Raw genomic sequence first — 72,089 nt, forward strand, 5'->3', positions numbered from 1 at the left:
TATCTCGACCAACTGGGCTCGTTCATAAGCGTTGGCCCACAGTAGGCTCGGTATATAACTTACCATCTAATCAGAGGTTGCCCAATAGGGGTTTGCCCATTGATTATAGCTCGATGGTAATGAAAATACTTTTAATACTATATATATGTAAATTCTCTACTCTCTTAACTGGAAGAAGAAATGTTCAATTGAATATGAAGTCCCAATAAGGATAATATTATAACTTACAAAACTAGGAAAATATACGTAATTTGCTAGACTAGCAAAATATACGTAAATTTCGGGATATGAATTTTTCTTTATTCCTCATTATCAAACTTGTATAATGACGAGATCATGCCAAAATAAAGAAAGAGCTTAGCCTTAACATGCCTGTTCTAGGAATTATTTGAACGGATCTGCTTCTGCGAAATGTGGACGAAATTCACACTTGGACGAACTTGTTCAGCCTTGCTTGCAATGTTTTTGAACTAAACAGAAATGAGGTTAATCTAATTGTTGAATCTTTGAAATTTCACTTTGAACTCTTTGGCTAATAGTGCTTTTGGAAAAAATTGGGATGTTCTCTGGTTCTCACATTTTTTTGGTTCCAAATCAGATTGTAAAAACTGTTGTTTTATCACTACTAAAAAAATCGGGGTTTAGCGACGGACAAAATCTGTAGCTAAACAGAAAAATCCGTCGCTAATCTCATTTAGCGACGGATTAGCAAAAGATTCTTCTAGCAACGAGCATTTTAGCGACAGATAAGCGACGACGTTCGTAGCTAAATCCAGTTTTTTTGTAGTGTATCTTCTTTTCTTTCTATATAAGAATCTTTATAGATAAGGCTTGTATATTTTGCCTTGACACATGTAAAGGTGATTTATGACTCACCTTAAAACTAAGAAGGGGCTACCACATCCCTTGGTATGATCTTGTTAATTTTATCCACTTAGTTAGTTAACCGGGTAATGTCCCGTTACCCGGTAATTAACCAATTACCCGCATAATTTAAAAATTATCCCAAATTACTTAAAATTTTATTTATTACTAAAATACTTCATATATACTTTATATGTTATACTATTGTGGTCATATGGTACCTTGCATGGTACTAGTCCATAAATACTAGGTATTTTAGTTCGGGCCGTATTTTACCCCAAAATGCCAAACTTGGACAAAATTTATTTTCTTTGACTTGCTCCCCCTTTCACCTTCATGAATTTACTAATCACTTGTAAAATAGCATAATCCTTATGATCTCCAAATAATCTTTTACTTGGATTGATGTCAATTACCTTATAACGAATTCAACGTACAATACTTCAGGGTGCAACATCGTCGTAACTTAATACTGCGAAGCGTAACATCACCGTAATATATATATTACTGCAGAGCATAACATCGACGTAATATTGTGGGGTGTAACAGTGGCAGCGGGTTTCTAGTATTTGGAAGGTGAATAGTGATATGTGGGTGGTGGTATATAGTATGTGAAGTGGGACTTCGGACCTTGGGCTACCATCACTGGCCCTACTTCTTTTTTTTTAGAAATACCGCCCGACTGCAAGGCTTTGTTTGTAGCCTGTAGTGCCTCAAAATTTGTCACCATTCCGCTTTTAATTCCTTTCTATATTCTTTCTCCTAATTTGATGATATTGGAGAAGTTATGGTTTTCAATAACCATCAACCTTCCATAGTATTGTGGATCTTGAGCTCTAATGAAGAACTTATTCATTTGTTCTTCTTCTAGTAATGGCCTTACTTTCATAGCTTCTGATCTTCATCGAGTAGCATACTCGCGGAAAGTTCTGTTGGCTTCTTCTTAAGATTTTGAATATAGAAGACGTCTGGTGCATTTTCTGTATTGAACCTGAACCGATCTATAAAATCTGATGCCATGCTTACCTAGTTAACCCATTTCTTCGGGTTTTGACTGATGTACCAGGACAGGGCATCTCCACTGAGGCTCCTCATGAACAGCTTCATGCGAATGCTTTCAACTTTACCAACCCCTAAAAGCTTGTCACAATATGTTCTCAAGTGTACCTTCGGATCACCTGTCCCGTCGAACATTTCGAACTTATGAGGTTTGTAACCCTCTGGTAGTTCTACGTCCGGTTGAATACATAAATCCCTATAATTCAAACCTTCGATGCTTTTACCGCCTTCAATACCTTGGACTCTACTAGTAAGTTTCTTGAGCTCCTCTGCCATGTTCTTGATGAGCAAGTCCTTCTCAGCGAATTTCGTTGTGTACATGGTCTGTTGGGAAGTGTGGGGTAAGGTTTCCACGTATATAGGGATGCTTTGATGGACTCTAGGAATTTGGGTGTAGTGGTGATCGTTGGTTGAGATTTGGGGATCAGGGGTAGGTTGTGGTGCATTTTGAGGAGTGTGGTAGGTGGTAGGTGGTGGTTTGTGGATACTGGGTCGGATGGTGATGATGTTGTGGAGGGGTCAGTACTGGAGGAGGATTAGGATTTTGAGGAGGTGTGGCATACCGATAAGGTGAGGGAGGATTTTGTTGGTTTTGTGTGTTCTGGGAGGTGCTGGGTTTCGAGTGTTTTGTTGGTTGGCATCGGGGACGTTCAGGGTCAGGGAAGGATTTGCCAAGTTCTGAACCTGCTCAAGTTCCCCTTGTAGCTTCAGTATCTTCTGTTAAACCCATAAAACCAAGTCATTCTGTGCCGAAGTACTCCAAAAATCCTAAGTCTCGACATTCTCTACATGTGTAGCATTGTTTTTCCTGATACCACTCATATCATCCATTCTAGCTTTTCCCTTGCTTTTAGGATCAGTTGGAGGAGGAGGTGGTGGAGGACCTCTAGATCTGGTATGATATGCTGATGATGCCAGTATGCATGAACCAACCTTAGGGTATGAGAATAAACAAATAAGGAGAAGAAGAAAACAAAAGGTAAACAAGTCAGTAAGGAGTATTAAAAGGATGTTTGCGGTATTTAAACACATATTGCGAAATTATAAATTTGTGTCCTATTTTGGGGACCTCATTTTGCCTGAGGTAGGCCTAAGCGACATATAGTTTGGAAAAAAACGATGCCAATAACTGCGTCATTTCATTAATCTGATAAATGAACCAAATCTCTACTAAAATGACAATAATGATAAAAAGTCACTAATGGCATTTGTCTTATTACAACCAAAGTCTAAAATGAGTCTATAAAGCAAGTAAAACCTCATTCCTAATCTATTTGGTCCCAGAGGGACCTTCTCCATGCTTGTCCTTCTTTGCTCCATCGATCAGATTCCCCAGGCCGCGCATGTCCAACAGCAGATAGGCCCTTGCTAGGAACCCTCCTTCATTGGTATCTTTCTCTACAATGATCTTTTGATGCCACATGTGTTGTGCCTCGAACTTGAAGGGAATGGAGTTCCCCTAGAAGCCTGCTTTGTCATTTTGGAAACTCGTGGTATAACCTACTTCCTTCCAGCTTGCCTCATAACCCTGATAGGTGCATAAGGATAGATTCCCCTCAATCCGATTAGCACTAGATGAGGAGTATCTCTCGACCTGATGATGAATACACTGCTAGATAACCACTCGAACATCCAATGTACCTTGTCATCAGTTAGATTGCTGAAGAAATGTGCCCAGCTTACAGCATTTTCCGGTTGCGCAAACCTATTTGGGATAAAAGTCATTCTCTTCAGATGGTGATAGGCTATGTGGTCATTCCATGGTCGTCGTGGAAGTTCTTGACAGTATTCTCCTATCTGAAGGTGTTCTAACAACCATACTTGTAGCAACAGATTACATCCCTTGAAATGCCTATACCCATTTTGCAACGGTCTAAAGCCCGATACATATCAGCCAGAATCATAGGGACAATAGTGTAAGTTTGCCCCTCAATCCCCTCCATTAAAGTCTTAGTGACCATATCTAGGCAAGTGTGGATACTTTCTCCTTGTATTAGAAATACCAGCATCCCCAGAAAACAGACAATGAATACAAAAACTCGGCGATGAGTCCAACCCAAAAAAGTGATGGCAAACTCGTCATGGTAAAGGCGGTGTGACTTATTGTGCCCATAATGCTTATAAAGGAAATCGAATGGTATGTAAGACTTCTTCATATAAACTAACTCATCATTTTCAAGAAACCTCGAGAAGTGCGATTTTTCGGTACTAACAACCAGGGCTATCCCATGGGAACCTAGGAAGCCTATTTCTTCTAAAAGGAGAGTCATTTCTATATCACCAAAACAGAAAATGGCTCTCTTCTCATCCCAGGGCAGCCTCAATTAATGCATTGTTTTGCTGAATGTCTAACAAGGAGGGTAAATTTTTTAGGACTCTTTTCACATGATTTTTGTCACTTGGCGGGAGATTTTCCCACCAATCCAGTAGCAAAGGTGGGATATTTTGAACCATGCCGAACCTGGGGACTTCGTGCCTCATTTCTGCAAAACAAATAAAGTTAGCCCTTTCTATCTCCAAATTTGGCTATTTACACGTTAATGATCAACATATTGGCATGTTTAATCCAAATAATGCACAGATTGTGATTGTGCCCATTGGGATTATGGAAATCCCGACGGACTTTGGACAAGGCTTATCTTAGCGAGTTATTACACGGATAACGTTCTAACCCATACTATTTTTGGACATGATGCATGTACAGTTAATATTAGTGTGGGGGTTTCTAGAAGAGTCTAAACCGGTACCCTCAAGCGGACAACTTGAGAGGGAAATGCAAGGAGTTGTTGACTGCACCGTTGATCGACTAGTTTTATAACTGTGGGTCCCGACCGAACTCGAATTATATGAATTAGTCCAAAATAAGTGGGAAAAACAAAAAGTTGGGCAATTATTATCAAAAATCTACCAATAAACAAAATAATTGATTTTTAAGACGAGATGGGAGGGGGTCCTAAGTTTCTTTGCCTAAAGGATCACCCCGTGCAACATAAATAATAATTCGTAACTCCCTCGAGATGGGGTGTTACTCGTATTATTCAGCATGCACAGACTATCATCTCCTACTACCCGATTACTATCTTTAAGTTATTACCTAAGGCGTACTAATTGATTCTAAGTTATACCTTATGCATGCACTACCCGTCCCATGCCTATGGTCCAGGAGGCGTTTGGACCTCTGTTTTGGGTAGTTCTAGACTTAACTTAGGTTGCTCAAAATAAGAAAACTAGGAGACATACAAAATAAGTTGGACTTCACGTAAAGTAATTAAGGTCTCAAGTTAGCATCCACACTTAAACAACAAATGCACGCAAGCGAATTAGGCGTTTGACAGTTTCAGAGTTGAGACGAGTTAAAGTCATTAAGCCTTATAGACATGGTTTCTATGTGACCTCAAACATGTAGGCAGTTTCATATGCAAGGTACAACTTCTGAGCGACTACACAATGGCCTACTGATTGCAGGTTATAAGCGATTAGACCTATAGACATGTTATCTAGGTGATTTATGCAGTTGTTAGTAGTGATAGCCATGGAAGACATTAAGAATTACTCAGTTTGATCCTATAGGTAGGTAGGATTTCTAAAATTAGCGATTGAAACTGGTTTTAGCTCTTATAGGCATGTATCCTAAGTGAGTAATATAACAACAGCACATTAACCACTTAAAACCATATAGGCATGATTTTTAAAATGCAGATTCGTAGAACGTAAGCTAACATGACCCTATGGTCATAATGTCTAATGGATATGTTGTAATGCAAATTGAAACATTGGTCACTTTATTTCCTATAGGCATGATATCTAACAAACATGTAGAAGCAGAATATGCTAAACAAATTAAATATCTATAGGCAAGTTATCTAACACACAGTAGCAGAACATGTTCGAGCAAATTAAACACCTATAGGCGGGATTTCAACCCTTTTCATGCAAATATTAAAATAAATCCATTTTCCCGATTTTACTAACACCCCAATTGTTATTACAACACTATTATAGACCCAATGAGTGAAACAAATTATAGAATTATAAAATAGCTATAGTGGGCCTAAGGCAGTCCCAAAGTATACCCGACCGGGCCAGGCCTTCAATCTCAAGTCCACATAGTTTCACAACAGCCCAGAAAATAATCTTCATAGCCAAAATCCAGTAGCCAGAGCTAATCAACAGCCATTTACACAAACCAACTAGTTTATCCAATAAATGAAAAAGGGTGCAAAGTTGGGCAATTAGGAAAAGTGCCAAAGAATCTTGGACCCTAGTGCGTCATAGTTCCCAAGGACTTCAAGAACCCAGAATAGTGCTCACACTAGGGAGGTTGATATATGAGACTTAGGGGTGAGGGCTTTGGCTTTGGCTTTCAACCAGCACCAGAATTAAACTCATGACAGGAAATAACCAGTAAAGTAATAGGTTTGGAAAAGCATTTGCAAACTTATAAGATAATCACATAATGAACTACTCTCTTTGTTCCAGTTTATGTGATCTTATTTCCTTTTTGGTCCGTTCCAAAAAGAATGACCCCTTTCTAAATTTGGAAACAATTTAGTTTAAACTTACAATTCTACCATTATTGAGAAGCTTTTATAACTACACAAATACTCTGGGCCCTTTTTTAACTTGTTGAGAACCACAAATTCCAAAAGTCTTTATTTTTTCTTAAACTTCGTGCCCAGTCAAACAGATTCACATAAATTGGAACGGAGGGAGTAACATATTTGGAAGGGTAACATACGACAAGAGACAAAGAATCTAGGATTGCAAAGTTAACAGGCAAGGTCATTAGGCTAATAAGACCAAGTAATGCAACCAATTTAGAACATAAAGGATCAGATTATACCAAACTCGGGATTAAACAGTATAATTCAAACAGGATCAGGTATCATAGAGGGCATTAGTCAAAGAAGATTAGTTTCAAAGAGATCACAAGTTATTAGAGGTACAGATTGGTCATAGCAAGGACACATAGAGTGGCAACAATAGTCATAGGAGCATACAACATTTAGAGTAAAGGTCTTAAACAAGTTGGGGCAAGCTAATAACATCAATTAACCACTGGAAGTTCATAATTAGGCAGAGAAACATGGATTAGACCATGTAATCAAAACAACACTAAACAAAGCATGCGTTATTCTGTCTAAATTGACTAAGTTAAGTACAAAGACATTATTAAGCTAGCAACTATAGGCAGAATTAAACAGGAAAAAAGTCAGGAGAACATATTAGATCATGCAATTAAGAGAACATGCTAATTAGAACACAATAAACATTGCGAAAGTTAGAAACTAACCAGTGATTGTTCAATAAACAAGAAAAGAACAGCAGTAAGGACACAAAGTCTCGAATGTGTCAAGTTCCAAGGCTTTCAAGAACCCAGGGCAGTGTTCACACCCAAGAGAGGTCGAGAAAAATATAAATCTGGTGGCCTTGGCTTTCAGCCGGCCAAGAGCCAAACAGAACAAAGTAGTAAGCGATTATAGAGTAGAAATCTCAATTTTTAGTGGAAAATATTAATTCAATTTCTGTCTAGAAAGGGGAAGGAGAACGGGGTTATATAGTAGCAAAATTAAATATACAAACAAGGAAAACAATCAATCAATCTTAAAAAAGGAAGGGTTAGTATGTGAAATTGATTCAGAATCAATTTAGGAGAAGTTAAGCAAACCCTAGTTTTTAGGAAAAATAAATATTACCAGAATATACACGAAAATAGTAACATAAGACGAATATAGACATAATAACACTTAAAATCATAGAATCGAACCAAATTTGGTTCGATCTAAAGAGATCTAAAAACCCTAGTTTTAGGGCAATTAAGAATCAATAGAAAATACACAAAGGTTTATACCCATAATAGAACAAGGGATGAATATAGACAGAATAGCAGAAAGGTCATGTATTTGAACCGATTTTGGTTCGATCTTGATGAGATCTTCTTGGCATGTTTAGTCAAGCAGTATAGAAGAGTAACCAGTACTAGGGAGAGGCCGTATATGGCAAAGAATAACCATCGAATCTCATATTCAGTAGGATTAGGAGAAGGTTTTAGGGGGGCGGCGATTAGGGTTTAGTTGAAGAAGAGAGGAGTGACAGAGAGAATAGGGGCGGCGGTCTCTATGAAATGGGGTAGGGTTTCTGGGGTTAGGTTAACTAAAAAAGGGGGAAGGGACGGTGGTCGTTGATCTTTAGAGATCCACGGCTGAGATAAAAAATTAAACGGAGCGGGTCGTTTAAAAGCGAGTCGCGATCGGGTATTGATCATGGGTCATTTGACTTTGGGATGGGAAATTGGGCCAGTTATTAGTATTTTGGGCCTTTTTTTTTGGTCCAAAAATAGGTAGAATTTAGGCTAGTTTTTAAATATCCAATATTTTATCAATAAATAATTTATAAAAGAAATTAGTAAAAAACAAATATTATTTGCGCACTAAAATGATTGAAAATAATAACTCAACATTATAAAAATATAAAAAGTTATTTTTTGCATAAATAATGTAATTATACATGAATATGGGCTATTATTGCAAAATATGCAATTAGCCTTAAAATGCAAATATTATTATAAAAAATGCAGTAAAATAGTTAAAAACATTTATGTAGGTGTAAATGATAAGTTTAGATGATTAAATCATCCTAAAATAATTTGAAGGATAATTACTGAATATTTATATAATAAAATGCAGAAATAAATTAATTTAAAGCCTTTTAAAATTATGAAATATTATAAATAAATGCTTGTATAGGCTTATAAGCTAAATGATGATGCACATTACCATTTTGAATGTATATATATACAATTAAAAAATGTGAGGGAAAAATTGGGTATCAACAACTACTCTCATTTCCACCCTCTTCAGAGATGCCTATGTGTTATCCTCTACCACACAACTATATTGAGCTGCCATAGCATCACGAGGCCTATACCTTCATCCAGACACTAAGTCTTCCATCGCAGGGCCATAGGACTATACGTCCGACATACAGTCCAGCTGCCTCACAGCCACGTGGTTCATATGCATCACAGCCACGTAGATCACAACCATCTGCATCATAGCCACGTGGATCGCAACCATCTGCATCACAACCACGCGGATCGCATCCCTACATATCACAGCCACATGGATCGCATCCCTACATATCATAGCCACATGGATCGCAACCATCCATATCACAACCATATGTATCACAGCCACATGGATCGCATCCAGCTATGTCGCAGTCACAGGGATCGCAACCATCTTCATCACCGACTCCATCCATTTCAAGACTTTGCTTGTGAAACCGTAGTTCAGAGCCCCCATCTACACCGTCTACACATGTTGGGGATGATAATCCAAAGGTAGTGCATTATATCGCTATGGCAGGATCATAATAGTCCCTGAGGGTAACGGGTAAGAGTTATTTGTTATTTTTGCATTTATTGTTTTATAATATTTTTACTAATATTCTCATGTATATTTATTGTTAAATTGCAGGTTCAGGCCGGGTAAGCTGACTACGAAGATAATCACCAATGCGATAAAAAGGCTTTATAATGGCCCCTATGCGACTTGGAGTAATTTTTTATACTTGCTGAAGGAGCAAATTTTTAACCAGTTTAAGGTATAAATGTTCTTTTAAGCAGTTAAATAATTTATATTTATGATGCTTCCATCTAATATTTAACTTCTGAAATACAGAGTAAGTTTGTATGGGAAGATTGTTATAGCGAGAAAGTGGCTGCAAATTTTCATCTTAAAGTCCGCAAGAGATTGGCGGATCAATTCTTGGATGGTAGAAAGAAGAATAAGAGGCATGACTGGTGTCTGAAGCATTTATGGGATGATTTGTTAAGGCAATGGTAGACCGAACAATTTATACAGATGAGTGAACTAGAGAAGAAAACTTGCTCATCCGAGAAAGGAAGCTCCTTGCACATTGGGGGTGCAATCAACATCGGGATAATAAGAAGAAGATTGGTAATTGCTTAAATTATTAAGTCATTCCTTGTCTATATATATCAATTATATTTATTAACTAAATTAATTTGTTCAGAAAAATAAGTATGGACGTCCAATGCACCATGATGAGCTATTCAAGGAGATACATATTTTAAAGAAGAAGAATGAGGGGGATGGAGATAGGTGGCTCGAGGATCGGGCAGAGACTACATATGTAAGCTTTCAAATTTCCTTAAGTGTTATAATTTACTTTTATAAGATTTTTTATGTACTAATTTAATTTAAAATAACATATGGTCGCTACCAAAGTAACGTGGAGGACTTCATCCATAGTTAGCCAGCTGGTGAATCGAGAAAGCCAAACCAAACTTTGGACGCTGATGCTGAAAGAATATGGTTGGAGGTTGTTGGCAGTCCAAAAAAGGGGAAGGTATATAGGCTTCCTGAGAAAAAATTTCATCATTACAGGCGTGGAATACAAGGAATAAGGACTTCCTCACAGGCCGAGGCACTTAATAGAGAGAGCCTCTCAGCTATGCAGGAGATAGTGACAAAGCTTACATCCGAGTCAGAAGTGGCCAAGGAAAGAGAAAGGCTTAGAGATGCTCAATTCCTTGGTATGCAAGCTCATATTAGAATTCTCTTTTCAACTAGAGCTTTCTGTTGCATCGGTCTCGTGAGTCCTCGCCAGAGGCTCGACTTCCACATGATCGTTCCTCCCGTCCTCCCCGTGAGCATTCCTCCCGTTCTCCCCGTGATCATTCTTCTCGTCCTCCACGAGACCGTTCTCTATTTCGTCTTGTAGATGAAAGTTCTTCAGATGGTGATGATGCATGTTGTAGAAAACACCCCTTGACCAATACTTTGAACTAGACTAATAAAACTAGTTTTTAATTAGATTGAACAATTTTGAACTTGTTGTAATAACTTAGTTTTTGCTTGGTTTTGAATTGTGATGTTTAAGTGAACTTTGTTAGTTTTAAAGTATTGTTTGGATGTTAGGTTGGATTTTGTGGTGAATTAGGGGTTTTTATGGTGAATTGGGGGTTATTTGATGTGAATTGATGATTATTTGATGTGAATTGGGGGGGGGGGGGGTATTGGTATGCTATTTTTATTTGGCAGGTGGTATTGCTGCTAAACCTTGCATTTTTGCCAAAATTTATTCTAGAAAACCGACCGACCTTGGTCGGTAACTAATAAAAAACAAAATTATAAAATACCGACCAATGTTGATCGGTTAATGCACATTGAATTCCCAGAAATTCAATTTCCCACCGACTTTGGTCGGTATGCTCTACCGACCTTCAAAATACTAACAACACGTAAATGGTTGCGTTTTGGACGGTTATTGGCCATTACCGACCGATTTTGATCGGTTTTTTCGGATGGTTTTACGCAAATTTTTAGTAGTGATAATCCCAACTCTGAATGATGATTGTCGCGTAATAGTGTATACGAGAGTTAAATATTGGGGCCTCGACCACTGGGTATAATACATTCAATTACTGTTGAAGACATAATTAAGAAAAATTAAGTACAGTGTTTTCTATATAGCTAATAGCGTCTTAAGCTAGACACATACTCTAACATAATATTAGAGATATATAGGTTGTAGATTCGAGTCCACCCATTATTAAAAAGAATTTTCGTGTATTTGGTTTATAAAACGAAGAGGTGTGTTGAATGCGTAGTTAAGAAAATATGTGTCGTCTCTCTTTAATATCTTAACTGCTAGATTAGGCTCCTTTCGAGCGATTTCCTAGCTCTTTTTTCATTTTCTTTTATCTCAACATAGAATAGAAAGGCCCAACTCGCATAATAAGTGACTAAATACTTTATTCAAACTCATAACACATGGTTTGATCTTCATCAATGATTAGGCCACCATCTTTCCACATTTCGGTTTTCAGGTTGTTGACAACAAATTTTAAAGTCTTGATATCTTTTTTCTTGGAACTAACCAATTAGGTGTTCAAAAAGAAAGATGAAAAGGAAAAAGAAAAGAAAAAAACATCCGAAGGGCTCCAGCACATTTGTTTTTTTTCCTCATTCCTTTCTCTTTCTTGCTTGGTACCTCATTATTTTCTTTGTTTCTTCTTTCTTTCTTTTCCACTGCAGGTGGGGGCTGGGGGGTAGGTGGGAGGGGGACTACTGGCTCTTAATCTCATAACAATCGCAATGACACCTCAAGAAGCATATCAACCCCTTATATAATGTTGAGAATGAAAGTAAAATACTTTCCTGTTCATTGTCAACTCCCTGAATGAATAAGACTTGTTAAATCAACAGCATTTCCAGACCACTTCTCTAGAGTTACTTTACTTTTTATCACTGCTTGGTTCAACAGTTAAAAGAAATGTTATTCACTGAAATATAAATGAAAAATGATATACTTACCCAATAAACTCATAACAAGAATTAGTCTTAGGTAATCCTCACCACATGATCTAGCTTGTTAGGGTAGATTTCAGCCCAAGGTCCATTTTTCTTACATGGTATTAGAGCCAGATCTATTTAATTTTCGAATCCATTACTCAAATGATCACTCAACTATCCGAAATTATATACTAAAGTGATTTTTCTTTCGTTTGTAACAACAAAGTCATTCAACTATTCATATAGCACTCAAAAGGTCACTCAATTAGGTTTCTCAAACTTTTGATTGCCAAATATCTATTTTGCCCTCTAAATTATCAATTTTTTTCTTACTTTTTAATTATGTGAAGTTTTCTCTTTTTAATTTAAACTAGTATACGTACTCGCGCGTTGCGCAGATCGATTCAAAGAAAAAAGAGCGAAAAGAGACATGTATATTGCAGATTAAATTTAGTGATCGCAATCAAAACAATTAAAATAAAAAATAAATAGATGAATTTCATCGGGTTGTCTCTATATTATTGTTGGCAAGGACTACCAATCCCAAGTGACTTGTTAAAAATGGGCCTGAGCGTGAAATATTTAGTCTTGTTTTTTATCGGTAAAATATTTGATCCTCATTATGAGTTAAAAACTCGGCAGAAGGAGGAGGAGAAGAAGGAGAAGAAGTTTATCCGATATTGAGTCTCGCCTTTCCAATCCTTTCTCCATCAAGACTGCAATTTGCAATCCAGTCTAGAACATAATATTTACATCACCTTCATCTATTTGAAATATTAAAAACATGAAGCAAATGAACTGCTTTAATAGAATTCAACACTCACTGGTCACTGCTACAACCACAATATCTTAACTCAGAAATGTATAATATTACAACCTGCATGATCAAATTCAAATCTTAATAAGCAATTCTTCTTGCGGGAGAAAAAGAAAAAAGTAAACATAAACTATAAGGAGGAAGTTATATTCTTAAATCTTATTAATCTTATACTCTGTTTCAACTACTCTTCGCTATTAATTATTTATTTCCTCTCTTAGAAGATCAAGCCCACCTTCCTTCCTTTGTGCGGTGGGGGAAGTGTGGGAATGAAAGCATTATGGACAATGAAAAAACACACTCATGAAACTATCATTTTCTAAAATAATAGAACAATATGACATTTGCTTGATATTTTGTAAAATAATTAAAAGCTCACTTCTCTAAATAATTTGTGTATAACAGAACACATAGCTGAAGTTGTGTATTGTGCATGATAATCATAGTTCTATTTTTGATTATATTTTATATAATTGAGTAAAAAAAAAGAGACTACTAAAATGTAAAATGTGAGATAACTTGGAGGGAGAAGTCTGGGTAAAGAAAGTTATAACATAAACTTGAACAAAGATTCAAAGAGATCATGACTAAACTTGGAAAGTAAAAGAGTAGAAATCCTACTATGGCATACTTAATGATTAAAATAAAGAACACCACCCTGAGATAGGGTACAATACGGAGTGAAAGATAGAAGTTTAAGGGAAAAGAATGCAGACGGCAATATCTGCAACCAAGATTTACAGCAAATTGACCCGAAAAATCAAGCTAAAAATGAAAGTAAGTTGTTACTAAAGAAAATGAACTATTGTTTCTGTGAGAGTTTCAAGCAAATTGATTCATCAAATCCAACCTTTGGCAATTCTTTTATCAAGATGTTATATGAAAAAATCTAGTTATAAGTAAGTTTTCTACTTAAAAAAGTGCAAGCAGAATACCAAGAGTGGCCTAGGATTCACACAGTTGACTTCGTGGGTTTATAAAAGAACTTTTTCGTGAGACATTCTCTGATTGTGAATGAATAGAAGAGAAAGCAGAAAGTGTTATATTGAGGAAGAGGCAAACCCGAAAATAAAGAAGATAAAGAACACCAAATTTTAACGTGGAAAATCCTTCAAATCGAAGGTAAAAACCACGCGATCACAAAGATCCAAAAAAACTTTACTATAACAATAAGAGGGTTACAAAAGTTCTCCAAATTGGCTACACAACAAGTACCAAACACGGAGCAACAATAGCAACAAGAGCAACAACTAATCAATTGAAAAAAGAGTATAATCCACAAAAATGAAGCTGTTGTTCGAGGTTCGACATAAACGCTACAAGCCTTCAAATCCGATCTCCACCGTTCAAATCCAAGATCAAGATGTTACAAACACTCAGTCAAAATTTCAGCCCGATTCAACGGTTAACGAATTGGAAAATGTGATTTGAATGTTGGCTGGTCGGAATAAAAATCTACAACAAAACAAATATTTTTCTTCTCTCTTCTCTCTTGACGAAAGCTCTCTCAAAACCCACTCTTATGTGCTTAAGTCTTTCAAAGACTTGTATCAATGAGCATAGAATAATTGTCTATGGTTATCCTATTTATAGATCATGAGTGGTGCTTTCTCTTAAAGCCAAAACCCACTCAAAATAGGAATAAATCGAATCCAATTCCAAATAGGAATGGAAACCAAAAGAGAGTAGGATTATGCCATTGGGCCTTTGGCTGGACAACATGGGCACGTTCCCAAAAAAACTCCCCTTCCAGTCAAGGGGCCAAATGTGTCTTCAAGTAGAGGAACTATTGACAGGCTGCATGCCTACCAATTTTCTGCAATACGCATGCTTATCTGCAAGCTTAATTACGAAGTCCTCAGGTTGCTCCATATAAATCTCATCATTTAAATCACCATGAAGAAAAACAGTCTTGACATCCATCTTCTCAACCTCTAAATCTAGACTTGCAGCTAAGCCTAGAACTACACGAATAGAAGACATCTTCACAACTGGGGAGAAAATTTCATCAAAGTCAACTCCCTTCTTCTGGACAAAACCTTTAACAACTAACCTAGCCTTGTATCTAGGCGTAGAGGTATGGTTATCTTAATTTATTTTGAATATCCATTTGTTATATAAAGCTCTCTTACCTTTCGGCAATTTCACTAACTCATATGTGCCATTCTCATGGAGTGACTTCATCTCATCTTTCATCGCTTCGATCCACTGATCTTTGTGAGTATCTTGCATGGCTTCATCATAATTCTCAGGTTTTCCTATTTATAGATCACTTGTTAAGACCGAAAAAAAATCAGGTTCTCCCATGTCACTCAAAAGTACATACTCATCAGGAGGATAGCGCATGGATTTTTGCTTCTCCTTTGTAGATCTTCTAAGAGAGGTTTCAGGAGCATTCGAAGTAGTTACATGTGCAGGAATTGGTTGTTGATCAACCACAACTTCATCAACTGGAGCATCCATAACATCTACAGCATGATGATCATTTTGATCTTGATCACTATCTCCATCATTGTCTTGGGTTCCTTCATGTGCAATAGGTGCCTTAACAATTGAAATTGGATCAATATCAACTAAGCTCTCATTACTCTGAGTCTATTTTCTCAGCTTTGTCAATATTTTCAATAGTTTGGTCTTCAAAGAATATTGCATCACGACTTCTAATAATTTTATTGTCAACTGGATCATAAAAACGATACCCAAACTCACCTTGGCCATAACCTATAAAGATGCACTGCTTAGTTTTGACATCCAGTTTCGATCTCTCATCTTTAGGAACATGCACACAAGCTTTACACCCAAAAACTCTCAGGTGATCATAAGAAACATCTTTGGCAAACCAAATTCTGTCTGGGACATCATCATCCAAAGCAACTGCAGGAGACAAATTGATAACATAGGCAACAGTGTTAAGTGCCTCCACCTAAAATGTATTTGGAAGTTTATCCTCTGAAAGTGAGCATTTAACTTTCTCAACTAGAGTTCTATTCATCCTCTCTGCCAAATCGTTCAATTGAGGCATCTTGGGCAGAGTTTTCTGATGACGAATTCATTGTTCCTTACAATAGTTATCAAAGGGACCACAATATTCACCATCATTGTCAGTGCGAATATATTTTAATTTCTTCCCCCTTTGTCTCTCAGCTAAGGCCTGAAATTCCTTAAACACGCCAAGTGCTTGATTTTTAGATTTCAAAGGATACACCCAGAGCTTACGAGAATGATCATCAATGAAGGTCACAAAGTAAAGCGCACCACCTTTTGACTTTACTTTAAAAGGACCACACAAATCAAAGTGTACTAGCTCCAATAAATCGGGCTTTCTTAAGGAAGGATGACTATGAAAGAAAACCCTTTTCTGTTTGCCAGCTAAACAATGGATACACCTTTTCATCTTTGCTTGTTTCACTCCAGAAAGCAAACTTTTCTTAGCCAAACACGTAATCCCCCTCTCGCTCATATGACTTAGTCTTCGGTGCCACAATTCTGATAAAGTATCGCTTTCCACCAGATTTATGTAGTCATTAAGAATAGAGCCTTGTGTCACATATAATTGACCAGACTTGACTCCTCGAGCCACTACTAACGAGCCTTTGGTGAGCTTCCATTGGCCATTAAAGAGGGAATTATGGTAACCTTCATCGTCTAATCTTCCTACAGAGATCAAATTGAAAGAAAAGTCTGGAGCATGCTTGACATCTTGAAGAAGTAACGTGAACCATTATTAGTTTTCAAACAAACTGTGCCAACACCAAACACCTTAACTTCACTGGCATTGCCCATCTTTAACATGCCAGAATCAATATGAGTATAAGATGAGAAAAAATCTTTTCTGGTGTGACATGTGAGGTAGCTCCAGAATCTATTATCCAGCTCGTCTCATGGGATACCAAATTGATGACATTTTCATCATAAGCAAAAAATAAGGTCATCTCGAACAATAGCAGCAACATTGTTCTCGTTATTTTTAACTTTCTTTCCTTCTCTAATGTCTTGCATTAACTTGCGGCAAAACCTTTTGATATGTCCTTTCTTGCCACAGTAGTTGCATGTAATATTATGATATTTGGACCTTGACTTACTTTTACTTTTACCTCTATTCCACGAGCCTCTTGTTCTATCTCTCCCCCGGTCTTCTGTAACCAAGATATCTTCTTGTGAGGACGAACTCTGAGATTTTCTCCTTACTTCCTCGTTCAACATACCACTCTTGGCATATTCCATGGTCACCTTACCTCCAGGAGCTGAATTTGTCAAAGAAACACGAAGAGTTTCCCAAGAGTCTGGTAAAGTATTAAGAAGCCAAAGTCCTTGTATCTCATCATCAAAATTAACTCCCATTCCAGATAGCTGATCAAGGACGCCCTGAAAATCATTTATGTGATCAAGGATAGGGTTGTCTTCCTTGTATTTAAAGGTCATCAATTGCTTTAGTAGAAACAATTTGTTGTTCCCGGTTTTTGAAGCATAAAGAGTCTCTAGCTTTTCCCACAATGATCTTGCATGTATCTCGTTCACAATATGGTTGCGAACATTATCTTCAACCCATTGTCGTATATATCCACATACTTGTTGGTGTTTGAAATCCCAATCTTCATCGGATATACTCTTGGGTTTATGAGCTAAAAAAAACGGGTAGATGCATCTTCTTCACGAACAACAATTATTTCATCTTGCTTTACCAAATATTATAATTTCTCCCATTTAAACATATCATCTTACTTATATTCGCCTCCATTCTGTAACAACCCGGATAAATAACCAAGCCTTTGATACCACTATTATGTCGAGGAAGAGGCAAATCCGAAAATAAAGAAGATAAAGAACACCAAATTTTAATGTGGAGAACCCTTCAAATCGAAGAACATTATCTTCAACCCATTGTCGTAAATATCCACATACTTGTTGGTGCTCGAAATCTCAATCTTCATCGGATATACTCTCGGGTTTATGAGCTGAAAAAACGGGTAGATGCATCTTCTTCACGAACAACAAGTTTTTCATCTTGCTTCTCCAAATATTATAATTTCTCCCATTTAAAAATATCATCTTGCTTATATTCGCCTCCATTCCGTAACAATCCGGATAAATAACCAAGGCCCTGATACCACTACTATGTCGAGGAAGAGGCAAACCCGAAAATAAAGAAGATAAAGAACACCAAATTTTAATGTGGAAAACCCTTCAAATCAAAGGTAAAAACCACGGGATCACAAAGATCCAAAAAAGCTCCACTATAACAATAAGAGGGTTGCAAAATTTCTCCAAATTGGCTACACAACAAGTGCCAAATACGGAGCAACAAGAGCAACAACTAATCAATTGAAGAAAGAGTATAATCCACAAAAATGAAGATGTTGTTTGAGGCTAGAAATCAGATGCTACGAGCCTTTAAATCCGATCTCCACCGTTCCAATCTAAGACCAAGATGTTACGAACACTTAATCAAAATTTCAGCCCGATCCAACGATTAACGAATTGGAAACGTATGTTGAATGTTGGATGGTCGGAATAAAAATCTGCAGCAAAACAAATATTTTTCTTCTCTCTTCTCTCTTGACGAAAGCTGTCTCAAAACCCACTCTTATGTGCTTAAGTCTTTCAAAGACTTGTATCAATGAGCATAGAATAATTCTCCAAGGTTGTCCTATTTATAGATCATGAATGGTGCTTTCTCTTAAAGCCAAAACTCACTCAAAATATGAATAAACCGAATCTAATTCCAAAGAGGAATGGAAACCAAAAGAGAATAGGATTAGGCCATTGGGCCTTTGACTGGACAAGATGGGCATGTGCCCAACAGAAAGAGGGAAAATAGAAAATAATTTTTACGTTTGAAACTTGCCGAAGGCAAAAACTTGATATTTAAATTAAGGGTAGACAATAACTTTGCTACAAAAAGTTAGTTAGTAGAAGTATGTCTAATGGCTGCTATAAATATTATTGTACTGCTTCTACAGATCACAAAAGAAAAAAGAGAGGAAAAAGAGCAACCCTCTTTTGTACTATTTTACTTATTGATAGTAATGATGCAAGCCAAAATAACAAAGAGATTCACAAAGGACACCTAAAAATAACATAAGTTCAGGATAAAAAGGTATTATTTTTAGTATCTGTCCAAATCAAGGATTGGACTATACACAAGTGTTTCTGAAGTAGCTACAATAAAATGTCACGCTTGATTGTAGTAAAGTGATTCTGCAAATCAAAACATCCTTGTATATATTTCAAGAAGATAAAGAGAAGGAGAAAGAACGATGAAACTTTGCTAAAAAAAGTTAGTTAGGAGAATAATGTCTAGTGGCTGCTATAAACATTTTTGTACTGCTTATACATATCACAAGAAAAAAATAAAGAAAATAAAGAGGAATAGGAGCAAGCCTCTATTGTACTATTTTACTTACTAATAGTAATGATGCAAGTCAAAACACAAAAGAGATTCACAAGGACACATAAAAGTAAATCTCAGAATAAAAAGGTAATAAAGAGATTCGCAAAAAACACCTACAACATAACTGGAGAAACAACGGCAGGTATATCAATTAAGCATAATGAAGACAAGCTTTTCTATCGGACAAAGAATGAAACAATCTAAAAATATCAGTGCACTAAAGTTAAGCAACATTCAACATCTTACTCCATAAATCTAAAAGGGCACGAGGAATAGCCATAGTTTCATGAACAGGTAGCAGTCATATTACCATCATATTGATAAATATGATAACGAAGCTAAAAGAACATAGAGTTTCGGATGGAAAAGTAGTAGAGTTCTAGACATATGACTCATAGCAAAAAAGCATATAATAGATTTGAAACTTGATATTGGAATTGAAGAGCGCATACACGTCCATGAATATTTAGTCACTTTTTTTCTTACTGTGAGTCATACGTGTTGAAGTTTGGCAAAATGCCAAAGTCCCACATTGGTTGGGAGTTAAGTTTGGAGGGGATTTTTCCCCTATAAAAGAAGGCCTAATGTTTAGGATTGAAACACACCTCTCATTTGCCTTCTCATCTGTTTAAGGCATTTGTATCTTCTCTCTTTAGTATTATTTCACTTGTATTTTTGGAGTGGAATAAAATATTGGTTGTGTCCGAGGAGTAGGCAAAATTAGCCGAACCTCGTAAATTCTGGTGTTTCCTTTATTGTTGTTTTATTGTCTTATTTATTATTTGGTGGCTGTCATAATTTTTGGTATAGTAGTTGTGACTTATTCACACTATATACATTTGGCTTCCACAACAATTGGTATCAGAGCCAAGGTACTGTCTAAGTATGCTCTGTGGTTGCAGCATAGTCTGATCTTCCACATCAGAAAAGATTTATCTTGGTAACTGAGTCAAGGTTCTGTCTGAGTATGCTCTGTAGTTGCAGCTTAGTTTGATCTTCTACATCAGAAAGGAAATAATCTTGATTTGTGTCGTCAGCTATTAAATAATATTTGTGTCAAATATGGGAGACAATAAACAAGAAGAATCTACATCAAGTGTCAACAATACGTCATCATTGGCATCTTCGCTTATGACAAGAATTGTGTCAAATGCGAAATTTGCGGTAGAAATTTTTGACGGGTCCGGACATTTTGGGATGTGGCAAGGCGAGGTTCTAGATGTCCTTTTTCAACAAGGGCTAGATCTGGCCATTGAAGAAAAGAAACCAAATGTTATTGGAGAAGAAGATTGGAGAATTATCAACCGTGTTGCTTGCGGTACCATTCGATCCTACCTTGCTAGAGAGCAGAAATATCCATACACAAAGGAAACTTCTGCAAGTAAATTATGGAAAGCACTGGAGGATAAATTTTTGAAGAAAAACAGTCAAAATAAATTGTACATGAAGAAGAGACTGTTTCACTTCACCTATGTTCCTGGTACCACGATGAATGAACATATCACCAGTTTCAATAAGTTGGTCACAGATTTGCAAAATATGGATACAACTTATGATGATGGTGACTTGGCCTTTATATTGTTGGCGTCACTTCCTGATGAGTACGAGCACCTTGAAACTACTCTACTCCATGGAAATGACGAAATTTCTCTCAGAGAAGTTTGTTCAGCTTTGTACAGCTATGAACAAAGAAAGCGAGAAAAACAGAAGGGCGGAGAAGGAGAAGCACTGTTTGTGAGGGGTCGTCCTCAAAATCAAACGAGGACAAAGAAGGGAAGATCCAAGTCAAGATCCAGACCCAGCAAAGATGAATGTGCCTTTTGTCGAGAAAAAGGGCACTGGAAGAAAGACTGTCCGAAGTTGAAGAATAAGGCCAAACATAACAATGGAAAGGCTATTATGGATTCAAATGTAGCTGATTGTGATGATTCAGACTTCTCATTAGTTACAACAGAGTCATCAACATCATCAGACATATGGTTGATGGACTCGGCTTGTAGCTATCATATGTGTCCCAACAGGGACTGGTTCGTGGAATTTCAAGAAGGAGAATATGGAGTCATCCACACAGCGGATAACAGCCCTCTTACCTCATATGGCATTGGTTCAATACGATTAAGGAACCATGATGGAATGATCAGAACATTGATAGATGTTCGATATGTACCGGATTTGAAGAAGAATCTCATCTCTGTGGGAGCCCTAGAATCAAAAGGATTCAAAATCATTGCAGAAAATGGAGTGATGAGAGTATGCTCCGGTGCACTAGTGGTAATGAAGGCTAATCGGAAGAATAATAATATGTACCGCTATCGTGGCAGTACAGTTATTGGGACAGCGACAGTAACATCCAGTGACGACAAAGAGGCAGAAGCAACCAAGCTATGGCACATGCGCTTGGGACATGCTGGAGGAAAATCCTTGAAAACTCTATCAGATCAAGGATTGTTAAAAGGAGTAAAAGCTTGCAACTTGGAGTTTTGTGAGCATTGTGTTAAAGGGAAACAGACAAGGGTTAAATTTGGTACAGCGATCCATAATACTAAAGGCATTTTGGATTATGTACACTCTGATGTTTGGGGTCCTTCCAAAACACCTTCATTGGGTGGGAAGCACTATTTTGTAACCTTTGTTGATGATTTTTCCCGAAGAGTATGGGTGTATACAATGAAGAGCAAAGATGAAGTGTTGGGAATTTTTCTCAAATGGAAGATGATGGTGGAGAATCAGACAGGCAGGAGAATCAAGTGTATTCGCACAGACAATGGAGGTGAATACAAAAATGATCATTTCAATAAGGTCTGTGAAAATGATGGCATCATCCGACACTTCACTGTTAGACATACACCACAACAGAATGGAGTGGCAGAACGTATGAACCGGACCTTGCTGGAGAAGGTACGGTGTATGTTGTCCAATGCTGGCTTGGGCAAAGAATTTTGGGCTGAGGCAATTACATATGCATGCCACCTCATTAATCGTCTACCATCTGCTGCTATTGATGGCAAAACACCATTTGAAAAATGGTACGGAAAACCTGCTGTAGATTATAACTCTTTGCACGTGTTTGGCTCAACTACATATTATCATGTGACGGAGTCAAAATTGGATCCAAGGGCAAAGAAGGCTATTTTTATGGGAATTACTTCTGGAGTCAAAGGATATCGCTTATGGTGTCCTATGACAAAGAAAGTAATGTTCAGCAGAGATGTTACCTTTGATGAATTTGCTATGGTAAATAAGGTAACAGAAGATACCAAACAAAATGAAGGTGCTTCTAAGCAGGTGGAGTTTGAGGGAAAATTTATTTTTCCTACACAAGAAGCAGAGGAGGAAACAAATGAAAATTACCCTCTGGAAGGAGAGCCAGTAGAGGAGATTCCAACTCAGGAATCTCAACAACAACTTGAATCAATAGCAACCAGCAGGCCAAAAAGAACAATAACGAAACCTGTTCGTCTCATAGAGACGGTTGCTTGTGCAACCTCAATTGTAGCTGATGATGTTCCTACTACTTACAAAGACGCTGTCCAAAGTTCAGAAGAAGATAAGTGGAGGATTGCCATGAATGATGAAATACAGTCCCTTCATCAGAATCATACATGGAGATTGGCCAATCTCCCGAAGGGAAAGAAAGCAATTGGGTGCAAATGGGTATTTGCAAAGAAAGAAGGATTTCCTAACCAATTAGATGTTCGCTACAAAGCAAGATTGGTGGCCAAAGGATATGCTCAAAAGGAGGGAATTGATTACAATGAAGTGTTTTCTCCAGTTGTAAAACATTCCTCCATTAGAATTATGTTGGCTTTGGTAGCACAATTGGATTTGGAACTAGTTCAGATGGATGTAAAATTGCGTTTTTACATGGAAACTTGGAGGAGGAAATCTACATGACTCAGCCAGAAGGATTCAAAGTTGCTGGAAAAGAAAATATGGTGTGCAAACTTGAAAAATCGTTGTACGGATTGAAACAATCTTCTAGACAATGGTACAAGCGATTTGACGAGTTTATGTTGCGGCAAGGGTACAAGAGAAGCAAATACGATCATTGTGTGTATTTGCACAAGCTTAAAGATGGTTCCTTTGTATATCTTCTCCTATATGTTGATGATATGTTGATAGCTTCCAAGAATTTGGAAGAAATTGATAAGTTGAAGATTCAACTGAAGAAGGAGTTCGAGATGAAGGATTTGGGTGAGGCAAAGAAAATTCTTGGCATGGAGATAATTAGAGATAGACGTTCAAAGAAACTCTGTTTATCTCAAAAAGAATATTTGAAGAGAGTACTTCAACGTTTTGGCATAGATGACAAGACTAAGCCAGTTAGTACTCCACTTGCTTCCCATTTTAAGCTAAGTACTACTATGTCGCCAATGGATGAAGCTGAACGAGAGTATATGTCAAAGGTACCATACGCAAATGTTGTTGGTAGCTTGATGTATGCAATGGTTTGCACAAGGCCTGACATTTCACAAGCTGTTGGAGTTATTAGCAGATATATGCACAATCCAGGGAAGGAGCATTGGCAAGTTGTGAAGTGGATTCTACGGTATATTCATAATACTGTAGATGTCGGGTTAGTTTTTGAGCAGGAAGACAATCAGTCTGTAGTTGGATATTGTGACTCAGATTTTGCGGGTGATATGGACAAACGAAGATCAACTACTGGTTATGTGTTTACTTTTGCAAAGGCACCAGTTAGTTGGAAGTCTACTTTGCAGTCAACAGTTGCTTTGTCTACAACAGAGGCAGAGTACATGGCTATTACAGATGCTGTGAAAGAGGCAATTTGGCTTCAAGGATTGCTAAAGGAGCTTGGTGTTGAACAAAAAGGTATCACAATTTTTTGTGATAGTCAAAGTGCTATTCAATTAGCGAAGAACCAAGTTTATCATGCAAGGACGAAGCACATTGATGTTCGGTATCATTTCGTACGAGAAATCATAGAAGAAGGCGGAGTCACGGTGAAGAAAATTCATACTACAGAGAATCCTGCTGATATGCTGACAAAGGTGGTGACTGCGGTCAAGTTTCAACATTGTTTGGATTTGATCAACATTGTTGAACACTGAAGATTGAAGATGAAGACACAACCAAAATTTGTTATTGAGAGAGAATTGAAAATGTGGAATTTTGCCAAGGTGGAGATTTGTTGAAGTTTGGCAAAATGCCAAAGTCCCACATTGGTTGGGAGTTAAGTTTGGAGGGGATTTTTCCCCTATAAAAGAAGGCCTAATGTTTAGGATTGAAACACACCTCTCATTTGCCTTCTCATCTGTTTAAGGCATTTGTATCTTCTCTCTTTAGTATTATTTCACTTGTATTTTTGGAGTGGAATAAAATATTGGTTGTGTCCGAGGAGTAGGCAAAATTAGCCGAACCTCGTAAATTCTGGTGTTTCCTTTATTGTTGTTTTATTGTCTTATTTATTATTTGGTGGCTGTCATAATTTTTGGTATAGTAGTTGTGACTTATTCACACTATATACATTTGGCTTCCGCAACAATACGCACCTCCATGAAGTTGTGGTACTGAGTGAACATTCTAAACATCAGCATTCATAGGGAAATAGCAATATAAATATAAAGTAGCTAAACACTATATTGCTATTTGAAAGGATTTGATAATTATACAAATAGCTATATTGCCAAACACTTTATATTTATAATTTGTCTTTATTTAACTGACTAAGAGAGTACATGCACTTTATATAATTCCGAAGATATAGAATTTGCTAATATTTCTTTTCCTTTAGTTCTTCTCATGTGTCAGCTTTATTTCAAACAAATGTTTACATTCTGAATTATGCCATGAAGCTAATATGAAAATTTAATACCATAACAATTTGAGTTTTATATTTAAATAATTCTATTATATCTTTACTAATAAAACTTATTCTAACTACTATGTCATACCTAGAAGCAACCAATAAAAAGTAAAATGATGGTTGCTAGTCCATCTTCCTGCAACTGTACAATTTAAATAAGGTGATTGCCTATAAATATAGATCGTTAATTTAACAAATAAAAAATTAGTATTTGACTGGAAAATTTCAGGGAGATTTGTCAGATTAGACATTCACATACCAGTAAAATGGAACAATGTAATATTGTCAAGCTGTTTTTCTAGTCTACAAAGTTTATTTTCACGAATCATGACGCTGTTTATTCTCCCAAGAAAAAAAAAGTGAAAGGTAAAAGTGAAGATGAAGATTCAACAAATTATTTACACAATTGTAAGAGGACCATACAAGTCAAAACACCAAGTCATCTGCTAAATTACGATATATGAAAAAGCATAGTATAGCAAACACAGAATACTAAAGCTTAAAAATCATAGTAGAAGGAACTTTAAATGATAAACAATAGTAACCATGTAAAATGCCTATGTTAATGTACAATTTATTGTCATTCATCACAAGAATTCATAAGAAGCATCAAATTTTCCCATTTTACAGTACTCATCAATGAAGGCAGTATAGCTAAAGTTTCCCACTTCAGGTGTCTTTCCTATAGAAATCCTATATGTCTGTTCATTCTATAGCCTTCCAAACAGTGAGTTGTATACCACCATAGTAAATATGTGGTATCGTATAAATAAGACATTGATAAGAGTATATGTTATCAAGGATAAAGGCACACACAAGAGTTGTTGATTCATTAACGGTAGACCTTCATGAGTACTTTCAAAGGACATATACAATTTTTGTTGTAATATCATTTTTGTTTCACTCTTGTGCTAAGGTATTTCTCTTTGTTTCATGACTTTTTATATTAAACTGATGAACACCTGGTACTACAGGTCAGGTAACCCAAGCTCGGTTGTAGCACAACCATCCGATGTTAGTAATAGATTTGGAACTTTACTAAGGGGAATTGAGTTCCTAACAATTTACTAAGAGATGTGTAACTAACAAAATAAAAATTATCAATGTTCCTTTGTTAGAGTTTTCATTTGTCATGTGAGTCATTCTACTCATTAGCTAAAATAGATATACAAACCCATTTCCTTGGTAGAACCTTTGGATAAGAGATCTACCAACACTTGCGTGAATGTGGTCGTCCTACAAAAATACTCAATTAGTAAAATGACTAAGTTATTCCGTATATGACTTTTACTAATGCATATGTAAACACTGAATAACATAAGTAAAAAGTTTAAAAGCATAGCCTTTTCATCCATCAGAATAACCTCAATTGAAAATGGACAATCATGTTTGTCGCGATCTGAATTTTCTCAAAGCTTAACAATACGAACCAAATATAAAATATATTTGAAATAAAGTGTTGGTAATAAAAAAGAATCAGTAGTGTGTATATTCATATGCATTGTTCTATAGTTTCTGGAGATAATGATTGTAGAACTTTTATTAGATAATCATTCCACAATTGGAAAAAAATCAGAACTGATTACATTTTGTGTGCGTTGGTATATTTTCAAAAATTTACAAAGTTTTAACCAAGACCTTAAATTCAACAAAGTACAATAGACTTAGAAGTATATTTCTAATTTTATCGAACAATTTAGAACAGAAAAGAAAGAAGAAAAAAGAACGAAAAGTGAAAAATTGCTTGTGAAGCGGATAGGGGCAATGAGCCAAAGAATTGACTTGTTTCCCCACAACTGTGATATCCCACAATAGATAGACGTATACTTGCTACAAATTAAAAATTGTGTTTAAATTAAAAATTATAGAAGCTATTGAGTTTTGTGGCCATGTCGACGACAAAGCAAGCATACCTTCAATGAAAAAGAATAGCTTCTATCTAGAATTCCTGCTTGATGTGCACAAAGGAGAAAGAATTACTGATTGTTAAAGTAGAAACTGATTTCAAAAGACAGTGAAATTATGTTACTGAGAATCCCAGCAGAAGAATTGGTGGGTTAGGAGTAGGGGTGTTCATAAAAATCCGAAAACTCGAACCAAACCGAAAACCAAATCAAACCGACCAAAAAAAATTATTCTTTTTGGTTTGGTTTGGTTTGATTTTGGTTTTGAAATTTAAAACCGATCAAATTTGGTTTGGTTTTGGTTTTAATTAAAAAAAAAACGAACCAAACCGAATATAGGAGTAGCTATTTTAAATTTATTATTACACCTATATATATTTATACTTTTATACAAAGTTTTAAAAATTTTATAGTAAATATTAATCATTTGCACTTTTAGTACAATTCTTTACCTTTACATTCTAGTTTAATTTGTAGTTTTCTTTTGTTAAGTGTAAGAATCTATTTCATGTAAAAAAATAATATATTTTTAATTGAGTCCTTAAATTATTCATCACTATTTGATTCAATTATTATCAATATATCTTGGTAAATAATAGACTTCTCAAAGGGCAATTAATTTGATAGTGTTACGTTGAAAATGAGGTCGCCGAAATGTGTGTTTGGTAGTGTATGTCTTATATTTAAGAAAAACCGAAAAAATAACTGAAAAACTGAAAAACCGACATAAACCGAATCGAGAAAAAACTGACTTAATTGGTTTGGTTTGGTTCTACTATTTGAAAAACCGACTTACTTGATTTGGTTTCTTTTTAGAGAAAAATCGATTCAAACCGAACCATGAACACCCCTAGTTAGGAGTTAGAAATCGTGGTGTGAGATCGTGGGAATGAAGCGCCATCATGGAAATGAAAGCCGAATCTGTAGGAATTGATATGTTTTCGGTCAAAGATGTGGAGGGAGGAGTTATATTATGTGTGGGTTCCAGTATATAATTTTAGTTTGAAAATTATTATTCCCTTAAAAAAACATAGATATTTTATTATTTTGAAATTCAAATTTTAAAAATAAACTAATTTTACCTAACTTGACTAATATTGTCTTAAAATTACCACATGGCATTTTCTTCACGCGACACTTGCAAATTGTCATGGCTGACTTCCTTCCTACTATTAATAATAGATAGATTATGAACTTCCCTATAGAATAAATAAATTTTATTTATAAAATAAAAAGATAGTATTTAAGCATATATAATGTTAGGATAATAACATATTGAGCATAGTAAATAATTTAATTAGAACAATTTGTTCGCAATAAAATTTTTGATGTTAACAATAATTATTTAAGATAAAGGTATTTTTATAATATAATTATATATTCTTGAAAATTATGCTAAATTATTTCATTATTCTGATATTATATACGCTAGAATATTAATTTTAATTTTTAAAATAAAATTTATTTTCTCTATAGGTAAGTCCATAATGTAGATTAAAAAGAGAAAAAAATTATGATATTAAAAAATTTAAAAAAAAAAGATAAAAGTTTATAATTTAGAGGGCAAAATAGATATTTGACAATCAAAAGTTTAAAAAATTTAGTTGAGTGACCTTCTGGTGCTATAGGTAAAGTTAAGTGGCTTTTATGTTACAAACGAAAGAAATATGACTTTACTAGATAATTTCGGATAACTGAGTGACCATTTGAGTAATGGACTCTTCAATTCACAATTTATAGCCTGTTTGGTCAAGCTTATCAAGAGGTCAAAAGTAGTTTTTTTCCCCAAAAGCATTTTTTTCCCTAACTTAAGGTGTTTGGCCAAGCTTTTTTGAGGAAAAAAAGTGCTTTTGGGAAGAAGCAAAAGCAATTTCTGAGGAGCAGAAAAAAGTAGTTTCTTCCCAAAAGCAGAAGCAGAAGTAGTTTTGACTTTTCTTCTTACCAAAAATGCCCTTAACAAAATATAATATATACCAAAATAACCGTTAAACCTAATACTTAGGATATTAATGTATAAAGTATTTGTTGTTATCTTTTAGAATAACTTTCTAATATATAGTAACTTTAGGGGTGAATGCTTTTATATTTGTTGAATGATTTTTAATATATTTAACTTATATTAAAAGAATTAAGTACTTTTTAATTTTATTTTCATATTTTACTTAAATAAAATGAAAAGATTTAATTATTGCATGTAATAACAAATTTTTGAGATTATTTATTTACTTATAATATTAACTATTAAGTAAATTTATTCATGTCCTTATTTATAATTTGATACTTAAAAGCACTTTCTGAAAAACTTGGTCAAACACAAATTATTGCTCAAAAGTGCTTTTCAGAGTAATTAGCCAAACACAAACTGCTTCTCTCCAAAACTATTTTTTTCAAAAGCACTTTTAAAAAAAAAAACACTTCTCAAAATAAGCTGATTTCTCCAGCTTGGCCAAACAGGCTATTACTCGAAGTTTAGGCCCCATATTATGTTGTCCATGCTCTAGTTGGTAGGTCTGGGCAGGCGGGGTGTTAATTTGTCCCACATCGGTTGTGGCAGAATATCAGTAGATATTAACTCAGCAGCCAACAGTATCTTCATCGACAAATTACAAGGTTCGTTGTCCTTGCAAACAGAAGTAAAAACAGATATCTGCTCGAGTATGGACTAAGAAACAATGCTGGATACTGAAACAGAAGGCCAAAAATGAACTATTGACTCCTTTGGTAGTTTCATTTCACAAAACATTTTCCAATTGAGAGAAATATGGAAATAAAATTCAAGAATGAACTTACATCTATATACACTGGAAATGTGATACATTGAGAATAAAAGAAGTTCAGATTGTACAAAATGTAACTAGAATTGTATGACAACTTTATCTATCTTAGGTTGGAACTATTAATTCTGGTGTATGAAGGGAAAATGACTACAAGAAGATCAAGGCTTCACATCACTCCAAGTAGAATCACTTGCCGATGTTCTTAATAAGAGAGCCTGCGAGAATGTCTCTTTGATACAGGATGGTTATTAAAATTCGATCCCTGCATGTAACCACTTCTACTGCCAAATGAATTTGAGTCAAAAATGGCACCACCTCCTTCTAGTATTTTAAGTACCTGACAGTTTAGAAGAAAAAATTACTAGACTTCTCACCATTTTAAGTACACTTTCCCTGAATTGACATTAAAGGAGAGGAAATATCCAGTCTGAACTCTAAAGAGGTACAATAGGCCTACTGAACGAAAAAGAATACACAAAACACACATCTCTAATAAATAACAAAAGAAGAAACGAAAACCTTTGAAATTGGAGGTCGCAGCTGAGGATCTTCCTGTAGACACATAAAAGCAGCATGACTCATCGCCTGTAGTTCATAAGGAAAGTTTTCAAGCGGGGATGAGGTCAAGTTGGAGTCCAGCAACTGATTTTTGAATGCTGAAAGATGATATGGTCCATTTCCAGCAGTAGGGGAAAGGCTTCCTGCAAGAAGGTGCTGACTTCTGTAGCATTGCAAGTCATTGGTTCTTCTACCAGTAATCAACTCCAATACCACCAGGCCAAAAGCATATACATCAACCTTCTCCGTGACTTTTCCATCATTGGAGTACTCTGGGGCAAGATACCTGAAAAACAATTTGTCTTCCACCTTAACATAGAGAAGAATTTTTTAAAAAAGAAGGGAAAAAGAAAAAAACCATAAGCAGCCTTATAGCTTGGGATCTCTGCTTATTAGGCGTCAGCAAAACTAGGCTGAAAAGTTTTAGTCTATCAATAATAATAACCAACAATTAGGGAAAGATTGAGATGTACATAGACAACAAGAAAATACAAAATCACCTTGAAGTTCTAATCAGATGTTCATCTTCAGAAGCTTCACATTCATTGTACAATCGTGCAAGCCCAAAATCAGCAACCTTAAATAAAGCAAACCATCTGATTAGGTTTTGATCACTGCTTTTACAAAAGGATAACTGTGCTTGTCCATAACACATGCAACTATAGACAGCTGAAGATCTCTAAAATTTAATAGCTTTTCTCATCCAAACGGCACATGTATGGAGTTGGTTCATCTGATGTAAAAACATCTGCTGTACCTGACAATCAAAAGCTGGAAAGATAAACATGCTTCAGCAGAACTACCAGTAAAACTTACCAAAGGTTCAAAGTCGTGAGTTAAGAGAATGTTTTTAGGTCTGAGATCTCTGTGAACTATACATCCCACTCTGCAATCTTCATGAAGGTAACGTAAGCCTCTTGCTGTCCCAATAGCTATCTTAAGGCGTGAGCTCCAATCTAGAGCTGTTTCCTTCGTTCCTGCAAAATTTATTTGAACATTAAGGTGTTTCAAGTCCAGAACTGATTGAATTCCATATAAAAGCTGCACCATAGGTTGAATAGGAGATGAACTTTAAGAGAAAATTGAACAGAAAATACCATGCAAATGAAAGTCCAAGGACTTGTTGCAAATAAACTCATATACTAATAGTCTCCTATTTCCCTGAATGCAGTAACCAACCAGCAGCACAACATTCCTGTGCTGGGCACAGCTCAAAACTCGAACTTCTCTACGAAAATCAGCGTCTGCTTGAGATCCAATAAATTTTAGCTGTTTTACTGCAACAACCACTCCATCCCTTAAAACCCCTTTATGAACCAGACCAAATCCACCTTCTGCTAGAAAATTTGTGCCTGAGAATCCATTTGTTGCTTCCTCTAGCTCTTCATAGCGAAATTGTTTTGGAGGCTTTCCAAAAGAAGGTGCTTTACATTGACAGAATGAACATAGAGGAAGAGGTATCGAGGAAGTTCGACCTAAAGAGACTGCTTCTCTGATGCTAGAGTTAAGATAGTCCCTGTCAGTGTCTCGATTGAACTTGCTTCCTTGGGTATTCAGGTTTTGGTTGTATTCAATAGAATTCTCATGTTTATTTCCAGAAGTGACAGAACGTGAGGTAATTTTGCAGTTTTCTACAGCTGAATTGTTGTCAGCAATAATATGGTTTTGCTGAATCCAAAGGATTGTTTTATGAGTATGACTTTGAGATTTAGGAACTGTTGACAGAGTTATTATCCTTTCCCCAAATGAGTGCAGATCATTTACATGATCGCACACACTTTGCTTGTGGACCGGTGAAAATGTTTCTCTACTGAACCCTTCATACAGGGGATTCCGCTCATATAGGAGGAACGTGTCTGGATCAGTCAATGAATTCAGTAATGGAGTTCTCATATAGGATGTTCTTTGATCCTCGGGACTGCTCACTGGAGTAGAATGCTTCATTCTTTCATCCTGTATTTCTCTACTATCCTTAACAGGAGAGGAATTAGCAGAAAAGAAAGGGGTTTGAAGTTCCTCCGAACATCCTAGATTTAGCCTGAGAACTTTCGGTTTGGAACCCTTCATCACTACAATGTTGCAACGAAGTTCTTCCATGCAATGCTTAAGCTCTAACTTCAATTTTCTGTTGAACAAAATTGATAAAAGAAAAAGAACATGAGTCCATTTGATATCAAAACAGGGGAAAGAAAAAAGGAAAAGAAGCATATTGCCTTATGCACAGCAAAGAATGATGAGATAGTTCCATATAAAACAGTAGAGAGAAACTAGGAAGCAAGTAACAATCACAATTACAGTATACAATAAGGTACATGGAGAATCTATAGAAGTAAAATACACCACCTATGTACATGGTCTCAGTTAGAAATTAGAGGAGCAACAACATATGGCATATTGGATTACAGCTTTTTCCATAATCCAACAATATGCATGCAAATCAACTTGAAGGTATTGGAAAACATCTATTCCGCGTAGGTAATAGAAATGAGGCAAGGAGAGGAAAAAAATATTTTAGGCAAACGGTGCATAGAGAGAAAAAGGATATAACACATTTACATGCTATTACTTGTCCAAAATGACCCAGCTGACTGCATTGTTTTTTGCTTCAGCTGCCACCACACCAACAGACAAAGCTGAGACGACCTTAATTCGCACCCTGACCTACAAAAAAGAAGGTGATTTAAATGACAAACTCATTATTGTTATGTTTATTTGGTAGGTTAATATCGTTTTCAGACAACAGTCACTACAATTTCCTTCTTAACAAGCGTAAATCTTATTCTTTATCTTTAAAAAAAAATATAATTACTTTTCTGCACACTCTCTCTTTCTTTTCTTTCAATTTCCTCAGTCCAGGAAAAGTAAAGTGTCAACCGCACATTGTAGTGCTAATGATTGATCAGCAAAATTATCATTGAGTTATCATACCTAAGTCAGCAGAAGTATAAAAGATTCCTTTAATATTTTATTACCTACCAGCCATTTCTTATGGAGAGCACATGCAACCCATTATACATTATTAGCTTCAAGTACAACAGTTTACATTGGATCCTGACAAGCTTAGAATCTTCTTAAACCTTAAAAGAACTCAATCATATCAGACATTGAGATTGAAGAACCAATTAATATTTGATTAACAACTGAATTTTATTTCTATCCACTACAGTGTAAAAGAAAATTATTTGTACAGTTAAATGTGCGTGGCTATGTTTAATCTACACATTTATCTACAGTTGATTTTAACTTACACCGAATTGCCAAAATGTTTTTTTTATACCATAAGTAGATGAAAGTTAAACTCTTTATAGTGACTTTCTAACAGCTGAAATTACTTACTGTTACTTTTTACCACCGTTGACCAGAACGACATCGTTGCACACAGTAATTCAATCAAACAACAGACGGTTAAAACTTAAAAGTTAAAAGCAGTTCCCTCCTAGTAAGGCAAATGTAATTACCAGAGTCGATGGAGGATAGTTAAAAAGGGTAAAAGCAGAGGCACTTGAGTCATTTTTACTACTGGTAAAAAGGAAGTAAGTTTTACTTACATCTATGTGATCGTGAAATTGAAGAACCATCTGAGAACAAGTCTCCGTGATTTGTCCAATTCGATCATGCGAATTAGTCCTTCCATTACTCCGGCAGTCACCTCTCATCCTCGGAAATCCCCAAAATCTCCTTCTCTCTGTAAAAATCGTAAAAAAAAAAAAAAAGTGAAATTAAGAAATTAGAACGGTTTCATAAGCTTAACTTGCTAAAATTCATACACTAGTAAAATTACCGGTTTTCTCGACGGCAAATACGGCGAGCAACGTAATGCAATCGCCGGGACGAACAACGTGAGTGAGAGCCCAAGCTAGTGCAGTCTTAGTGATCACCTTCTCCGCCTTCACGGCGACAATCACTTTGTCGGTCAGATGAGGAGAAATGCCACGTGGCATCGACTGAGTCCGCCGTTCGGGTTTTGGCGGGAACATTGTATGACGTCAGATTCCGGCGACCGATGTGAAGCTTAAGCTTCGGGAGAAGGAGAGAGAGTTTTGTTTCGAGTGTTGAGCGGTTGGTTAACTACTTGTCCGGGGGAGAGCTATGTGGTCTTTAGTATGGGCAGCTAAGAGGTGAGGAGTGATTGTGATTTGTGATATTAATAATGAAATGAATACTCGCTTAACTGTTAAGAAAGTGACTCTAAGTTGGAATTAATTTCCACAAATGCGGCAAATTAAACCATATACTAATAGAGGTAAGTTAATCTGCACTTGCAATAGATGTAAGGAACCTCATATTTCACAGTAATAAATTTAACTTATATACATCAATAATGTAAATCAGATTTTTATTTATTTATTATAGAAGGTAACATTACAAATCTCACTTTCATGAAGAATTACTTTGTACTTTTGGAGTAGACACATCAATTGCAGCAAACGTAGAGGAAGAAATACTTACTCTTCGGACTTAGATGTTGACACCATCTATTTCTATTATTGATTATCTTCACTATGGTCAAAATTTATGATTAGGGAAGGATCATATCTTTTCGAGAGTTTATTTTTGTGACCCTTTTTTTGAGATTACAGGGTCATTTTGCCGGGTTCTTTCGATATAATTTCTTCGGTGATAAGAAAGTTTTAACAATGTGTGTATATAAACTCTTTTATAGATACATACTTAAAATTCATTTTAGACAGCCATTTGAAAAAAATTCTGAGTTAGAAGCGATTTATCCCTTTAGCGGTGCGGTCTTATTCGATGTAAATTCAAATTAGTTGGACCATCATTAGTATATGGATATATTTCTTAAGACGAAATACAGATGCAGTTTTAATATTTTACTACTTACTATTTAGTTGTAAGCTAATTCCAATTTCAGAGGTCTAATTAGTTGAAGTGGGCAGCAATAGCTATTAATAAGAACTGTGTACAACTCATATTTCTAAGAATGAATGTTTCGATGACCACTTCTACAATTGACTCAAAAGATATTAGAATCTTTTTGAATAAATCAATTAAAGAAAAAGAAGGGGTAAATCTTAATTAAACATAATAAATTCCAGATCAATAAGCTAATTGAAAAAATAGTACATGAGATGAAATAGAGGTAATCAATCTTATTGAAACTCTTTATTGTGGCTCCCATTAATCAATGAGGGAGGTTGTTTACATGTTTTTCTGGAGATTGCTTCATTCTTCTTGCATTATGAAGATTATCGAAGAGAGAACTAAGGAAAGAGGAAGAAGTGAAGAATCATCCTCCTAACCGAAGATTTTCCCCTACTATATATAGTCATGGGACCTTTGCTATTTACTTGGTCTGACGCTCTCTCACACTATGTTTGCCTTGATCGTCCTTTAAACGTTGTTTCTTCTGACTAAACGGGTATCGAGAGTGCTGGATGTGGAATAGACCATGTCGTCTTTCGCTGCCTTGCCGCCTGGACGGGATGTTGGTCAACTTGACCGCAGCGGTCAGATTTTGACCAATACAAGAACGTAATGCCAAGGTTTTGGTAACTGAAGCTTGTATTATTAATTTTTTTTTTTTTTTGTTGAGAAAACACTTAATCACATATCAGACCTTCGTTTAATTTTTGAAGCAATCTCAAGAAGAAATTAATTAAACTTAGCTATGCCAAGTTACCTAAATTGTTAAGTACATATGACTACCATGTGGATTGATAAAGTCATGTAAAAGAAGAGTAGTAATTTATTACAATATGTTAAATAACATTAATATACTAGTACAATCAATATGTATAAGTTAAAGGTCCTATGCGCATATAAAAGGAATCAAGAAAGCTCAGCGTAAACATAAACAGCCAAGCAAAACAGACTAATTGGGTGTGAGCTGCAGACAGGGGCGGCCCAAGGGTCAAGCCACTAAAGCAACGGTTTTAGGCCCCCAAATTTTTTTTATTGTTTTTTACTCGTATTTGTATTGCGCTCCCTGACTAATATAGATTCGTATCATATAAAGCCTAGTAAAAGAGAGAACACGTTTTAACAGGATTTATTTCAACCACATGACTCGAACCCAATATAAGGTAAGTTGGATCATATACATCTCACAGTAATCTTTAGAGGTAGGGTCTAAATATATTGGATATGTTAAAATTAAAAAAAATAAATTATTTTATAAAAAGTAAATATAAATTTTAATTTAGTATTGATGTAACCGTTTAAGCAAAAAATTGGAGAAAGAGAATCACTCCCCCTAAACCGTCGTCACGAATATAAAACTTTTCATTATTTAAATTTGACGATTGACATCATTAGTGAGGTACCTATATTATTATTCTTCTTTTACATTTTTCACTAAAAAAACGTGCAATTCAATAGTCCAAGTCTTATTATTTATCTTTCTCATCAGAAAACGGGTACTACATTGTTATATTCTCTTCTTGATTTCTACAGAAAAAAGCTTAAGTTCTCGATAAGTTATATTGTTCTCTGTAAAAAAAAAGAGTTTTATTTTTTCTATAAAAAACAAGAGTTGAAGAGTACCATTGAATAAAACTATATTGCGCATTCTTTTTTTTCCTTTTTCCCCCCCTCATGTTTCAAGCATTTCAACAAGTATATTAGAACATCAAAAATTATTTTGATATCAAGTTATAAACTTCGTGAATCTAGTTCAATTATCTAAGATCAATAATATCTTAGGAGAGATTAAATTATTTATAAAAGAAACTATTAACAACTTTACATCTTAAAAAAATAGAAAAATAGACTTCCATTAAAAATATAGATAAAATTTTTTTCCTTCCGATAGGCCTTAGATTAAAAATTGGCTTTAGGCCACCAATTTTCTTGGCCCCCTGACCGCAGAAGTGCATGATAATGATGTATGGAAAATAATATAGTGTTGGGATGCAAAGATGAGGACTAGAGACTGAATACTTTATAGTGTACATTTGTATTTATGTAGAAATATTGATCAGCTTCAGCTTTCAGAGTAAGGGAAAACATGAGAAGCTGCCATTTGCATTAGGCCCGCCATGTTGTTTTCAAGACAGGTCACACGAAAAATCATGTGATTACACTTATTACACCATCAATGCATCCATTCATTTTGTTACCTCATTATTACTCAATCAATTTCCTAATCTTAGAATATCGCCTTTACTATTTTTTCCTCTTTATTTCATGAAGACTTTTGGTTTCTAACGCATTCTGTACGCAATATATACTAATTTATCCTATATGTTTATCATTAGATTTTAACGCAGATACTGAGATTTGAGAGTTTTTCCCAGCTCGAGGTAGATTCAAGATTTTAAGTTAGTAGGCGCAGATTATTACTGCATCTACTATTCTTTTGTGACAATAAGTATAAATATGAAAGGATAATACCTCAAACTAGTCTTGATTTTACTTACGACCTTAAAGTTTGCGGATGTCCTCCACCTTTCAAGAATCTATATGATCGAAAGTTAACTATAAGATAAATTTTCTTTGGAGATTCTTAATACATGCGTTGAAATCCGCCTAACTACTTACTACTCTACAATCTTTAAAATCAAAAATGAAATGAAATTTAAATTGGTCGAGAAAAAGAACCGCGCTAATCAGAATTTCTTCAAGGCTTAGAAGGCATCTTATGGTTTTAATAGCCAAGGGTTGGTTCCTCGTTATATTAACCCATGGGCCATGAATATTATGCGTAATGTGGTATTGATCACACTCACATGGGGCGAGCTGGCTGGCCTGGCCATGAAAGGGTCAACACATGCAAGTGATCATAAAAGCTCAGCCATTTCCCCAAGACTATGTACTTCAGAATTAAGTTTTGGTTTTCTTCCCAATGATATTGCCTCATCTCTGAGATGCTGAGTCTGAGACATCACAGCCATTTCCATCAACCAATTGAACGCCATGCCATTCCATCCCAACGTAACTAACTTTTTAAAGTTTTCATATGTATATATGATGCCTAATATATATATGGAGGTAAAAATATTCTAAAAGTTTTGATATAATATCTCAAATAGGCTCATCATTTTTATTTGTTCCTCTCTTTTCTTTTTCCAGTTAATGTGAAGTCTAACAGTGAAAAAGAATTTTTACAGTATCGAGTAGTTAAAAATCAACTAAACATGATTTTTAACTATATATATATAAGCATGAGTTGATAATTTGGAAAAAGAACGAACTTAATCTGCTGTTACTGATAGTGTCATTTTATTTCTTTACATTATTAGTATCTAACTTATATATGAGATTTATAGTTAGTAGTCAAAACAATGAAGGAAGAAAAAAAAGACATTCTTAAAACAAGGGGAAGCACAGAAGTGGCTCCGTCCAGGGTGGCAAGAAGGCAGTACCTTGTGCGAGCTTGCGATAATGGATTGATGATGTCCAGGCCAAGGCGAACTTGGAATACTTGTAGAATCAAGTACCTGATTGCAGCCAATCCAGACAAGAAAAGAAAAGGGAGGAAAAAGATAAAAACAGAAATAGAAACAAGACAGAATAATTGATATGTGTGTAAGTTGGCCTTGCCCAAATCCTAAGTCTGGATATTGGCCCATCTGCAAAAAAAAAAAAAAAAAAAAAAAAAATTAATTTCATGTACAGAAGCAACCTCCAACATTGTCTCCCAGTATAGCATAATTAAGAAAGCGTTTTTAGGGTCCACTTGTTAAGCTGCATTTCGTAGCATTGAATTGTAGTTCGTTTGATAATGATTGAGTGAGCGAACTATTTGAGCCACTAATTATTTGCCACCTTTAACGATTTCTCCCTGTTTCCAAAAAATCTGCAGTTAAGCCATTATTTCAGGAGCTTACTTACAGAAGAGATCATGACTAATATTTCTTGAGTTATTTTAGGTTCAATTTTAAGCTGACACTTCAGGTTGTGTGTTTTAATTCATCAAATTGACGCAGAAGCACATAAAACGTGAATTTGTTGTTGGTGTGGGTGTGGGTGCAGGACCTTAGGGATTCATGCCAAGAAATGCATTAGCTCCTACCTTATTTAAAATTATAATCCATGAATAATTAAGAAGCTTTAACATTAAAATAGAAGATTGCTTTAAGGTTTTCAGCGGTCAGGGTTTGAATTATGTTAGTCTTAAGGAAAGACAAAAAAGATTTTGTACAGATTTCTAGATAAACTGCAATATTACAAGCGCCTTTGGTCGGCTCGCCAAGGCCTTGTCGGTAGTGGTTAAACAATCTTGGGCTATCTTCCAATCATCGGGGCATTTGCATCTATACCTGTTTTTAAAAAAATTACAAGCGTATTCACTTTTTTGCGTAATTTCAGCATACGGGGCTGAAGTAGCAAAGACAATCACGTCAAAACTTCAGCATTCTAGTAGACGGGACTGAAGTAGCAAGTGTGCTGAACCAAGTGTGTGTAATTGTTGAACTTAAGCATAGTAGCTGGAGTTTTGTTCTCTATTTGCTGAAATTTTTGTTTTTGTAACTGGCGAACTTCAGTTCTAGAGCTGAAGTTTTTGTTTTTGTAACTGGCGAACTTCAGCTCTAGAGCTTTAGTTTTTGTTTTGTAACTAGCGAATTTCAGCTCTAGAACTGAAGTTTTTGTTTTATAACTGGCGAACTTCAGCTCCAGAGCTGAAGTTTTTCTGATTTGCTCTTGTCTCACACATAAAAATGTGTAAGCATCTATATTTGTTTCGCGTTTCCATCTTACAAACTTTCATATTACTTTATATACTTCCGATCAATGTTTCAAAAGTCAGTCATAAAGCAATTAAGCAAAGAAGTAAAATAAAATCAGATAAAAAAGGATGGAACATATTACGTGCAATCGTCAACTCTTGGATAGCATTAGGTGTGTCCTGAAATAGGGGAGGCAGGCTCTTATATTTGGTCAATAGAACCTGCAACATCGAAAGAAGATAACTCGATGTTAAGAATAAAGAGAACAATTAACGAAGAAAGAAGAAGAAGAAAACAAAGGAGGAGAAGGAGGAGGAGAAACGGGGCTGAAGTTGTTTAAAATGTGGGTACAAGTTAAAACTTCTAAAAAAATGGGTATAAGTTAAATGGGGGCAAACAAATAGAGCGCCCCGTACAATTTTTATCCATCATTCACCATTAAAACCTGATGGGCCCCAAATTTTACTGTGAAGATTGGCCCATATTTGTCTGCAATGAGGCCCAAAATTTTGTGAAGGCAGTAGAGGCAATGAAATGGTGGAGATCCATTGCGTTGGATTCGAGAAGACGAACGCTTAATTAGATGACTAATTAGTTATGAAAGGAGTTGTTCTTAGATAAGACAAAAAATTATGCTAGATTTCACGGTCCACGTGAGAGTGAAACTAAGGTCATTAAGCTATTGGTGACGTGACTTTAGCATCTATGTATAACATAAGGCAGAAAACTTACATTGACTTTTGATGTATCAAATAATCAAAACATTTTGTTCTTAGAAAAATTATGGCGATGTAGTTCCGATCGAGAGAAAATTACACCAAAGACGTTGACAGAAACTTTGAAGAAAAAAAACTTCAGCTGAACGGATCCAAAGTTTACAACTTGAAATTTCCAATGCAGGACTCTAAAAATAATTAATGTCATTTGTAAGATGATGTCAAAAGTTCTACAATCACACTTGAAAATTGAAATGTATAACTTTTGAAGTCGTCTTATTATTTTCACTTCAATATTAGTACAAACTGAGTATACACCATTGGCACGAGGCACAAAACTTCATTAGCATTTTCATTCGTAAAGGTTGGGAGCCAAGCGAGGAGCAAGAAGAATTTCGAGAGGAGAAGCTTTAAGGATTGTCAATCCAAAGCTCTCACTCATATCAATTGGTTCATTCGAAGGCCTCTTAAGTTCAAACCCCTGTAGCAACCCAGCTAATACAAAAGGCACAGCTTGAAGGGCGAAAGAAATTCCAGGGCACATTCTTCTTCCGCTACCAAATGGTATCAACTCAAAGTGAGTTCCTCTAACATCGACATCCTTATGTGTCGTCAAGAACCTCTCTGGCAAAAACTCGTGAGGATTTGGCCATAAATCTGGATCGCTATGAATCTTCCAAATGTTCACTAGTAAGCGAGTGCCTTTTGGTATATCATAGCCACTAATGGTACAATCCTCCATTGACTCGTGTGGTACGGAGAGCGGTGCAGCTGAATATAAACGCAATGCTTCTTTAACAACAGCTTGAAGATACACCAAGTTCTTGATATCTGAATCTTGAACGCATCTGTTCTTCCCAACGTGAACATCTAGCTCATCTTGGGCCTTTTGTAGTGCTTGGTAGTTGTTTAGGAGTAAAGATAAAGTCCATGTCAGCGTTACGATTGTGGTGTCCGTACCTGCTGATAGCAGAGCCTACCAAACCAAACTCAACAATTTCAGCAATAAGCTCCACATATGAGCACAAGGGACTATCATGGAGAAGTCAAGAAGATCAATGACAAGTTTATAAAAGTTATTTTTGTTGAAGTTTGGCAAAATGCCAAAGTCCCACATTGGTTGGGAGTTAAGTTTGGGGGGGATTTTTCCCCTATAAAAGAAGGCCTAATGTTTAGGATTGAAACACACCTCTCATTTGCCTTCTCATCTGTTTAAGGCATTTGTATCTTCTCTCTTTAGTATTATTTCACTTGTATTTTTGGAGTGGAATAAAATATTTGGTTGTGTCCGAGGAGTAGGCAAAATTAGCCGAACCTCGTAAATTCTGGTGTTCCCTTTATTATTGCTTTATTGTCTTATTTATTATTTGGTGGTTGTCATAATTTTTGGTATAGTAGTTGTGACTTATTCACACTCTATACATTTGGCTTCCGCAACAATTGGTATCAGAGCCAAGGTACTGTCTAAGTATGCTCTGTGGTTGCAGCATAGTCTGATCTTCCACATCAGAAAAGATTTATCTTGGTAACTGAGTCAAGGTTCTGTCTGAGTATGCTCTGTGGTTGCAGCTTAGTCTGATCTTCCACACCAGAAAGGAAATAATCTTGATTTGTGTCGTCAGCTATTAAATAATATTTGTGTCAAAGATGGGAGACAATAAACAAGAAGAATCTACATCAAGTGTCAACAATTCGTCATCATTGGCATCTTCGCTTATGACAAGAATTGTGTCAAATGCGAAATTTGCGGTCGAAATATTTGACGGGTCCGGACATTTTGGGATGTGGCAAGGCGAGGTTCTAGATGTCCTTTTTCAACAAGGGCTAGATCTGGCCATTGAAGAAAAGAAACCAGATGTTATTGGAGAAGAAGATTGGAGAATTATCAACCGTGTTGCTTGCGGTACCATTCGATCCTACCTTGCTAGAGAGCAGAAATATCCATACACAAAGGAAACTTCTGCAAGTAAATTATGGAAAGCACTGGAGGATAAATTTTTGAAGAAAAACAGTCAAAATAAATTGTACATGAAGAAGAGACTGTTTCACTTCACCTATGTTCCTGGTACCACGATGAATGAACATATCACCAGTTTCAATAAGTTGGTTACAGATTTGCAAAATATGGATACAACTTATGATGATGGTGACTTGGCCTTGATGTTGTTGGCGTCACTTCCTGATGAGTACGAGCACCTTGAAACTACTCTACTCCATGGAAATGACGAAGTTTCTCTCAGAGAAGTTTGTTCGGCTTTGTACAGCTATGAACAAAGAAAGCGAGAAAAACAGAAGGGCGGAGAAGGAGAAGCACTATTTGTGAGGGGTCGTCCTCAAAATCAAACGAGGACAAAGAAGGGAAGATCCAAGTCAAGATCCAGACCCAGCAAAGATGAATGTGCCTTTTGTCGAGAAAAGGGCACTGGAAGAAAGACTGTCCGAAGTTGAAGAATAAGGCCAAACATAACAATGGAAAGGCCATTATGGATTCAAATGTAGCTGATTGTGATGATTCAGACTTCTCATTAGTTACAACAGAGTCATCAACATCATCAGACATATGGTTGATGGACTCGGCTTATAGCTATCATATGTGTCCCAACAGGGACTGGTTCATGGAATTTCAAGAAGGAGAATATGGAGTCATCCACACAGCGGATAACAGCCCTCTTACCTCATATGGCATTGGTTCAATACGATTAAGGAACCATGATGGAATGATCAGAACATTGATAGATGTTCGATATGTACCGGATTTGAAGAAGAATCTCATCTCTGTGGGAGCCCTAGAATCAAAAGGGTTCAAAATCATTGCAGAAAATGGAGTGATGAGAGTATGCTCCGGTGCACTAGTGGTAATGAAGGCTAATCGGAAGAATAATAATATGTACCGCTATCGTGGCAGTACAGTTATTGGGACAGCGACAGTAACATCCAGTGACGACAAAGAGGCAGAAGCAACCAAGCTATGGCACATGCGCTTGGGACATGCTAGAGGAAAATCCTTGAAAACTCTATCAGATCAAGGATTGTTAAAAGGAGTAAAGGCTTGCAACTTGGAGTTTTGTGAGCATTGTGTCAAAGGGAAACAGACAAGGGTTAAATTTGGTACAGCGATCCATAATACTAAAGGCATTTTGGATTATGTACACTCTGATGTTTGGGGTCCTTCCAAAACACCTTCATTGGGTGGGAAGCACTATTTTGTAACCTTTGTTGATGATTTTTCTCGAAGAGTGTGGGTGTATACAATGAAAAACAAAGATGAAGTGCTGGGAATTTTTCTCAAATGGAAGACGATGGTGGAGAATCAAACAGGCAGGAGGATCAAGTGTATTCGCACAGACAATGGAGGTGAATACAAAAATGATCATTTCAATAAGGTCTGTGAAAATGATGGCATCGTCCGACACTTCACTGTTAGACATACACCACAACAGAATGGAGTGGCAGAACGTATGAACCGGACCTTGCTGGAGAAGGTACGGTGTATGTTGTCCAATGCTGGCTTGGGCAAAGAATTTTGGGCTGAGGCAATTACATATGCATGTCACCTCATTAATCGTCTACCATCTGCTGCTATTGATGGCAAAACACCATTTGAAAAATGGTACGGAAAACCTGCTGTAGATTATAACTCTTTGCACGTGTTTGGCTCAACTGCATATTATCATGTGACGGAGTCAAAATTGGATCCAAGGGCAAAGAAGGCTATTTTTATGGGAATTACTTCTGGAGTCAAAGGATATCGCTTATGGTGCCCTATGACAAAGAAAGTAATATTCAGCAGAGATGTTACCTTTGATGAATTTGCTATGGTAAATAAGGTAACAGAAGATACCAAACAAAATGAAGGTGCTTCTAAGCAGGTGGAGTTTGAGGGAAAATTTATTTTTCCTACACAAGAAGCAGAGGAGGAAACAAATGAAGATTACCCTCTGGAAGGAGAGCCAGTAGAGGAGATTCCAACTCAGGAATCTCAACAACAACTTGAATCAATAGCAACCAGCAGGCCAAAAAGAACAATAACGAAACATGTTCGTCTCATAGAGACGGTTGCTTGTGCAACCTCAATTGTAGCTGATGATGTTCCTACTACTTATAAAGACGCTGTCCAAAGTTCAGAAGAAGATAAGTGGAGGATTGCCATGAATGATGAAATACAGTCCATTCATCAGAATCATACATGGAGATTGGCCAATCTCCCGAAGGGGAAGAAAGCAATTGGGTGCAAATGGGTATTTGCAAAGAAGGAAGGATTTCCTAACCAAGTAGATGTTCGCTACAAAGCAAGATTGGTGGCCAAAGGATATGCTCAAAAGGAGGGAATTGATTACAATGAAGTGTTTTCTCCAGTTGTAAAACATTCCTCCATTAGAATTATGTTGGCTTTGGTAGCACAATTGGATTTGGAACTAGTTCAGATGGATGTAAAAACTGCGTTTTTACATGGAAACTTGGAGGAGGAAATCTACATGACTCAGCCAGAAGGATTCAAAGTTGCTGGAAAAGAAAATATGGTGTGCAAACTTGAAAAATCGTTGTACGGATTGAAACAATCTTCTAGACAATGGTACAAGCGATTTGACGAGTTTATGTTGCGGCAAGGGTACAAGAGAAGCAAATACGATCATTGTGTGTATTTGCACAAGCTTAAAGATGGTTCCTTTGTATATCTTCTCCTATATGTTGATGATATGTTGATAGCTTCCAAGAATTCGGAAGAAATTGATAAGTTGAAGATTCAACTGAAGAAGGAGTTCGAGATGAAGGATTTGGGTGAGGCAAAGAAAATTCTTGGCATGGAGATAATTAGAGATAGACGTTCAAAGAAACTCTGTTTATCTCAAAAAGAATATTTGAAGAGAGTACTTCAACGTTTTGGCATAGATGACAAGACTAAGCCAGTTAGTACTCCACTTGCTTCCCATTTTAAGCTAAGTACTACTATGTCGCCAATGGATGAAGCTGAACGAGAGTATATGTCAAAGGTACCATACGCAAATGCTGCTGGTAGCTTGATGTATGCAATGGTTTGCACAAGGCCTGACATTTCACAAGCTGTTGGAGTTATTAGCAGATATATGCACAATCCAGGGAAGGAGCATTGGCAAGCTGTGAAGTGGATTCTACGGTATATTCATAATACTGTAGATGTCGGGTTAGTTTTTGAGCAGGAAGACAATCAGTTTGTAGTTGGATATTGTGACTCAGATTTTGCGGGTGATATGGACAAACGAAGATCAACTACTGGTTATGTGTTTACTTTTGCAAAGGCACCAGTTAGTTGGAAGTCTACTTTGCAGTCAACAGTTGCTTTGTCTACAACAGAGGCAAAGTACATGGCTATTACAGATGTTGTGAAAGAGGCAATTTGGCTTCAAGGATTGCTAAAGGAGCTTGGTGTTGAACAAAAAGGTATCACAATTTTTTGTGATAGTCAAAGTGCTATTCAATTAGCGAAGAACCAAGTTTATCATGCAAGGACGAAGCACATTGATGTTCGGTATCATTTCGTACGAGAAATCATAGAAGAAGGTGGAGTCACGGTGAAGAAAATTCATACTACAGAGAATCCTGCTGATATGCTGACAAAGGTGGTGACTGCGGTCAAGTTTCAACATTGTTTGGATTTGATCAACATTGTTGAACACTGAAGATTGAAGATGAAGACACAACCAAAATTTGTTATTGAGAGAGAATTGAAAATGTGGAATTTTGCCAAGGTGGAGATTTGTTGAAGTTTGGCAAAATGCCAAAGTCCCACATTGGTTGGGAGTTAAGTTTGGGGGGATTTTTCCCCTATAAAAGAAGGCCTAATGTTTAGGATTGAAACACACCTCTCATTTGCCTTCTCATCTGTTTAAGGCATTTGTATCTTCTCTCTTTAGTATTATTTCACTTGTATTTTTGGAGTGGAATAAAATATTTTGTTGTGTCCGAGGAGTAGGCAAAATTAGCCGAACCTCGTAAATTCTGGTGTTCCCTTTATTATTGCTTTATTGTCTTATTTATTATTTGGTGGTTGTCATAATTTTTGGTATAGTAGTTGTGACTTATTCACACTCTATACATTTGGCTTCCGCAACAATTTTCGTACTCAGAGCCAAGGTAACCGATGATTAATGAATGAAAAACGACTTAGATTATATACACTAACATGAAAACAAAGTAAGTTTGTATGATGTTGACGGTAAATTTAGATATTTTCTCTCGAAGAATTTGAACACATGAATTCCACAAATTCATGAGGGAGCTTCGTTAATTCAAAGCTAAATACGTGATAACTTCATAACGACAAGACGAGTATGAACACGTGAATTCCACAAATTCATGAGGGAGCTTCGTTAATGCAAAGCTAAATACGTGAGAATTTCATAACGAAAACACGAGTATGAATAAATCAAAAATACGACAAGGAACAAACTTAGAACAATTTTGAATAGTACACAAGCAAATGTGTGTGATTGCAGCATATTTCAGAAATTCTTAGTCAAGTCAATAAATCATACAGTTGGTGTACAACTTAAAACAGAACAAATTTGGAGTATTAAAGAACGTACCATACAAGTAGCTTTGATAGAGGTATCGGCATCAAACCCAGGAAAATCTCTGTTTTCACAAATGGACAACATTACATCCATGAAATCTTCTTCCTCACCAGATTTAATCCCTTTAGAATCCCTCCTCCTTTTATGCTCTCCTAACCATTCTTCAACAACAGAGTCAATTTCTTTTGCAACTTCTTTCATTGCCTTCTCATGTCCTCCTATATCTAACCACCTTAAATAAGGTAAAAAATCAGCTACAACAGTAGCCCCTAACAACTCAAAAAATCTTCTAATTGCTTTATGAGCTTTATTTATTCCTTCTCCTTCACTACATTCTTTTCCAAATAACATCTTCACCATAGTATTCATAATTACATTCCCTAACCATTCTTTCATCTCCATTTTCACTGCACCATTTAAACTACTACTACTTTTATTCTTCAGCCAGTAGTTATACGTTTCTTTGATAGCTGATTTTACTTCAAATTCTCTTATGTGTTTGAGCATTTCAATTCGTCGACTGGACAGAAATTCAATAGTGGCTATTTTCCTTATCTCTCGCCAATAAGGTCCGTAAGGAGCAACCCCAAACATGGCATGGTTGTAGCCTATGATTTCTGAAGCCAAGGATTTGGGCCGATTTGCAAGGGCCAAATCATTTGTGGTGAAGCATTCTTTTGCTACTTTGGGATCACTAACCACAACAACTTTGTATACACCAAGCTTCAACCCAAAAATTGGCCCATATTTTTCGGCCATTCGAGCTAAGACTTTGTGAGGTAGCTGATCAGATTCAGTTCCAGTGAGAAGGTGGAGATGGCCAAAGATAGGCCATGCTCCTGCTGCTTCAGGTACCCTTTTGATCCTCTGCCCATTGTTTCTTTTGGTTGAGAAAAATTGGTTGTAAAGAAAGAATTTAAAAACTAAGGAGCTAGCTAGTGTAATGGCAATCAATAAGAAATCCATTGCTAGATATTTATGTGATGTGCTAGAGCCTTTATATTCAGAAGTATACTCTAAAAAAAAAAGTCTATTCGTTGAAATTTTGATGTTTTCGTCCTCTTCCGTTTCTGGCAGGATTGCGGCCTAGCTAGCGTACACAATAAGGAAACAATATTCAATTTATTAACAAATGATAAAATTGCATTGGGAATGCAATCAGTGGTGGACAGTGGTTGACAGTGTAAGATAACAAAAACAAATGCCAAATGGTATAGAGTTGGTAAACTTTATTTACATACGCCTTCGGTCAAAATCGATCACAGTCGACCCACCGACCAAAATCGATCACAGTCAAGTGACCGACTATGCCCGGTCAAAAAATGGGCCAAAAAATCGACCGAATTTTTCAAAATATTTTATTTTTTAATTTCTTTTACGAAACCGATCAATTTGGCACAAAAATACGGAAAAATATTTTTGCATCTAGCGAAATTTATTTTTCAAGAAATCGATCAACTTTGGTCGATTTTTTATTTAAAATAAATTAAAATTAATGTTCAAAAAATCGATTGAAATCGGCCGGTTATTTCGACTGGTCATTTTAAGAAACTGATCGATTTCGGCCGGTCATTAAAACCGACAGACATCGGTCAGTTATTTTCATGCAAAAATGTAATTAAAGAGTATAAACGAAATAAAAGGTAGTCTTAAAACAAAATCCATTAATGGTGTAGTGGTAGAATAGTATCCTGCCACAATAGAAATCCTGGTTCGATTGCCAGATGGTGTATTTTTTAATTACATAATTAAAAATACCGACTAACTTCGGTCGATTTTTTCAGCAATTTTTTCTTAGGAATTTAATTGACCGACAGAAATTGGTCGAAAAATATCGACCGAAGTCGGTCGATTGGCTCTACCGATCATACGATTACCGATAGCCACGAATTAATCGGTTTTCGATCGATTTTTACCAATTACCGACCAACATCTATCAGTTTTAGCCGTCGATTCCCCCTCCCCACCCCCCTTTTTTTAGTATTTTTGAAAAGAAAATATGTATGTTCTTAGCTCAGATACTTTCAAAATATTTGCTCGAGATGGCAGAGTCTCGTGCTGATAACGTGATATGAAATAAAGACTATAAAGTAAAGACAAGTATAGAGAGAAACTGATATATTATTCGAATTCAAACTGATGTACATAATGAACTGAAATCTCTTCTATTTATAGAAGAAAGAAAGCTGCTTTGTAAGCTGCTACTACAAGTTGTTGTGTAAGCTAATACTACAAGCTGCAGTGTAAGCTACTATAAGCTGTTGTGTAAGCTGCTACTACAAGTTGTTGTGTAAGCTGCTACAAGCTGCTGTGTAAGCTGCTGCTGTACCAGATATGGATAATTTTCTACTGAGAGCAATATTTATCCATAACGGAGTACTGAATGGATAAGCTTATTATACCCGGTATGGATAATCTTCTACAGGGGGTAATGTTTATCCATAACTGGGTACTGAAAAGATAAGCTCATTATACCCGATATGGATAAACTTCTACTAGGGGTAATGTTTATCCATAACCGGGTACCGAAGTGATAAGCTTCTTCAGGAAGCTTATTTCCAATATAGTACTAAATAGATAAACATATTTACGGTGGAGTCTCATATGGATAAGCTTCTTCAGGAAGCTTATTTACAACGGAGTACTAAATGAACATCCATAATATAATATATTTATAACACTCCCCCTTGGATGTTCATTAAAAGATAATGTGCCTCATTAAAATCTTACTAGGAAAAACCACGTGGGAAAAAAATCACAGCGAAGGAAAAAGAGTACACATATTTAGTAAGACGCATTGCTAGGTGCCTCATTAAAAACCTTATAAGGAAAACCCCATGGGAAAAACCTTAGTAAGGGAAAAAGAGTGCATCGCGTATTTTACTCCCCCTGATGAAAACCTTGTTTCAAATATTTGAGTCTCCGCATTCCAATCTTGTATACCATCTTCTCAAAAGTTGAAGTTGGCAAAGATTTAGTGAATAAATCTGCTGGATTATTACTTGAACGGATTTGTTGCACATCAATGTCACCACTTTTCTGAAGATCGTGTGTGTAGAACAATTTTGATGAAATGTGCTTCGTTCTATCTCCTTTTATAAATCCTCCCTTTAATAGCGCTATGCATGAAACATTGTCTCCGTATAATATTGTGGGTCTTTTATCACATTCCAACCCACATGTTTCTCGAATGAATCACTGATCTCAATCATATGCATTCCCTGCTTGCCGGTTTGAAATCGAACTTTATGGGTATCGGATAAATAACCTGCATTACCAATATGATCTGCACCACTTTTGTTAGCATTAGCAAGATAAATAAGTGCACCATCTACACCGAGATAGAGTATTTCAGGACCAAGGAGTTCCTCGTCCTCTTCTGGAGGTCGGAACAAATCCTTATTTACTTCAAGTGATCGAACAACCATTGGTGTACTCAATGGGTCCATGTAAAATCGTTTTAAGACCCTTTCTGTATAGGCAGATTGATGGATAAAGATCCCATCTGCTAAATATTCAATTTGCAGACCAAGACAAAGTTTTGTCTTTCCAAGATCTTTCATCTCAAATTCTTTCTTAATATATTCAATTGCCTTTTGAAGCTCTTCTGGAGTTCCAACAAGATTTATGTCATCACCATAAACAGCAAGTATAACAAATTCTGATGCCATTTTCTTTATAAAAATACATGGACAAATAACATCATTTATGTAACCTTCTTTCAGCAAATATTCACTAAGGCGATTATACCATATGCGCCCAGATTGCTTTAAACCGTACAAAGATCTTTATAATTTGATCGAGTACATTTCTCAAGACTTTGAATTATATGCTTCGGGCATTTTCAATCCTTCAAGGATCTTCATATAGATTTAGCCAAATAAGTCAAATAGGTTAAGACTTGTATCTAAATGGTACGACATCTTTAAGTGTCTGGACTGCTAGTCCGATCCTCACAATCGTTTACAATATTGTGCACTATATTGTATTAAATGTATCGTCGACGATCATTTTGTGTCAGTTCCGAAGCGACATAACTTGTGGAGATCTCATCACTTTCTTTATTTTCAGGTACCTAAACTTTTTCGGGAGTTTCATGAAATGTTATGTCGTGGGCTCTTCTAGAGCTTATTTCCTCCTCATTATGATCATTTCGATCATTAGCTCCTACTATTTTTCAAGGATTGTTACCTTTGGAACCGATTGGTCTACCACGCTTCATGCGTACAGTAAACTCTATCCTTCAGGGACTTTAATTTTAATAGGAACATTTGCAGCTGAAATATGATATTTAATTTTGGATCAGCAAATGCTTCTGGCATTCGACTTGAATTATCTTCTAAGTGAGGATCATGATAATTCGATTCATATAACATATTTTTCAACTGTTTATTCCATCCCCCAAATATTAGAAAAACTAACATATATCCCCAATCATCTTTGGGAAAACATATCTTTGTGTATTATGGTAGAGAAATTAATCATATACCACGCAACAAAAGATAGTAAAAATATTTGGTTTCTGATCCTAAACCAATTGTGAAGGGAGGACTTATCATATATTGTTGATCTGATGCATACAAGTGCTGCTATATGCAATTTAGAAAATCTTAGACCAACACATGAAGCTTTGTTCTCATAAGCAATGGTTTAGACATTAATAGGAGGTATTCAATGCTAAACCAGCTTGGATATAAACCAACATTATCAAGATGAACTGTCTTGATTTCATAATCTGAAAATTATGCTCTTAATCGAGAAAAGCAATTCCAAATGCCAAACTGTAGGTTGACAATAATTACACATGTAACCATCTCATATATGCACCTATAAGTGGTTCACATGATAGGTGAACGAGCCCATATTCACCTTTTATATATTTCAGAATCAAGGGTCTTAGTCCCAACTTTAGCTGGTATAATCATTCATTATGAGAACAAGCAACACATGAGAATTCCTGAAGAATCTTCTAGTTCTTTAGTATATGCTTATCTGAATTTTCAAATAGCTCATTTAAAAATGGCAAATGAAAACTTCAAGTTTATCATGTCATGTGCTATCTCTTAGTAAACTTCTGGTTTACTATGGCATAAACTTTTGCTTTAGTAAACTTCTAGTTTACTGTGATACATGATATAGTACAAATTAAAGAATAAGGCGGGTAACTTCTCACATACATATTATTTTACCCCCTATGATTGTGGAAACATGAAGATTATCAATCTTCCAATCATTTGTAGTCTCACTATGATAGCCATTTGTATTAGTAAACTTCAGGTTTACTACAACATATGTTTTGACCATAATCATATAATATAAATGACATATTTGTATATAAGCTCTTCGAGAGCCTTAATTTATTATCCACAATCTAATATTTATCTGGCACTACTGGTGTCATGTATTCTTTAGGCAAACATTTAGCTCTTCAGGAGTTATTGATATATTTTGTACTATCAAATATTGCTCAGACACTGCTGGTGTCATAAGAGAAAATCACAATCAAATAAACAATGTAAAACAATTGTTTAAGCACACGAAAACTCTTCTTCATAATATTTTTCCACTTCAGGAGGCAATTTCAACTGTGTTACTTCTTCAGGAGCAAATTTAAAATACGAAATATTGAGTATATATTCTCTTAATTATATTAACTCTTCTGGAGGTAAATTGTAATGTATTCACATCAAGAGCGCGTTCATATTTACCCGACTTATTAGTATTGTCACATTCACTTCAGGGAATGGATTAATATTATCAAAAGTCCTCATCCTTCAGGAAATCGAACATAATTATCTGAATGCGCATTAATCACATCAAATTGTGATGCCTCTACCTCTTTTAAAATATTTACTACTTCAGGAGCAAATCGAGGCGTGCATTTAATATAGAGAATATTTATGTAGCTTATCTTCAATTGTAACTATAAAAAGCCTAAATTATCACTTCTGGTGATCATAGGCATATACCACTTCTGGTAGTTAACAAAATATAATTACAATGAGATATACGAAATATAACCACTTCTTGTGGTTGTATATTTCTTGCAAACTCTGCTAGAGTTTAAGTTGATCTAATAATGTTATCCATATTCTTCAAAATGACATAAACAAGATATATTATAGTAATCATCATTATCAAATCATAATTTTTCTTTATGTACAACTATTACATAACCATACTATCTATTACAAATAACAAAAATTAAAATATTTACATTTCTACGGATTCACCACCGATTACATGACTTGTTTCTCCTTCTGGGAGTGCAAGGTAATCAGTTACATCAAATGCATGAAGTCTAAATTATCTTCAGAAATAAAATTTGCTTCAGCATTTTTCTCTGTCTTCTTTAGGGAGGCTTGATAAAGCTCAACCAGGTGCTTTGGCGTACGACAGGTACGTGACCAGTGCCCTTTTTCTCCACATCTATAGCATGCATTTTCTGCATTTGGTGCTTGCACCGCTTCATGCTTTTGTTCCTTCCTTTTCCACTGCTGGTGGTGAGGAGTGTTCTTTGGTGCATTATTATTACCATGATTAGAGTTTCTTTCCCGACCACGACCATGACCACGACTGGGGCCACGACCTTTTCCACGTTTAGCCTGGTGGAAGTTCGTCTCATTCACTTTAGGAAATGGACAAGAACCAGTAGGTCGACTTTCATGATTTTTCATTAATAGCCCATTATGTTGCTCGGCTATAAGAAGATGTGAGATAAGTTCAGAATACTTTTTAAATCTCATCTCTCGATATTGCTGCTGCAGGAGCATATTCGAGGCATGAAAAGTGGTGAAAGTTTTCTCCAACATATCATGATCAGTAATATTATCACCACATAGCGTCAATTGGGAAATAATTCTGAACATAGCAGAATTATACTCACTGATAGATTTAAAATCTTGTAGTCTTAGATGAGTCCAATCATATCGTGCCTGTGGAAGAACGATCATCTTCAGGTGGTCATATCTATCTTTCAAATTATTCCACAATATGACTGGATCTTTAACAGTAAGATATTCCATTTTCAGGCCCTCATCAAGGTGATGGCGTAGGAATATCATTGCTTTGGCATGGTCTTGGTTTGATGCCTGATTTTTGTCTTTGATGGTGTCTGCCAGACCCATCGCATCAAAATGAATTTCAGCATCAAGCACCCAAGACATGTAGCTTTTTCCTGATATATCCAGGGCTACAAATTCAAGTTTGGAAAGATTTGACATTATTTAGGAAAAGAAAGTTCTTAGCTCAGATACTTTCAAAATATTTGCTCGAGATGGCAGAGTCTCGTGCTGATAACGTGATATGAAATAAAGACTATAAAGTAAAGACAAGTATAGAGAGAAACTGATATATTATTCGAATTCAAACTGATGTACATAATGAACTGAAATCTCTTCTATTTATAGAAGAAAGAAAGCTGCTTTGTAAGCTGCTACTACAAGATGTTGTGTAAGCTGATACTACAAGCTGCAGTGTAAGCTACTATAAGCTGCTGTGTAAGCTGCTACTACAAGTTGCTGTGTAAGCTGCTACAAGCTGTTGTGTTAGCTGCTGCTGTACCAGATATGGATAATTTTCTACTGAGAGCAATATTTATCCATAACGGAGTACTGAATGGATAAGCTTATTATACCCGGTATGGATAATCTTCTACAGGGGGTAATGTTTATCCATAACTGGGTACTGAAAAGATAAGCTCATTATACCCGATATGGATAAACTTCTACTGGGGGTAATGTTTATCCATAACCGGGTACCGAAGTGATAAGCTTCTTCAGGAAGCTTATTTTCAATATAGTGCTAAATAGATAAACATATTTACGGTGGAGTCCCATATGAATAAGCTTCTTCAGAAAGCTTATTTACAACGGAGTACTAAATGAACATCCATAATATAATATATTTATAACAGTATACATCAATATAAATCTTGTTTGTACGTCTTTTCAAGTTGCTCTTTGACTTTACTATATAAGTGGAATAGTGACAAGTGTCTAGCACATGCAAAACTCTTAACTCCTTTGTTAATTTATGATTAGAAAAAAATATTAAAACGACATATAGCCTGTTTGGCCAAGCTTATTTTTGACCAAAAATGCTTATTTTTTTTGGTCAAAAATACTTTTGGCCAAGTTTCTAGAAGGAAAAAAAGTACTTTTGAGGAGAAACATAAATAATTTTGGAGAAACAGAAAAAAGTAGTGTCTCTCCAAAAATACTTTTTTGAGAAGCACTTTTGAGAAAAATACACTTAGAAGCAGTTTTTTAAAGATTGGTCAAACACTGATTGCTGCTCAGAAGTGCTTTTCAAACTAATTAGCCAAACACAAACTGTTTCTCACCAAAAGTACTTTTGAGAAAAATACTTTTGAAAAAAAAATATTTCTCAAAATAAGTTGATTTTTACAGCTTGGCCAAACGGGCTAATAGATTGATTTATCAATTCTACAAACGTTTTTTATTTTCATTATTATTTGAGAAAATCGTAAGAAAGTTGAGTGGTTAATTAATTAACTAAAAATGCACAAACTGAGCAATCGAGATATATTTATTTTTTAATTTTTATCTCATAAATGTATAAATATCTCTCACGATTATTACTAAAATTGAACAATTAATTGTACTCCTCTCAATTAAAATTAATTAGACTAGAAATATATGTTTGAATTGAAACATGATCTTTTTAGTAAGTCCCTTTCGATGTTTCGGTTACCCTACTTATTATAACTAATTATTATATTATTCGCCTCTCTCGATTATAAATAAATGTAGAATTGATTATTGAATTAATATAAATGTCACAACATAAATATTTATATCTATCAATAGCACAAGTAATTACATTACTTCTTCCGCCACTACTAAAAAACAACTGATTTGCGACCGAAAGAATCAGTCGCAAATTTGCTACTGATTCAATTGGAATTTTCAAAAATAATATTTGTTATATTTTTTTTTATTTTTTTCGACTATTTTTCCGACAACATTGGTCGCAACGTCTCGCGCAAAAATTGGGAATAAATTATTGTGATGGATTCAGTCGGAAACTAAAAGTCAAACAATTTTATTTGACCATTGGCGACCGTTTCGGTCGCAAATATTTTTAAACTTTGGTCAAATTATTTTTTTTAAAATTGCGACTGAAACGGTCGCTAGTTTTGCGACGGAATCAGTCGCAAATTATTTTTAAAAATCTAGCCCCACCTCAATTTCTTTCTTCTTCTCTTTTCATTCTTTCTTTTCGCTTCCAGACCCTCCATCCCCCATGAGAAAGTCCAAAAGTTTTGGCGGGCCATTCACAGATCACAACAAATTTTAAATTAGCAATCCTTACCAAAACCCTAACTTTCCCTCCAGTCAGTTGATTCATTCTCATTTCCCTTTCTTCTCCCATTTTCTAGGGTTAATGCTTCTGTCTTTGCTTCATTTCAGGTTCCTAATTTCTAACTCTCATTTTTTTTTCTGTTTGATTTTGTCTATGTGTGTTTTAGAGTGTGTGTGTGTTTGTTCTTTCTTTTTTTCTCTATTTTGTTTCTAATTTTTCTTTTAGGTGCGCGCTCTGCTGTTTGCTTGATTTCTGGGTTTCAGCTATAGATTTTTCCTGGTTTTTCTGTAGGTAGGAACAACATTCAAGCTCTACTGAGAAAGTATTTATTGAACTATTAGTTCTTAGTTTTCAACAACACAAAATTTCATTGAATCTTCACTTGCTTTTGTCCGTGCCATTTCTTCTCATTAGACTCTTTTATTTAGAACTAATAGTCCAAAATATTTACTAAGCAAGCTTCTCTAGATCCACTATTGCTAGTTAGGACTCTTTTTTCAATTTTCCTAATGCAGAACAATATACAGAATACTGTATTTAGCAAATCTCCTCCTCTGTTGCTGTTATGGACCTTGACTACCTATTTTATCTATCTGTTACTTAATTTAGGTAATGCTGTATGGTGGGTCGGGCTGGGACCGGGACCGGACCGGGCCCGCGGTCCTAACGGGCTAAACGGGCCTGGCGGGTCGGGCCTGGTGTGTCGGTCCTTAATGGTGCAAAAAGCCCGAGGCGGGTCGGGTCACATAAAATGGCCCACGAGCCCGGGACCGCTAAGCCCGGGACCGCTAAGCCCGGGACAGAACATGGGAGAAACATCAAGCAGAAATCAGTTGGTTGTGAAACCTCACAAGTATCAAAGTTCTCATCCTATTGAGAACATAATTACTGATCCAACCTTTGGAGTCAAAACTAGATCATAATTAAAGAATCTGTGTGCTTTTGATGCTTTCCTACCTCTTATTGAACCTAAAAATGTTGTTGAGGCTTTGCAGGATGCAGATTGGGTAAATGCAATGCAAGATGAACTCAATCAGTTCGCGAGAAGTCAAGTCTGGCATCTAGTTCCAAGACCCAAGGACAGATCAGTAATTAGCACAAAATGGGTCTTCAGAAACGAACTTGATAAAAATGGAACAGTTACAAGAAACAAGGCAAGACTGTGGTCCAAGGTTACAGCCAAGAGGAGGGTATAGATTATGATGAGACTTTTGCTCTAATTTCAAGACTAGAGGCAATAAGACTCCTCATAGCCTTTGCAGCACACATGGAATTCACTCTTTATCAGATGGATATCAAAAGTGCCTTCTTGAATGGCTACCTAAAAGAAGAAGTGTTTGTGAAACAACCTCCAGGGTTTGAGAGCAAGGAATGTCCTGAGCATGTGTACAAATTAGACAAGGCTCTCTATGGACTCAAGCAGGATCCTAGAGCATGGTATGAATGACTGTCCAAATTCCTGCTTGAACATGGCTACAAAAGAGGTAAAATTGACAGTACTCTATTCTTGAGGGAAAAAGGTAAGGATCTTTTTATGGTACAAATATATGTTGATGATATAATTTTTGGGGCCACCATTGACAAACTAAGTAAGGTTTTGCCAAATTAATGGGGAGTGAATTTGAAATGAGTATGATGGGTCAGCTTAACTTTTTCTTGGGCTTACAGATCAAACAAAGCGCAAATGGAACCATGATCCATCAGCAGAAATATGCAAATGAGCTGATCAAAAAGTTTAAAATGGATGAATCAAAGGAAATAGACACCCCCATTGCAACTGCCACTAAATTAGACATAGATAAACCTGGTTCATCTGTTGATCAGAAGTTGTATAGGGGTATGATTGGTTCACTTTGTATCTTACTGCCAGCAGACCTGACATAATCTTCAGTGTAGGGCTTTGTGCTCGCTTTCAGGCTAATCCAAAATAATCTCACTTGACTACTGTCAAGAGGATACTAAGATATTTGAAAGACACTACTGATCTATGTCTTTGAACCCTAAAGGTAGTAATTTCAATCTAGTAGGGTATGCTGATGCTGATTATGCAGGTTTCCTTGAGAATAGGAAAAACACCTCAGGTATGGCTCATTTTCTTGGTTCATGTTTTGTATCGTGGGCCACTAAAAAGCAAAATTCAGTGGCCTTATCCACTGCTGAGGCTGAATATGTTGATGCTGCCTCTTGTTGTGCTCAACTTCTATGGATCAAACAACAGCTAGTAGATTTTGGCATTGAAGTTGGTTGCATTCCTATATTTTGTGATAACACTAGTGCTATAAGTATGACAAAGAACCATGTTCATCATAAGAGGAATAAGCACATAGATATTAGACACCACTTCTTAAGAGATAACTATGTGAAAGGATTGATCTCCATAGAATTCTGTGCTACTGATAAACAAATTGCTGACATCTTCACTAAAACACTGAGTAGAGAAAACTTTGAGAGGAACATGTTGGAATTAGGGATGATTAAGATCAACTAATAGGTCCAGCTCAGAATGCACAAAGAAAAAAATGAAAAAAAATGAAAAAAAATTTTCTTTGGCTAGGAACTCTGAACTTGTGTAAATATCTAGATTAATTTTTACTCAGCTTCATACTTTAATTAGTATACTCCTGTGACATGTGTTAATATGACTCACTGATCTCTTACAAAATTTTCTCTATTATGGTAAATTGAGGCATGTTCAAGAGAATTCTAATTGAAGAACCTGGTTCATCAATATGAGTTCATATAAAAGCTAAGGTATGTTTTCTATACTCTGCACAATTAAAAATATCAATATTTAAATCATGAGCAGAAGTCCTACAATTGTTCAATTCCTTAGAAAATTCTATCCGTTAGCTTTGAACCAGTTTCATCTGCTTAGAACTCTAAACCACAAAAATTGCCTAAAATCTAGGGAAGTTAAACCGATCATTCAAACCTGCAATTTCAGGTTGATTAGACCTCTAATTGACCACTGCTAAAGCTATCGTTACACATTAAATGTGTATTTCTTTTTAAGTACACATCATTCCTTCTACTATCTCCATAATTCCAAACCGTCAAAAATTCCTCTTCACTTTCACTTGCCATCTTCTCCAAAATTCTAACTCACAAATTCTCTCAAGAAACCAATGATTATGACCAACCTACAAGACAATCCTGGAACTCCTTCACAACCCACTCCCTCCGATTCATCTACCCCTCCTCCACCCAGTACATCTCCCAAACCCAGGTTGAGAAGGGTAAAAATGCTTGCTCGGAAAATAGTAGCGTCTGGGGCTCTCAGGAAGAAATTAAAGGCAAGCCAAGCCCAAGACTCTGACTCCAGCTCTGATTCTGAGTCATACAAATCCTCTAGTGAAGGGGAAGGAGCTGGGTCTTCTGACTCTGAAAAGGATCAAGAATCCCCTTCTAAGGTAAGTTCTTCTTTGTTTGAAAATCTAGAAACTAAGTTTGTTCTGGTTGTTCCTGTTAAGAATGTAGAATTACCTAAGTTACGAAGGAGTGGAGGTAAAAAGAAATCTGAAAAAGAAAAAGAGAGAGGGTGCATGTGGTAAAGATAAGGGAAATGGAAAAAGAGTGGTTGATCATTCACCCACTACTGATTTGCATGTGCCTGCTATCTGTGGGGTTGAATAAGAAAAGGTAGAAGAGAGTGGCCAGAAGTCAGGGGGAAGTAGTTCTGGTGAAACTGTTGAAGGGTTAGTTCATCTAAGCATACAAAGAGATGAATCTAGTTCATCTACTGAAGAAACCCTAGCAGACCTGCTGAAAAAAGGTTAGGGGCAAGCTATGATCCAAAGAAACGAAGAACTCCCACACCAAAAGCCCCCAATATTCCTAAACCCTCCAAGAAAAAAAAAGGCTTCATCCCCAACAACTACTAAAATTTCATTGCCAAAGGGAAGAGCTACCAGAAGCAGGGTGAAGCAGAGTGAGAGTGATCTTCAAAAGGCTCTAGCTGAGAGTAAAAAAGAAAAAGCTGGCTAAAGGAAAAGGGAAGGTTGCAGAGTCCTCAGAGACTGTGGAGGTTGATGAGATGGAACAGGTCCATTAGAAGGAAGTTCAACCAGTGGAGGTTCAGACCCCCAAGCCCAAAAAGCCCAAGACTTCTTCCAAGAAGTCTTCCTCTGTGTCTGAGGCTGCTAAACCTTCACTAGCCAAGAGGACAAGGTCTGCAGTTAAAGGTAAATAAGTGAAAATTTCTGAAGATGAGGAATAGAGTGGAGAAGAATTAAAAGATGATTCTGATGGTAAACAAGACAAGCTTGCCATGTTTGGCAAAAGAAAGATTTTGAAGGGTAGACTGCTGAAAGACCTGGTGGAGCCAGGAATGATGAGACTGGTGGATGCCTTAGCTGCTCAGAGGTGGAAGGACATGGTCCTTCAGATGGATGGTAGGCTAGCCAGGAATGAGATAATTGAGTTTATGGCATATGCAGAGGTTAAAGATGGCAAGGTTAGCAACTTGGTGAAAGGAGTTCAAGTGTCCTTTGATGCAGAAAAACTGGGAGAAATCCTTGATATACCCTCTGAAGGGTTTGAAGATTATACAAGGCAAATATGGCTCTCTCTGGACTCCCTTCCTGCTGCCCTTGAAATAACCAGGAGGTTTTGTGATGCTGAGGATGTGAATGAAGCCAAGGCTATTTAGAAAAGTGAAATGAGGCCTCAGCACAATGTCTTGTTTGAATTTGTCAATAAGTGCCTATTGCCCAGACAAGAGAGAAGGCACATTTCCAATTACATGGACCTAGTTCTTATGGAGTGCCTGGAGAGGGGAAGACAAATTAATTGGCCTACCTTCATCATCAAGCTGCTGGACAGGGTCATAAATGGCTCCAAGGCTCATGCTACCCCCTATGACTTTATTCTGATCACGATTCTGGATAGGTTCAATGTGCCTCTAAAGAAATGGGAAATGGCCTTAAGCAAGGATCATTTTGGCATTAACACTCGATTGCTTGTGAATACTTAGTCAGTGTCATCCCAAATGAACCCGGTTCATCCAAGAAGACTCCTATCAATAGCAAAGTTAGGGCCCTAGTTCAGGAATGTGAAGTCAAGGATGCTGAGATAGCTAGGCTCAAGGCTCGTGTGGCAGAGGTGGAATATGAGAGGGATGCTCTCAGAACTAAGCTTACCAAAGAAAAGGAGAAGAATGACAGAATTCTTCATAATATGCTGAATCTTCTCCAAGCCCAAAACCAACCCTCTAGCTACCCCAAGCCTTAGAAATCCTAGCTTTTGTCTCCTAAACCCGTCCAGTACCTTCAGTGACCCAGATTGGGATTTTTCTATCTTTTTGCTCATGTTTTAAATATTTTTTGCTTTCTGGTTGTGGATTGTGGTAGCAACATATCTCTATCAATGATATCTACTGTTTTTTCTTTTGTTCAATATTAATCTTTCCTTGATAGTTTAAAATTATTTGCTTGATTACTGAAGATTATACCATGATCGCACTTGCAGTTGCCCCAATGGCCATGAGTACTTATTCAAATCTGGGACTCACACTGTATTCAACTTTTTGATGATGCCAAAAGGGGGAAGAGATATTATGCTTTACACATTCTGAATAAGTGATATTTATAACCTAATTAACTTGCTCCTTGATGATAAGTGAATTTTCCAAACTTTGTATTGATGGTTAAGCTGAGTTCTTATAGGATTCAAATAAGTAAAAAGCACAGAGTTTGTCATCATCAAAAAGGGATAATTTGTTGGCCTAAGAACATGTGAAGTTTTGAAGATTGACAAAAGAACTCAAACATGGACCAGGTCCATCTTGTGAAGCATAATCATAATGAACCTGTACAACTGAGATGCACGTGAAAGAGATAAATCTAACTGATCAAGAAGCAATATCTCCTGATCTGATCGAAAAGGTTGCATATTGAATAAGGAGAGAAAGCCTCCTTACATGAAGAGAACACAGTTTAGGATGAAGATAGTGTTAGAGTTTGAGATCATCATGAACTCTTCTACGATAAAAGAGTAGCAATTGAATCCTAGTCAAACTCTGATTACTAACCTATTAAATTTCAGTGTTGTTCTCTTTTACAGGTAATGCACATAAGCAGAAGTTAAACTTAAATTGAGAGCAAAAGAGCAAGGCAATTTTGCAAGCAATTTATGCGTGATTTGAGTATGCAATCATGAAGCTACTTGAACGAGATAGAAGAACCAGTTCCGAGTGTCTATCTTTTATTCTAGTTCAATTGTAGTAGGAGATTTTACATTGTACCTTTCAGCTTTCATAGAAGCAATTGTATTAGGTACCTAGAGTGTTCAAGTTAGAGTTAACTTGAAGTTGCCGCAACAGTTGAGGCTGTGTGCTACAACACGATTAGTGTTAATCCTTAGGTTTACAAAGAGTTTTTGTAAATGCTATTTTGGCTCAGTGATTTTAGTGGAAGTTTGGGAAAATCCTACTGAACAGTAGGTCGTGGTTTTTTTACCTTTTGAGCCAGGTGTTTTCCACATAAAAATCTCTATATTCTTTATTTTATGTATTTATTATTCCGCAAATAGTAGTAGTTGGAACACTTAGAAGAACTAGGTTCTTCTATAGTTCAGTTAAGCGAAAATTGGGTACCACACAAATCACTCCCCCTCTTGTGTGGTATTGACGCTTAAAACATAAATTGGTATCAGAGCAGGTTATCCTTGAAAAGGTTAACACCTTAGGAAAAGATCAAGATGAGTGCACCACCTGAAAACTGGGAAGGGCAATCCACTGCTAGGCCTCCACTCTTTAATGGTCAGTACTATTCTTGGTGGAAGAACAGGATGAGAGATCATATCATAGGAGAAGACTATGAACTCTGGGACATAGTCACTGATGGTCCCCTGACAACTACAAAAAAGAATGCTGAAGGAGTGGACATGCCAAAGACAAGAGCTGACTGTACTGCTGAAGACTTGAAGAAATGGGAGAAGAATGCCAAGGCCAAAAAATAGCTTGTGCGTGGACTGGGTCTAGACGAGTACAACAGGATTCAAAGTTGTACCACTGCTAAGTAGATATGGGACACTTTACAAGTGGCTCATGAAGGAACTCCTCAAGTAAAGAGATCAAGAGGAACACTACTATATTCTCAATATGAGAATTTCACTATGAAAGAAGGAGAAACTATCCAGGATATGTACACAAAGTTCACAACACAAACCAATGACCTTAAATCTCTTGGGAGAATTATCCTTGAAGAAGAAAAGGTTGAGAAAATCTTGACAAGGGTCTTACCAGTGACTTGGGAAAGCAAAATCACTGCTATTCAGGAGTCTAAAAACATTGCTACTCTCAAGCTGGATGAACTGATTGGAAACCTCACCACCTATAAACTCAGAAGGTAAACCACGAAAATGGATGCACCCAAGAAGGAAAGGAGTCTGGCTCTCATAATAGCCGAAGGTGCAAATCTGGAGGATGATGAAATGGCCATGATCACAAGGGATTTCAAAAAGTACCTAATGAGAGGAAAGAGTCCTTCAAGAGGTACAACCTTTAACAAACTAATGGCTCATAAGAAACAGATCAACGAGGATTGTTACAAATGTGGTAAGACTGATCATATAATCAAGAACTGTCCTCAGTGGAAAATTGAATGGAAGAAGGAAAGGGTTGAACGAAGGAATAGGAAGAAGGAACAAGTTCAACCCAAAAGGAACAAATAATCAACAAAGGCTATGGTTGTTGCTTTGGGAGAAACATCAGATGAGGATTCAGAAGATGAAACTGGAGATGAACAAGCACTTATGGCCATCGGAGAATTAGATGATGAACAAGAGGTAAGTGTCCTTTATCTCAAAGACAGGATTAAATTTCTGTCCAAAGAAAGGCTGTTTGAACTATTGCTAGACTTTATCGATGAGTTTGAGATAATTAACAATGAGAAGGAAGAGCTGTCTAGGGAGTGTGTGATCTTAAAAGCCAAGTGCAAAAATCTAGAATCTAGGGCCAATGAGAGTGACAGTAAAAATGCTAAGTTGAAGAACCAGGTTCTTAACTTGACACTAGTGTCCTAGAACTTAGGTCTGAAAATTTAAAACTAATTAGGAACAGGTAAGAAGAAAGATGATCACACTGATCTCACCTTAGAATAAAACTTAAGAAATATGAAGGATGAGTTGTACAGGAAAGATGAGCACATAAGAGTCTTAAAAGAAGACCTAGGAAAGGTAAAGCATGAACTTGACAGAACTTGCAAATGGAATAAGGCTTCTGATGCACTTTCTTGGCTACAAGAACATCACAGTAGCAACAAGAGAGAACTTGGATATGGGGCTTAAGCACCTAAGTGGGACCCTAAAATCAAGTACCTCACTCTTCCTGAAAACAAAATTTTCATACACCGTGGCAAGACTAGTCATTATAAAAATGAATGTAATGCAAAAGAAAAGGCCTGTCAAAATAACAAAGCCTTTGTTTAAAAGAAAAATTGGCTGCCTGGGTGGGCTAAAAGGAATTTGATTTACCACTTTGCCTATAGAAAGGGACCCAAACTAGTGTGGGTTCCTAAGACTAACCCCTGATTTCTTTTTGCAGGTCCAAGTGAAGGGAAGTAGCCAAATATGGTAAATGGATAGTGGTTGCTCAAAACATATGACTGGAAGCAAGAACCAGTTCCTTTCACTTGAGGACTTAAAAGGAAGTAATGTCTTCTTTGGAAATGGGAAGAAATGTGAGATTATTGGGGTTGGAAAGGTAGGTAAGACAGACTTACACTCCATTGAGAATGTCTACTTGATAGATGGCTTGAAATATACCATAATCAGTGTATCACAACTATGTGACAGAGGTAACCTTGTAGCATTTACCTCCACCAAATGCTTTGTGATTAACCTTACCATTGACAAGACTGTTTTGCAGGGAAAAAGGGTTAACAATATTTACTTTGTAGATTTGTCTACTCTCTCAGAAAATGAACTCACTTGCTTGAGTGTGTTGGAAAAAGATCCCCTCCTGTGGCACAATAGACTTGGTCATGCAAGTCTGAATCAAGTCAACAAATTAGTCTCCAAGGACTTGGTGATAGAGTTACCTAACATCAAGTTCAAAGAAGACAATCTGTGAGGCCTGTGCAAGGGGGAAGCAGGTAAGATCATCCTTTAAATGCAAGAAAATGGTAAGCACAACTAGGATGTTGGAACTGGTTCATATGGATCTCTGTGGTCCAATGAAAACATTGAGTAGAAGTGCTAAGAAATATGTGATAGTACTTGTTGATGATTATTTTAGGTTTACCTAGGTACTATTCTTAACATCTAAAGATGAATCATTTGACATGTTTACTGCTTTTGTTAGAAAGACTCAGAAACAACTAGGTAATCAACTTGCATCCATTAGGTCTGATCATGGATTTGAATTTGAAAATGCTAAGTTTACTGAATCTTGTGATGAGCATGGTATAGATCATAACTTCTCTACCCCTAAGACTCTTCCACAAAATGGAGTAGTTGAAAGAAAGAATAGGACTCTTGAAGATTTGTCCAGGACTATGCTTCTTTCTAGTAAACTGCCCCATGGCTTTTGGGCAGAGGCTGTAAACACTGCATGTTATATCAGAAATAGATGCATGACTAGACATCTTGTAGAGAAGACTCCCTATGAGTTACTTAAAGGGAGAAAGCCAAATATATCCCATCTTAGGGCATTTAGATGCAAGTACTTTGTGCACAATAATGGAAAGGACTCCCTAGGTAAGTTTGATCCTAGAAGTGATGAGGGAGTATTCTTGGGATATTCTTCACATATAAAAGCATATAAAGTGTTCAATAAAAGAACTTTGTGTGTAGAAGAAAGTGTACATGTAGTATTTGATGAAACTAACATTCTTTTTGAGAGACATGAACATGAAGATGAAGCTATTGGGCTGGTAAAAAATTTGACTGAAGTCTCAGCACAAGCTAAAGTGGCACCAAAAGAAGGAACATGTGATAGAACAGGCTCTTCCATCCAGCGCGACCTGACAGGGGGAACTGATCAAAGAGGAACTAAAACCAATCACCTAAAGGAACCTGTTCATGACCCTAATCCTCAACAACAAAACATGGGAGAAACATTAAGTAGAAATCAGTTGGTTGTGAAACCTCACAAGTATAAAAGTTCTCATCCTATTGAGAACATAATTACTGATCCAACCTCTGGAGTCAAAACTAGATCACAATTAAAGAATCTGTGTGCTTTTGATGCTTTCCTATCTCTTATTGAACCTAAAAATGCTGTTGAGGCTTTACAGGATACAGATTGGGTAAATGCAATGCAAGATGAACGCAATTAGTTCGAGAGAAGTCAAGTCTAGCATCTAGTTCCAAGATCCAAGTACAGATCAGTAATTGGCACAAAATGGGTCTTCTGAAACAAACTTGATGAAGATGGAACAGTTACAAGAAATAAGGCAAGACTGGTGGTCCAAGGTTATAGCCAAGAGGATGGCATAGATTATGATGAGACTTTTGCTCCAGTTGCAAGACTAGAGGCAATAAGACTCCTCATAGCCTTTGCAGCACACATGGAATTCACTCTTCATCAGATGGATGTCAAAAGTGCCTTCCTGAATGGCTACCTAAAAGAAGAAGTGTTTGTGAAATAACCTCCAGGGGTTGAGAGCAAGGAATGTCCTGAGCATGTGTACAAATTAGACAAGGCTCTTTATGGACTCAAGCAGGCTCCTAGAGCATGGTATGAACGACTTTCCAAATTCCTGCTTGAACATGGATACAAAAGAGGTAAAATTGACAGTACTCTATTCTTAAGGGAAAAAGGTAAGGATCTTCTTGTGGTACAAATATATGTTGATGGCATAATTTTTGGGGCCACCATTGACAAACTAAGTAAGGATATTTCCAAATTAATGGGGAGTGAATTTGAAATGAGTATGATGGGTGAGCTTAACTTTTTCTTAGGCTTACAGATCAAACAAAGCCCAAATGAAACCATAATCCATCGATAGAAATATGCAAAAGAGCTGATCAAAAAATTTAAAATGGATGAATCAAAGGAAATAAACACCCCCATTGCAACTGCCACTAAATTAGACATAGATGAACGTGGTTCATCTGTTGATCAGAAGTTGTATAGGGGTATGATTGGTTTACTTTTGTATCTTACTTCCAGCAGACCTGACATAGTCTTCAGTGTAGGGCTTTGTGCTCGCTTTCAGGCTAATCCAAAAGAATCTCACTTGACTGCTATCAAGAGGATACTGAGATATTTGAACGACACTACTAATCTGTGTCTTTGGTACCCTAAAGGTAGTAATTTCAATCTAGTAGGGTATGCTGATGCTGATTATGCAGGTTTACTTGAGGATAGGAAAAGCACCTTAGGTATGGCTCATTTTCTTGGTTCATGTCTTGTATCGTGTGCCACTAAAAAGCAAAATTCAGTGGCCTTATCCATTGCTGAGGCTAAATATGTTGTTGTTGCCACTTGTTGTGCTCAACTGCTATGGATCAAACAATAGTTGGTAGATTTTGGCATTAAAGTTGGTTGCATTCCTATATTCTGTGATAACACTAGTGCTATAAGGATGACAAAGAACCCTGTTCATCATAAGAGGAATAAGCACATAGATGTTAGACACCACTTCTTAAGAGATAACTATGAGAAAGGATTGATCTCCATAGTCCCTAAATGAGTGATTAAGTCTTAGAATTTGGACCATGATCGGAGTAGTGTGAAGACGGCCTCGGAATGGAATTCTGTTGGTCCTGTTAGCTTCGTTGGGTGATTTCGGGCTTAGGGGCGTGTTCAGATTGTGTTCGTAGCTTATTTAGGCTTGAAATGCCGAAAGTTGAATTTTTGAAGTTTCCGATTCGATAGTGAGATTTTGATCTAAGGGTCGGAATGGAATTTTGGAAGTTGGAGTAGCTCCGTAGTGTTGAATGTGACGTGTGTGCAAAATTTCAGGTCATTCGGACGAGGTTTGATAGACTTTTTAATCGAAAGCGTAATTTGTAAGTTTTGAAGTTCTTAGGCTTGAATTCAATGCTAATTGGTCAATTCGATGTTGTTTGAGGCATTTTGAAGATTTGTATAAGTTTGGATAGAGGTATATGACTTGTTCGTGCTTTTGGTTGAGGTCCCGGGGGCCTCGGGATGATTCCGGATGGTTGAAGGGAAGTTGAGAGTTAGAGTGTGCAGCTAAAACTGTTGGACTACTGTCATAACCGCACATGCGGATTGGGGATCGCAAGTGCGGAACCGCAAAAGCATGTGGGCAGCCACAGATGTGTCCAGATGAGGGAAAGCCAGAAGTCGTAGGTACGGAATGTTGCTCGCACCTGCGAGACCGTAGATGCGGTAAGTTGGTCGCAGGTGCGGGAGTCCGGGTTTTAATGAGTTATTGGGTGCGGTTTATTTTCCACAGAAACGGGACCGCAAGTGCGGTCCCTTGGCCGCAGAAGCAGATTTGCTGGGCCAAAATAAGACATTTCGAGGGTTTGAAATCAAAAGTTAGAAAATCGATTGGAGCTCGAGAGAAGGTGATTTTAGGAGGATTTTGAAGAGGAAATCAGTGGGTAACGATTCCTAATCCCTTTCTAGTTGTATTCCTATAATCTAATCTTAGTTTCGTCATTTAATTTCGGATTTGGGATGAAAATTGAGGAAAAGTGGAGAAAAGTTCTTAGGCCTAATTTTGGGGTTTTGATCTAGATTTTGATGTCGGATTGGAATAATTTTGGTATAAATGAAATCGTGAGAGTATGTGGATTCTGAATTTGAAAATTTTACCCGATTCCGAGACATGGGGCCGAGGGGCATTTTTGTCATTTTTCCTAATTTCGCGTATTAACTTAGAATTAATTAGTGGAATCAGTTACTTGAAGTTATATTTACATTATACAATTGATTTGAGTAGATTTAGGCCATTTGGAGTTGAGTACTCATGGCAAGAGCGTGAGTTCAAGTTGATTTTGAGCTGATTCGAGGTAAGTGGCTTGCCTAACCTTGTGTGGGGGAAACTCCCCTTAGGATTTGGTATTATTGATATTTGAAATGCCTTGTATGTGAGGTGACGAGTGTGTACTTGTGCTAATTGTTGAAAATCCGGTTTTCATTAAGTAACTGTAATCGTGTTTCCTTTCCTGTTTATACTACTTGTAATTTAAGCATGTTATTAGCTTAGGGAAACATGTCTAATTGACTTAATTGCTTTACTTGCTCAAACTGCCTTATTTGGATTATGTGCAGCATGCTAGGCTAGAAATACCTATTTTACCTTGGAATGGAATTTGAATTGAATTGTGTATTCTTCATGTTGTTGCTATGTGTTTACTTTAGGACTACGGGGCGGTATCCCAGGAGATCTTCCCTGCATGTTTACTTTGGACTACGGATCGGTATTCCGGAAGATCCCCCTGCACTTTTATATTGGAACTACGGGACTGCACCCGGTAGATTCCCCCCAGCACTGAGTATTTACATTTGGGACTACGGATCGGTATTCCGGGAGATCCCCGCGCACTATGAGTTGGACTACGAGACGACACTCGTGAGATCCACTAGATATTTATATTTGGGACTACAGGATGGTATCCTGGGAGATCCCCAGTTGTTATCTCTGTGTTGAGTTGTATTCCTTCTGTGATTATTTGTCTCTGTGGTAGCTGTTGTTGTTCTTTCTCTCCCGTGTTACTTCTTACTATTGTACCTAATTATGTTGTCTTATTCTATACTGTTATACCTTGTATTTCATTTAACCTCAGTAGGGCCCTGACTTTCCTTGTCACTACCCGACCGAGGTTAGGCTTGGCACTTACTGAGTACTGCTATGGTGTACTCATGCCCTTTCAGTGCATGTTTTTCATGTGCAGATCTAGGTACTTTGACTCAGCCTACTACCCTTGAGGCGAGGTGATTTCCCAGAGACTTCAAGGTATATCTGCCGCGTCCGCAGACCTAGGAGTCCCTTTATATTCTCTATTAAAGTATAGCCCTTATATATTTACTTTTGTTTAGACATTCTGGAGTTAGATAATGGTAGACATTCAAAAGTTTGTGATTTCATGAGATTCCGGGTTTTGGGAAATGTAGTTCCAATTTGAGAGTTGTATTGTATATGCCGAGCGACATCTTAAATGCTTCATTTTGATATTTTTCTACAGTTTTGGCTAGTTTTATTTTGTTGATTTCTTTTCCGCAATTTGTTAGGATTACCTAGTCGTAGAGACTAGGTGCTGTCACGATAGTTCACGGAGGGCGAACTTGGGTCGTGACAAAAATTATCTCGTGAAGTTTCAGTTTATCTATAAATATACAGAAGATCTTTTCTTTCTTTTGTTAGAATAGGCCAATTAGATTCTGGCTAATATCTGGGCCCGACTTTACTTTACTTTTGTATTTATATGTTTCACCCAATTGCATAAATAACCCGTTTGTAATAGTTAGTAGTCCATTATATTTTTATATTTTTTTGGGTCACTATAAATAGTGAAGCCCACCTTTGTGGTAACAACTCTCTGATTCAGTTTTCTCAATACACAGAAGAGACAAAGTCTCGAAGCTTCTGACTCTCTAAACATGGTGTAAACCCTAGAATCTCCCATTCTTCGTTTACCTCATTTCTTCACGTTTACATGTTATCAGAGTGGAGATCCCAGTAAATCTCATGCTATGAATTCGATCGATGCTACACTCTTCTTCTCTCATCGGGTTTTTCGTACTTCCTCTGATTTTTGATTTCATTCGTTGTTCGTGGTTTGGTGTTGGATTCTATGTTCGATTCTTTGCCTGAGTTCTCCAGTATCTGTGTTCTCTCATCTACTCCGGTGCATTGCAACGGTGAATTTTGCTTTCAGACTACTTCAAAGATTTCGACTAAAATTAGAGTTTTGTCGTATCGGAGTTCTACGACGGCTTTTAAGGTGTTTTTTATTTGAAGGCTGTAGCTCTTTTCGGTTGCGAAAGAGATTGGTAACATCAACTTCACTTATCATTATATCTTCATATTTCTGTTTGCATGACCTAGGGTTTATGTCTGGTTGATATTGAATCTGATAACATGACTAACGAAACTTTTGATACATCTTCAACTCCTCCAACTGATAAGTAGGGTATTTTTGACCGCTTATTTGCTCTTGTTTACTTGCGTTTAAGCTAAAAAATGCTTAAAGGTATTCCCGGAAACTAACAAAATGTGCTTACTTGCAGGAATATTGGGAAACGAGCCAAAGAAGTCAAAATCAACTCATAAAGGAGTCATAAGTAAACAAGAACCAAAACATGGCAAAAAGGCTAGCAGTGCGGCCGCAGAAGGGAGATTCAGAAAGTAGTGCTTTGGCCATCTCAAGGAGTGCGGACCGCACAGAAATCGTGTGGCCGCAGGAGGTCAATTGCGGCCGCAGTC

General features: G+C 36.5%; 3 protein-coding genes across 7 annotated transcripts; all 3 read right to left on the minus strand.

The window, feature by feature from the left end:
• Nucleotides 1-29,926: 29,926 nt before the first annotated feature.
• On the minus strand, nt 29,927-47,567 carry LOC107829500 (inactive protein kinase SELMODRAFT_444075). Of its 5 annotated transcripts, none has more exons than XM_075232572.1 (10): nt 47,428-47,566; nt 40,291-40,369; nt 34,301-39,050; nt 34,068-34,204; nt 33,076-33,175; nt 31,617-32,644; nt 31,336-31,496; nt 31,020-31,096; nt 30,481-30,805; nt 29,927-30,298 (listed from the first exon to the last, which is right to left on the minus strand). In XM_075232572.1, exons 5-10 carry the CDS (start codon nt 33,111-33,113, stop codon nt 30,164-30,166), a joined length of 1,764 nt encoding a protein of 587 aa, XP_075088673.1. In that variant the 5' UTR covers nt 33,114-33,175; nt 34,068-34,204; nt 34,301-39,050; nt 40,291-40,369; nt 47,428-47,566; the 3' UTR covers nt 29,927-30,163. The 5 variants fall into 5 exon arrangements, with proteins under 5 accessions (XP_075088673.1, XP_075088669.1, XP_075088672.1 ...); XM_075232568.1 differs by having other exon boundaries at nt 33,086-33,180; XM_075232571.1 differs by having other exon boundaries at nt 33,076-33,180.
• On the minus strand, nt 41,217-47,340 carry LOC107829502 (cytochrome P450 82A4-like). Its single transcript, XM_075231973.1, has 2 exons — nt 47,314-47,340; nt 41,217-41,840 (listed from the first exon to the last, which is right to left on the minus strand). Exons 1-2 carry the CDS (start codon nt 47,338-47,340, stop codon nt 41,217-41,219), a joined length of 651 nt encoding a protein of 216 aa, XP_075088074.1.
• LOC107784763 (strychnine-10-hydroxylase-like) lies at nt 47,308-48,430 on the minus strand. Its single transcript, XM_016605940.2, has one exon. It carries the CDS (start codon nt 48,379-48,381, stop codon nt 47,371-47,373), a length of 1,011 nt encoding a protein of 336 aa, XP_016461426.2. The 5' UTR covers nt 48,382-48,430; the 3' UTR covers nt 47,308-47,370.
• Nucleotides 48,431-72,089: the final 23,659 nt, after the last annotated feature.

Source organism: Nicotiana tabacum, chromosome 16 (genome assembly GCF_000715075.1).
Source record: "Nicotiana tabacum cultivar K326 chromosome 16, ASM71507v2, whole genome shotgun sequence".
NCBI lineage: Eukaryota > Viridiplantae > Streptophyta > Magnoliopsida > Solanales > Solanaceae > Nicotiana > Nicotiana tabacum.

What these genes read in the sequence shown, in the direction of transcription:
- LOC107829502 (XM_075231973.1), bottom strand. Translation starts at nt 47,340, where the DNA reads ATGCTGCAATCACACACATTTGCTTGT. An exon ending in AATCACACACATTTGCTTGT is followed by an intron (nt 41,841 to 47,313) that starts GTACTATTCAAA and finishes TTGGTTTGGTAG; the next exon opens with GCTCTGCTATCAGCAGGTAC.
- LOC107829500 (XM_075232570.1), bottom strand. Translation starts at nt 34,496, where the DNA reads ATGTTCCCGCCAAAACCCGAACGGCGGACTCAGTCGATGCCACGTGGC. An exon ending in AATTTCACGATCACATAGAT is followed by an intron (nt 33,181 to 34,067) that starts GTAAGTAAAACT and finishes TCTTTTTTGTAG; the next exon opens with GTCAGGGTGCGAATTAAGGT. An exon ending in CTCACGACTTTGAACCTTTG is followed by an intron (nt 31,097 to 31,335) that starts GTAAGTTTTACT and finishes GCTTTATTTAAG; the next exon opens with GTTGCTGATTTTGGGCTTGC.
- LOC107784763 (XM_016605940.2), bottom strand. Translation starts at nt 48,381, where the DNA reads ATGGATTTCTTATTGATTGCCATTACACTAGCTAGCTCCTTAGTTTTT.